Source organism: Rutidosis leptorrhynchoides, chromosome 8 (assembly GCF_046630445.1).
Source record: "Rutidosis leptorrhynchoides isolate AG116_Rl617_1_P2 chromosome 8, CSIRO_AGI_Rlap_v1, whole genome shotgun sequence".
Taxonomy (NCBI): domain Eukaryota; kingdom Viridiplantae; phylum Streptophyta; class Magnoliopsida; order Asterales; family Asteraceae; genus Rutidosis; species Rutidosis leptorrhynchoides.
In genome coordinates this window covers 2,792,915-2,865,003 of record NC_092340.1, presented here as the reverse complement: position 1 = coordinate 2,865,003, position 72,089 = coordinate 2,792,915, and the positions used below count along the sequence as shown (strand labels likewise).

Below are 72,089 nucleotides of genomic sequence, written 5' to 3'. Positions count from 1 at the left end.
CTACATATTATTAGTAATTTGAAGGCACAAAAACTAATAAGAAAAGGTTACTATACTGTTCTAGCACACGTCGAGAAAGTACAAACTGAAGAAAAGAGCATCAATGATGTTCCCATTGCAAAAGAATTTCCCGATGTATTTTCGAAAGAATTACCGGGATTACCCCCACAGCGATCCGTTGAATTTCAAATAGATCTTGTACCAGGAGCTGCACCAATAGCTCGTGCTCCTTACAGACTCGCACCCAGCGAGATGAAAGAACTGCAAAGCCAATTACAAGAACTTTTAGAGTATGGTTTCATTCGACCAAGCACATCACCGTGGGGAGCTCCTGTTTTGTTTGTCAAGAAGAAAGATGGTACATTCAGGTTGTGTATCGACTACCGAGAGTTGAACAAACTTACCATCAAGAACCGCTACCCACTACCGAGAATCGACGACTTATTTGATCAACTACAAGGCTCATCTGTTTATTCAAAGATTGACTTACGTTCCGGGTATCATCAAATGCGGGTGAAAGAAGATGATATTCCAAAGACTGCTTTCAGAACACGTTACGGTCATTACGAGTTTATGGTCATGCCGTTTGGTTTAACTAATGCACCAGCTATGTTCATGGACCTTATGAACCGAGTGTGTGGACCATACCTTGACAAGTTTGTCATTGTTTTCATTGATGACATACTTATTTACTCAAAGAATGACCAAGAACACGGTGAACATTTGAGAAAGGTGTTAGAAGTATTGAGGAAGGAAGAATTGTACGCTAAGTTTTCAAAGTGTGCATTTTGGTTGGAAGAAGTTCAATTCCTCGGTCACATAGTGAACAAAGAAGGTATTAAGGTGGATCCGGCAAAGATAGAAACTGTTGAAAAGTGGGAAACCCCGAAAACTCCGAAACACATACGCCAGTTTTTAGGACTAGCTGGTTACTACAGAAGGTTCATCCAAGACTTTTCCAGAATAGCAAAACCCTTGACTGCATTAACGCATAAAGGGAAGAAATTTGAATGGAAGGATGAACAAGAGAAAGCGTTTCAGTTATTGAAGAAAAAGCTAACTACGGCACCTATATTGTCATTGCCTGAAGGGAATGATGATTTTGTGATTTATTGTGACGCATCAAAGCAAGGTCTCGGTTGTGTATTAATGCAACGAACGAAGGTGATTGCTTATGCATCTAGACAATTGAAGATTCACGAACAAAATTATACGACGCATGATTTGGAATTAGGCACGGTTGTTTTTGCATTAAACACTTGGAGGCACTACTTATATGGGGTCAAAAGTATTATATATACCAACCATAAAAGTCTTCAACACATATTTAATTAGAAACAACTGAATATGAGGCAGCGTAGGTGGATTGAATTGTTAAATGATTACGACTTTGAGATTCGTTATCACCCGGGGAAGGCAAATGTGGTAGCCGATGCCTTGAGCAGGAAGGACACAGAACCCATTCGAGTAAAATCTATGAATATAATGATTCATAATAACCTTACTACTCAAATAAAGGAGGCGCAACAAGGAGTTTTAAAAGAAGGAAATTTAAAGGATGAAATACCCAAAGGATCGGAGCAGCATCTTAATATTCGGGAAGACGGAACCCGGTATAGGGCTGAAAGGATTTGGGTACCAAAATTTGGAGATATGAGAGAAATGGTACTTAGAGAAGCTCATAAAACCAGATACTCAATACATCCTGGAACGGGGAAGATGTACAAGGATCTCAAGAAACATTTTTGGTGGCCGGGTATGAAAGCCGATGTTGCTAAATACATAGGAGAATGTTTGACGTGTTCTAAGGTCAAAGCTGAGCATCAAAAACCATCAGGTCTACTTCAACAACCCGAAATCCCAGAATGGAAATGGGAAAACATTACCATGGATTTCATCACTAAATTGCCAAGGACTGCAAGTGGTTTTGATACTATTTGGGTAATAGTTGATCGTCTCACCAAATCAGCACACTTCCTGCCAATAAGAGAAGATGACAAGATGGAGAAGTTAGCACGACTGTATTTGAAGGAAGTCGTCTCCAGACATGGAATACCAATCTCTATTATCTCTGATAGGGATGGCAGATTTATTTCAAGATTCTGGCAGACATTACAGCAAGCATTAGGAACTCGTCTAGACATGAGTACTGCCTATCATCCACAAACTGATGGGCAGAGCGAAAGGACGATACAAACGCTTGAAGACATGCTACGAGCATGTGTTATTGATTTCGGAAACAGTTGGGATCGACATCTACCGTTAGCAGAATTTTCCTACAACAACAGCTACCATTCAAGCATTGAGATGGCGCTGTTTGAAGCACTTTATGGTAGAAAGTGCAGGTCTCCAATTTGTTGGAGTGAAGTGGGGGATAGACAGATTACGGGTCCGGAGATTATACAAGAAACTACCGAGAAGATCATCCAAATTCAACAACGGTTGAAAACCGCCCAAAGTCGACAAAAGAGCTACGCTGACATTAAAAGAAAAGATATAGAATTTGAAATTGGAGAGATGGTCATGCTTAAAGTTGCACCTTGGAAAGGCGTTGTTCGATTTGGTAAACGAGGGAAATTAAATCCAAGGTATATTGGACCATTCAAGATTATTGATCGTGTCGGACCAGTAGCTTACCGACTTGAATTACCTCAACAACTCGCAGCTGTACATAACACTTTCCACGTCTCGAATTTGAAGAAATGTTTTGCTAAAGAAGATCTCACTATTCCGTTAGATGAAATCCAAATCAACGAAAAACTCCAATTCATCGAAGAACCCGTCGAAATAATGGATCGTGAGGTTAAAAGACTTAAGCAAAACAAGATACCAATTATTAAGGTTCGATGGAATGCTCGTAGAGGACCCGAGTTCACCTGGGAGCGTGAAGATCAGATGAAGAAGAAATACCCGCATCTATTTACAGAAGATTCGTCAACACCTTCAACAGCTTAAAATTTCGGGACGAAATTTATTTAACGGGTAGGTACTGTAGTGACCCGAACTTTTCCATGTTTATATATATTAATTGAGATTGATATTTACATGATTAAATGTTTCCAACATGTTAAGCAATCAAACTTGTTAAGGCTTGATTAATTGAAATATGTTTCATATAGACAATTGACCACCCAAGTTGACCGGCGATTCACGAACGTTAAAACTTGTAAAAACGACATGACGATATATATATATATGGATATACATATGGTTAACATGAGATTATGATAAGTAAGTATTTCCATAAGTATATTAACAATGAGTTATATACATATAAACAAGACTACTAACTTAAGGATTTCGAAACGAGACATATATGTAACGATTATCGTTGTAACGACATTTAAATGTATATATATCATATTAAGATATATTAATATATCATAATATCATGATAATATAATAATTTAACATCTCATTAGATATAATAAACAATGGGTTAACAACATTAATTGAGATCGTTAACTTAAAGGTTTCAAAACAACACTTACATGTAACGACTAACGATGACTTAACGACTCAGTTAAAATGTATATACATGTAGTGTATTTAGATGTATTAAAATACTTTTGGAAGACTTCAAGACATATATCAAAACACTCATACTTAACGAAAATGGTTACAGTTACTTTTCCATTCTTTTCTTTCATCAAGAATTCTAGTCGTATTCTTACCCGTATTATACACAGCTTCAAAACGTACTTACTATGAGTATATACCAATAGGAACTAGCATGGGATTCCACTCTTGATTATGTCATGTATGACTAATCAATTTTAACTTCTACCATGAGCTAGTCAACTAACTAGAACTCCTTTTAACCCCACTCACCACTCACCAATTACCACTCATCATTCACTCCATTTCACTTCCAATTCTCTTTCTAATTCTCTCTCAACACACACACACTATTATGAACGTATTTTTACAGTAGTTAATCATCATCTTCATCAAAAATCACTTCAAGAATCAAGCTATAATCATCATAGGAAGAACACTTCAAGAACACTTCAAAAATCCCTTCAAGTTTACTAATTTACTTCCAAGCTTTCTAATCCATTCCAAGTAATCATCTAAGATCAAGAAACCTTTGTTATATACAGTAGGTTATCTTTCTTATTCAAGGTAATATTCATATTCAAACTTTGATTCAATTTCTATAACTATAAACTATCTTAATTCGAGTAAAAATCTTACTTGAACTTGTTTTTGTGTCATGATCCTACTTCAAGAACTTTCAAACCATCCAAGATCCTTTGAAGCTAGATCATTTCTTGTCACTTACAGTAGGTTTAACTACTAAACTTGAGGTAGTAATGATGTTCATAACATCATTCGATTCATATATATAAAACTATCTTATTCGAAGGTTTAAACTTGTAATCACTAGAACATAGTTTAGTTAATTCTAAACTTGTTCGCAAACAAAAGTTAATCCTTCTAACTTGACTTTTAAAATTAACTACACACATGTTCTATATCTATATGATATGCTAACTTAATGATTTAAAACCTGGAAACACGAAAAACACCGTAAAACCGGATTTACGCCGTCGTAGTAACACCGCGGGCTGTTTTGGGTTAGTTAATTAAAAACTATGATAAACTTTGATTTAAAAGTTGTTATTCTGAGAAAATGATTTTTATTATGAACATGAAACTATATCCAAAAATTATGGTTAAACTCAAAGTGGAAGTATGTTTTCTAAAATGGTCATCTAGACGTCGTTCTTTCGACTGAAATGACTACCTTTAAAAAAATGACTTGTAACTTATTTTTCCGACTATAAACCTATACTTTTTCTGTTTAGATTCATAAAATAGAGTTCAATATGAAACCATAGCAATTTGATTCACTCATAACGGATTTAAAATGAAGAAGTTATGGGTAAAACAAGATTGGATAATTTTTCTCATTTTAGCTACGTGAAAATTGGTAACAAATCTATTCCAACCATAACTTAATCAACTTGTATTGTATATTATGTAATCTTGAGATACCATAGACACGTATAAAATGTTTCGACCTATCATGTCGACACATCTATATATATTTCGGAACAACCATAGACACTCTATATGTGAATGTTGGAGTTAGCTATACAGGGTTGAGGTTGATTCCAAAATATATATAGTTTGAGTTGTGATCAATACTGAGATACGTATACACTGGGTCATGGATTAATTCAAGATAATATTTATCGATTTATTTCTGTACATCTAACTGTGGACAACTAGTTGTAGGTTACTAACGAGGACAGCTGACTTAATAAACTTAAAACATCAAAATATATTAAAAGTGTTGTAAATATATTTTGAACATACTTTAATATATATGTATATATTGTTATAGGTTCGTGAATCAACAGTGGCCAAGTCTTACTTCTCGACGAAGTAAAAATCTGTGAAAGTGAGTTATAGTCCCACTTTTAAAATCTAATATTTTTGGGATGAGAATATATGCAGGTTTTATAAATGATTTACAAAATAGACACAAGTACGTGAAACTACATTCTATGGTTGAATTATCGAAATCGAATATGCCCCTTTTTATTAAGTCTGGTAATCTAAGAATTAGGGAACAGACACCCTAATTGACGCGAATCCTAAAGATAGATCTATTGGGCCTAACAAACCCCATCCAAAGTACCGGATGCTTTAGTACTTCAAAATTTATATCATATCCGAAGGGTGTCCCGGAATGATGGGGATATTCTTATATATGCATCTTGTTAATGTCGGTTACCAGGTGTTCACCATATGAATAATTTTTATCTCTATGTATGGGATGTGTATTGAAATATGAAATCTTGTGGTCTATTGTTACGATTTGATATATATAGGTTAAACCTATAACTCACCAACATTTTTGTTGACGTTTAAAGCATGTTTATTCTCAGGTGAATATTAAGAGCTTCCGCTGTTGCATACTAAAATAAGGACAAGATTTGGAGTCCATGTTTGTATGATATTGTGTAAAAACTGCATTCAAGAAACTGATTTCGATGTAACATATTTGTATTGTAAACCATTATGTAATGGTCGTGTGTAAACAGAATATTTTAGATTATCATTATTTGATAATCTACGTAAAGCTTTTTAAACCTTTATTTATGAAATAAAGGTTATGGGTTGTTTTAAAAATGAATGCAGTCTTTGAAAAACGTCTCATATAGAGGTCAAAACCTCGCAACGAAATCAATTAATATGGAACGTTTTTAATCAATAAGAACGGGACATTTCATTGTGGTCGGCATATATAATACTTTTGACCCCATATAAGTAGTGCCTCCAAGTTTTTAATGCAAAAACAACCGCGCCTAATTCCAAATCATGCGTCGTATAATTTTGCTCGTGAATCTTCAATTGTCTAGACGCATAAGCAATCACCTTCGTCCGTTGCATTAATACACAACCGAGACCTTGCTTTGATGCGTCACAATAAATCACAAAATCATCATTCCCTTCAGGCAATGACAATATAGGTGCCGTAGTTAGCTTTTTCTTCAATAATTGAAATGCCTTCTCTTGTTCATCCTTCCATTCAAATTTCTTCCCTTTATGCGTTAATGAAGTCAAGGGTTTTGCTATTTTGGAGAAATCATGGATGAATCTTCTGTAGTAACCAGCCAATCCTAAAAATTGACGTATATGCTTCGGAGTTTTTGGGGTTTCCCACTTTTCAACGGTTTCGATCTTTGCCGGGTCTAACTGGATACCTTCTTTGTTCACTATGTGATCGAGGAATTAAACTTCTTCCAACCAAAATGCACACTTTGAAAACTTAGCGTACAGTTTTTCTTTCCTCAATACTTCTAGCACTTTTCTCAAATGTTCTTTGTGCTCATGATCATTCTTTGAGTAAATAAGTATGTCATCGATGAAAACAATGACAAACTTGTCAAGATATGGCACACACACTCGGTTCATAAGGTCCATGAACACAGCTGGTGCGTTAGTCAATCCAAACGGCATAACCATAAACTCGTAATCACCATAACGCGTCCTAAAAGCAGTTTTGGAATATCATCCTCCTTTACTCGCATTTGATGATATCCAGAACGTAAATCGATCTTCGAATAAACCGACGAGCCTTGTAGTTGATCAAATAAGTATTCAATTCTTGGCAGTGGATAACGGTTTTTGATGGTAAGTTTGTTCAACTCTCTGTAGTCAATACACAACCTAAATGTACCATCCTTCTTCTTGACAAACAAAACAGGAGCTCCCCATGGTAATGTGCTTGGTCGAATGAAACCACGTTCTAATAGTTCTTGCAGTTGGCTTTGCAGTTCTTTCATCTCGCTGGGTGTGAGTCTATAAGGAGCACGAGCTATTGGTGCAGCTCCTGGTACAAGATCTATTTGAAATTCAATAGATTGATGTGGAGGTAGTCCCGGTAATTCTTTCGGAAATGCATCGGGAAATTCTTTTGCGACGGGAACATCATTGATGCTCTTTTCTTCAGTTTGTACTTTCTCGACGTGTGCTAGAACAGCATAGCAGCCTTTTCTTATTAGTTTTTGTACCTTCAAATTACTAATAAGATGTAGCTTCATGTTGCCCTTTTCTCCGTACACCATTAAGGGTTCTCCTTCTTCTCGTACAATGCGAATTGCATTTTTATAACATATGATCTCTGCTTTCACCTTCTTCAGCCAGTCCATGTCAACTATTACATCAAAACTCCCTAACTCTACTGGTATCAAATCAATCTTAAATATTTCGCTACCCAGTTTAATTTCTCGATTCCGGCATATATTATCTGCTGAAATTAATTTACCGTTTGCTAATTCGAGTAAAAATTTACTATCCAACGGCGTCAATGGACAACTTAATTTAGCACAAAAATCTCTACTCATATAGCTTCTATCCGCACCTGAATCAAATAAAACGTAAGCATATTTATTGTCAATAAGAAACGTACCCGTAACAAGCTCCGGGTCTTCCCATGCCTCTGCCGCATTAATATTGAAAACTCTTCCGCGGCCTTGTTCATTCGTGTTCTCCTGGTTCGGGCAATTTCTAATAATGTGGCCCGGTTTTCCACATTTATAACAAACTACATTGGCATAACTTGCTCCGACACTACTTGCTCCGCCATTACTCGTTCCGACACCATTTGTTCCTTTCGTTCTGTTAACCCCTGGTCCGTAGACCTCACACTTCACCGCGCTATGACCATTTCTTTTACACTTGTTGCAAAATTTGGTGAAGAACCCCGAGTGATACTTTTCACACCTTTGGCATAGCTGCTTCTGGTTGTTGTTGTTGTTGTGGTTGTTGTTGTTGTTGTTGTTGTTGTTGTTGTTGTTGTTGTTGTTGTTGTTGTTGTTGTTGTTGTTGTTGTTGTTGTTGTTGTTGTTGTTGTTGTTGTTGTTGTTGTTGTTGTTGTTGTTGTTGTTGTTGTTGTTGTTGTTGTTGTTGTTGTTGTTGTTGTTGTTGTTGTTGTTGTTGTTGTTGTTGTTGTTGTTGTTGTTGTTGTTGTTGTTGTTGTTGTTGTTGTTGTTGTTGTTGTTGTTGTTGTTGTTGTTGTTGTTGTTGTTGTTGTTGTTGTTGTTGTTGTTGTTGTTGTTGTTGTTGTTGTTGTTGTTGTTGTTGTTGGGCCGTTTGTTGTTGTTGCGATTGATGTTGCGATTGTTGGGATAATTGTTGCGATTATTATTGTAATTGCTGTTGTTATTGTATTAGTGATTCTTATCACTGTTTTCCTCCCACTTTCTTTTAACTTGCTTCACATTGGCCTCTTCAGCCGTCTGTTCTTTAATTCTTTCCTCAATCTGGTTCACTAGTTTGTGAGCCATTCTACATGCCTGTTGTATGGAGGCGGGCTCGTGTGAACTTATATCTTCTTGGATTCTTTCCGGTAATCCTTTCACAAACGCGTCGATCTTCTCTTCCTCATCTTCGAACGCTCCCGGACACAATAGGCACAATTCTGTGAATCGTCTTTCGTACGTGGTAATATCAAATCCTTGGGTTCGTAACCCTCTAAGTTCTGTCTTGAGCTTATTGACCTCGGTTCTGGGACGGTACTTCTCGTTCATCAAGTGCTTGAATGCTGACCACGGTAGTGCATACGCATCATCTTGTCCCACTTGCTCTAGATAGGTATTCCACCATGTTAACGCAGAACCTGTGAAGGTATGCGTAGCATACTTCACTTTGTCCTCTTCAGTACACTTACTTATGGCAAACACCGATTCGACCTTCTCGGTCCACCGTTTCAATCCGATCGGTCCTTCGGTTCCATCAAATTCCAAAGGTTTGCAGGCAGTGAATTCTTTGTAGGTGCATCCTACACGATTTCCTATACTGCTAGATCCAAGGTTATTGTTGGTATGTAGCGCAGCCTGTACTGCGGCTATGTTTGAAGCTAGAAAAGTACGGAATTCCTTTTCATTCATATTCACGGTGTGTCGAGTAGTCGGTGCCATTTTCTTCAAAATAGTCAAATGGAACAAGTTAATCATACAGAATATTAAGAGTAGTTAATAGTATTTCGTAGCATAATATGAACTCATTTATAAAAGCTTTTTCTTCATATTAGCGTTTTATAAGTTTAAATTCGGGTAGTACCTACCCGTTAAGTTCATACTTAGTAGCTAATATACAATTCAACTACTACAATTCTATATGAAAAACTGATTATAATAATATTTCGCGTTCAAACTTTTATACAATATTTTACAAACTTACAATACCGCTTATTTTACATAAAGCATGAAATATAGCACACAATAACTTTGATACAAGATAGTTATGAAGATAATTCTAGCTAGTACACAAGTCGTTCAGCAAAGGCAATAAAGACACGTAATTCATACGTCCAGAAACAAGTCATGCATTCTGGTTTTACTAGGACTACTTCCCATCCTTGGTCTTGTGGAACATAACCGTTATGGCCGTTGATAAGACAGCGTGTTGTAACGTCGTCAAAGGGACGAGGGTTACGTAATGACCAACAGTCTCGTAATAACCTAAAAACCTCATTTCTTACCCCAATTACCGACTCCGTCACTTGTGGGAACATTTTGTTTAATAGTTGTAGCCCGATATTCTTTTTCTCACTTTGGTGAGAAGCGAACATTACTAACCCGTAAGCATAGCTTGCTTCTTTATGTTGCATGTTAGCCGCTTTTTCTAAATCATGAAGTCCTATATTCGGATACATTGAGTCAAAATAATTTCTTAACCCGTTGCGTAAAATAGCATTTGGGTTCCCCCCAATATATGCGTCAAAGTAAACACATCGTAACTTATGGGTTTCCCAATGTGATATCCCCCATCTTTCAAACGAAAGTCTCTTATAAACCAAGACATTCTTGGAACGTTCTTCGAATGTCTTACAAACTGATTTCGCCGTAAATAGTTGTGCCGAAGAATTCTGACCGACTCTAGACAAGATTTCATCAATCATGTCTCCGGGTAGGTCTCTTAAAATATTGGGTTGTCTATCCATTTTGTGTTTTTATACTGTAAAATAGACAAGAGTTAGATTCATAAAAAAAAATACTTATTAATACAAGCAATTTTTACATATATCATAAAGCATAAGCACACTATATTACATATATTACACCACACGAATACAACTATCTTATTCCGACTCGCTCGTTTCTTCTTCTTCGGTTTTGGTTCGTTTTGCCAAGTTTCAAGGGATATATGATGTTCCCCTAATACGAGCTGTAGTTTTCCACAACGGTTTAGAAAAACCTGGTGGTTTAGAGGTTCCCGGGTCATTGTTACAACTTAAGGGCTTCGGGGGTTGACGATACATATAAAGTTCATCGGGGTTGGAATTAGATTTCTCTATTTTTATGCCCTTTCCCTTATTATTTTCTTTTGCCTTTTTAAATTCAGTTGGGGTAATTTCTATAACATCATCGGAATTCTCATCGGAATCCGATTCATCGGAGAATTGGTAATCCTCCCAATATTTTGCTTCCTTGGCGGAAACACCATTGACCATAATTAACCTTGGTCGGTTGGTTGAGGATTTTCTTTTACTTAACCGTTTTATTATTTCCCCCACCGGTTCTATTTCCTCCTCCGGTTCCTCCTCTTCCAGTTCTGATTCTTCTTCCGGTTCTTCTTCGGGAACTTGTGAATCAGTCCAATATATATTCGACTCTTCGTTATTATTAGGTGAGTCAATGGGATTTGTGCTAGAGGTAGACATCTATCACACAATATCAAACATGTTAAGAGATTAATATATCACATAATATATACATGTTAATAATATATAGTTTCCAACAAAAATGTTAAGCAATCATTTTTAAAGAAAACACGGTCGAAGTCCAGACTCACTAATGCATCCTAACAAACTCGATAAGATGCACTAATGCAAATTTTCTGGTTCTCTAAGACCAACGCTCGGATACCAACTGAAATGTCCCGTTCTTATTGATTAAAAACGTTCCATATTAATTGATTTCGTTGCGAGGTTTTGACCTCTATATGAGACGTTTTTCAAAGACTGCATTCATTTTTAAAACAAACCATAACCTTTATTTCATAAATAAAGGTTTAAAAAGCTTTACGTAGATTATCAAATAATGATAATCTAAAATATCCTGTTTACACACGACCATTACATAATGGTTTACAATACAAATATGTTACATCGAAATCAGTTTGTTGAATGCAGTTTTTACACAATATCATACAAACATTGTCTCCAAATCTTATCCTTATTTTAGTATGCAATAGCGGAAGCTCTTAGTATTCACCTAAGAATAAACATGCTTTAAACGTCAACAAAAATGTTGGTGAGTTATAGGTTTAACCTATATATATCAAATCGTAACAATAAACCACAAGATTTCATATTTCAATACACATCCCATACATAGAGATAAAAATCATTTATATGGTGAACACCTGGTAACCGACATTAACAAGATGCATATATAAGAATATCCCCATCATTCCGGGACACCCTTCGGATATGATATAAATTTCGAAGTACTAAAGCATCCGGTACTTTGGATGGGGTTTGTTAGGCCCAATAGATATTTAGGATTCGCGTCAATTAGGGTGTCTGTTCCCTAATTCTTAGATTACCAGACTTAATAAAAAGGGGCATATTCGATTTCAATAATTCAACCATAGAATGTAGTTTCACGTACTTGTGTCTATTTTGTAAATCATTTATAAAACCTGCATGTATTCTCATCCCAAAAATATTAGATTTTAAAAGTGAGACTATAACTCACTTTCACAGATTTTTACTTCGTCGGGAAGTAAGACTTGGCCACTGGTTGATTCACGAACCTATAACAATATATACATATATATCAAAGTATGTTCAAAATATATTTACAACACTTTTAATATATTTTGATGTTTTAAGTTTATTAAGTCAGCTGTCCTCGTTAGTAACCTACAACTAGTTGTCCACAGTTAGATGTACAGAAATAAATCGATAAATATTATCTTGAATCAATCCACGACCCAGTGTATATGTATCTCAGTATTGATCACAACTCAAACTATATATATTTTGGAATCTACCTCAACCCTGTATAGCTAACTCCAACATTCACATATAGAGTGTCTATGGTTGTTCCGAAATATATATAGATGTGTCGACATGATAGGTCGAAACATTTTATACGTGTCTATGGTATCTCAAGATTACATAATATACAATACAAGTTGATTAAGTTATGGTTGGGATAGATTTGTTACCAATTTTCACGTAGCTAAAATGAGAAAAATTATCCAATCTTGTTTTACCCATAACTTCTTCATTTTAAATCCGTTTTGAGTGAATCAAATTGCTATGGTTTCATATTGAACTCTATTTTATGAATCTAAACAGAAAAAGTATAGGTTTATAGTCGGAAAAATAAGTTACAAGTCATTTTTGTAAAGGTAGTCATTTCAGTCGAAAGAACGACGTCTAGATGACCATTTCAGAAAACATACTTCCACTTTGAGTTTAACCATAATTTTTGGATATAGTTTCATGTTCATAATAAAAATCATTTTCCCAGAATAACAACTTTTAAATCAAAGTTTATCATAGTTTTTAATTAACTAACCCAAAACAGCCCGCGGTGTTACTACGACGGCGTAAATCCGATTTTACGGTGTTTTTTGTGTTTCCAGGTTTTAAATCATTAAGTTAGCATATCATATAGATATAGAACATGTGTTTAGTTGATTTTTAAAGTCAAGTTAGAAGGATTAACTTTTATTTGCGAACAAGTTTAGAATTAACTAAACTATGTTCTAGTGATTACAAGTTTAAACCTTCGAATAAGATAGCTTTATATGTATGAATCGAATGATGTTATGAACATCATTACTACCTCAAGTTCCTTGGATAAACCTACTGTAAATGAGAAAAATAGATCTAGCTTCAAAGGATCCTTGGATGGCTTGAAAGTTCTTGAAGCAGAATCATGACACGAAAACAATTTCAAGTAAGATTTCCACTCGAAATAAGATTGTTATAGTTATAGAAATTGAATTAAAGTTTGAATATGATTATTACCTTGTATTAGAAAGATAACCTACTGTAAGTAACAAAGGTTTCTTGATCTTGGATGATTACTTGGAATGGATTTAGAAAACTTAAGGCTATATCTTGACAAAGGTACGTGTCACGAAACGTAAAATGCAAGTTTTCTCAGCGTACGAAAGGACATTCGAAAAACCAGAACCGGGACATAAGTCGAGTGATGACGTACGACTTATCGGAACAAAAATTACAAGTCAACTATGCACGTGAATTTAATATAATATATAATTAATTATTTAAATTATATATATTATATTAATATTTAATTATGTCGACAAGCTAGGAGCCAAAACAATGTGAGCTATCCCTGGTCCTCATGCGAGTCGCATGACCAGAAGGCCATTTCCATGCGAGTCGCATGACTCCAGATTTCAGGCCACATCTATAAATTTCAGTGTTTTCGCTCGATTTAAATCACACACATACACAAATATATATATACTCCGTAATATTATTTATTATTTATTATTATTATTATTATTACTATTATTAATAAGATTATTATTAATCTTATTATTTTTTTATTATTATTAGTGTTATTATTTTTGCGATACAAAAATAATAATGTACAAAAAATATTACGACGGAGTGCTGTCCAAGTAATTTTCAAAATATGTTTTCGAGCGGGAAAGAGCTAAGGAAAATATGAGTTATTGCCAAGGAAATTATGGGTAATGTTCGGGGGTATTTTTGTGAATCAAACCTCGTGTTTATCATCTCCGATGCGTCTACGTGCTTTCCTGCAATATTGTATATCAATATTAAACTGTGAGTTTCATAAGATCCCTTTTACTCTCTACATTTTTGGGCTGAGAATACATGCAAATGCTTTATTAACCGATATACAATATTTATATGCGTGAGTTTCATTTGCTCCCTTTTACTCTTTATGTTTTTGGGCTGAGAATACATGCAAATGATTTAATAACTGTTTTACAATATCTATATGCGTGAGTTTCATTGATTCCTTTTTAATTGCTTTTGCAATATATATTTTTGGGCTGAGAATACATGCACTTTATTTAAAACACAATGGATACAAGTACATACTAAATTCTACACTGAGTTTGAACCGAAAATCCCTTAGCTTTGGTAACTGTTAACTGCCAGTTATAAGAACTGGTGGGCGCGAGTAGTAGTATATGGATCCATAGGGCTTGATATCCCCGTCCGAGCTAGAGCGCTAGCCTTTTAACGGACGTATGCTATTTGAGAAGCGTACACGTTGGTTTGCGTGTATTATTAAGATGATTATACAAAGGGTACAAATTATATAAACATTAAAGTTTAGTTACCAGGGTGCTCAATTTTGTAGAACCGATTGATAAACGTTTCGAATGAAACAACTGAAATCTTGTGATCCACCTTTTATGTAAAACCTATTGATAAACGTTTTGAATAAAACAACTGAACTTTTGTAATCCACATTGATATACGGATTATGTGTAATATTAAAACTATGAACTCACCAACCTTTGTGTTGACACTTGAAGCATGTTTATTCTCAGGTTTCTAGAAGTCTTCCGCTGTTTGCTTATACGTGATACAAGATATGTGCTTGGAGTCATACATGCTATATACAAGAAACTTGTATTCACCAAACCATTACCATGTATCTTATTTTGACTGTATTGTCAACAGATGTATTATTGTAAACCATTTAAATGGTGATTGTCTATACGTAGGAATCATCAGATGTTAAAAACCTGGAATTTATATATTCATTTATGAAATACCTTTTCAAACGAATACAATGTTACAAAATGTATCACATAGAGGTCAAATACCTCGCAATGAAATCAATGAATGACGTGTTCGTCCATATGGATTTGGAGCGATCGTCACACTTAGTCACAAGAAGAAAAAACGATGGGACAAAACTCCGAAATAGAAATTGGGGTATAAATCGCAGCAAATAAAAGAAAGCATTAACTGGGGATGACAATAACTATAGAAGACAGAAGCATGAACTTTGAAAAATAAGGGAGAATATAAAGCCCGATAACAACACATAAATTACAAACCGTGTATATCAATGTTTATCGCAACATAAAGACACAGGAGAATTAAAAGCACTATAACTCCAAGGGCAAAGTAGAAGTAAGCAGATTCCTCCGGTGGAAGTTGGAAAAGGAGAATGATTGTTACGATAGTAAGAATAAGGACAAGGATCAGAACTGGATTAAGCATTTTCACAATCTTTTGAATTTGAGAATTGAGTATAGGGGTGGTAAAAGTAATGAAACGGAAGAGATCAATTTATAGCGAAATATAAAACATAGCAATCGAGGCAAATTACGCATTTAAATCAAAAGAAATCTTAATTTTCTTAAATTCCGAAGAATCAAATCTTATTTAGATTATGAAGATTTTCTATTCCTTAAATTACGAAAATCAATCATTAATACGTCAAGAGTTAAGACGAATCTCTATTCTTTATTTCACTCTTTTACGATAACTTCTGTCATACGCTTCGAATAATCGGATTATTTTATCCATATTATTCAACGGTGATAAAACTCTATTTATCAACACATTTATGTCATGAAAACATTTTTATTGTTAGTCATGACGACCTCACTCAAATTTCGGGACGAAATTTCTTTAACGGGTAGGTATTGTGATGACCCGGAAATTTCTGACTAAATTTAAACTTAATCTTTGTATGATTAACATTTTCGACACGATAAGCAAAGTCTGTAAAACTGAATCTCAAAATTTTTGAACTATTCAAATACCTTTCGGTTGTTCTCGACGATTTGCGAACAATTATATGTAAATAGATACATATACTATAACTTGAAAATGTAACAATGTGTTGTGTATATGATATTGTGCATTAAACTTATTGGTTTGATTATCTGATTGATATATTTAACTACGGAGTTAAAAGATTATGCCAAATGATTGAATTAAAAAGATATTTACTGAGTCCCTTAAGAATTATAATATTATTACGAGTCTCTGTTGTGAGGTCCACGTTGATTCGAGAAAAATTGTTCATTTTTAACGGTATTCGGAAAATGGTAAAGTGTTAGATAATGAAAGTTAGAGAAATGTTAATTGAGAACTAAACTGCATAATATTCAATTGATTTTGTTTCAAACGTGCGAACACGTTTTTCGATATAATAGAATTTGATTATAAAGTATTTTATGGATTTTCAATTATATGAAAATAAAAATAAAAATAAAATAAAGATTTCTAATGAGCACCAAAAGACTACAACATTTCATCTCAAGATTTCAAGTTAAATTGATGGAAATCACTAAACCTGCGCACTTGCACGAGAAAAATTATAACTAAATCATACTGACTCGAAAAAGGGTGATTCCGGTGTCCAGACGTCCATAACTCAAAAATCTACAACTTTCATGAAGACATCTTACGCGGACCGCGTACCTATCTACGCGAAACGCGTAATGTTTGTCGACATAAAAAGTTTGTCGACATAAAAAGTGATGGCGACTTGGGACAGCAAAAGTTGTATAAATGCTGAATTCTGGTTCCGATTTAATCACACTCTCAATCATTCTTCTATATTCTTCTATATTGCTCCATATTATCTATTTACTTATTTATTTTAGTTATAAATATTATTATTAAAGATTATTATTAATCTTATGATTTTAATATTAATAGTATTATTATTATTAGTATTACACATAAAATACTACGACGAGGTTCTGCCCGCGTGATTTCAAAATGAGTTTTTTTGAGTAGGATAGGGCTAAGGAAATTATGGGTTATTGCCAAGGAGGTTATGGGTAATATTTCGGGGATATATTTATGAATCAAACCTAGTGTTTATCATCTCTGTTACGTCTACGTACTTTCCTACAATATTGAATCTCAATATTGATATGTAAGTACTTATATTTTATATAATAATTGTGTATCCATGTCTAGTACTCGAGTATATATATATATTTATACATGTTTGTATGCTAAATTTCGTCGCTAAACAGTTTATAATGAATCACGAATTAAATACATATATTACTGGTAAAAGGTATATGATATACATGTTTTTGGAAAGCTAGTGAAAAATCAATAACTTTTCATTTAGATATCGAATAGTTTCGATGAACGGATTAAAAGATATGATCAACTGAATTATGATTAACGTTAATTGAAATTGCTTTTGAATCTGCAATTAAGATTTAAACAACTTGTTTACGAGACTGATAAAGTGAACTTTTAAATATTACCAACTGAGTAAATGAATCCTTATATAAGGCACGTCTCGTTTTGTTGAACTATTGTCAAAATTGACTTTTTGAAACGACTTTGGATAACTATTATATGTCGATCTCGAGCATTAGGATTATGATACACTATGACCAGACCTAGCTTGATAGACATTTATTGACCAACATATGTTCTCTAGGTTAAGATCTACGATTATTTGGTAATCCGAGTTTCGATCACATTTTGGTGAACGACTTTATATGCTGCTAAGGTGAGTTTCATTGCTCCCTTTTTAATTGCTTTTGCAATATATATTTTTGGGCTGAGAATACATACAATTTATTTTAAACGTAATGGATACAAGTACATACTTAATTCTACACTGAGTTTGAACCGAAAATCCCTTAGCTTTAGTAACTAGTAGCTGCCAGTACATAGGATATGGACTGGTGGACGCGAATAACAGTATATGGATCCATAGGGCTTGACATCCCCGTCCGAGCTAGAGCGCTAGCCTTTTAACAGACGTGTGTTATTTGAGTTTAGGACACGTTGGTTTGCGTGTATTAAAACGAATGGGGTATTTATCATTATAATGTTAAAGCTTAGTTACCAGGGTGCTCTGTTACGTAGAATCTATTGATAAACATTTCTGGATGAAACAACTGATCTTGTGATCCACCTTTATATACAGATTATATGAAACAATAAAACTATGAACTCACCAACCTTTGTGTTGACACTTGTTAGCATGTTTATTCTCAGGTTTCCTAGAAGTCTTCCGCTGTTTGCTTATATGTTGGACAAGCTATGTGCATGGAGTCTTACATGACATATTTTTCAAGGAAACGTTGCATTTACCAAATCATCACCATGTATCTTATTTTGACTGCATTGTCAACGGAAGTATTATTGTAAACTATTATTTACGATGATTGTCTATAAGTAGAAATCATCAGATGTCGAAAACATTTGATTTAAATATTCATTTATGGTGTGCCTTTTCAAAAGAATGCAATGTTTACAAAACGTATCATATAGAGGTCAAATACCTCGCAATGAAATCGATGAATGACGTGTTCGTCCATATGGATTTGGAGCGATCGTCACACATTGCGAGGTATTTGACCTCTATATGATACATTTTTACAAACATTGCATTCGTTTTAAAAAGACAAACTTTCGTTACATCGAAAGTTGACAGGCATGCATACCATTTCATAATATCCAAACTATAAATGACCTAATATGTCATTTACTTAATAATAATCTTTATTGAACTCAATGACTTGAATGAAACGTCTTTTGAAATATGCCATGAATGACTCCAAGTAATATCTTTAAAATGAGCAAATGCAGAGCGGAAGATTTCTTTATTACCTGAGAATAAACATGCTTAAAAGTGTCAACCAAAAGGTTGGTGAGTTCATTAGTTTATCGTAATCAATCATTTCCATAATTTTAATAGACCACAAGATTCTCATTTTTCATAAATATCATTACACTCGCAAGTGTATAAAATCCATTTGTATGATGAACACCTGGTAACCGACATTAACTTTAATGCATATAGAATATCCCCCGCATACTTGCAAGTATGCCATATACTGGCAATCGCAATCACCATTTAAATCGAAGTACTAAAGCAGTTCAAATTCTCTGACTGGGGCTGGTCAGTGCTGGTAGATCTACCTTTAGGATTCGCGTCAATTATGGGCCATTTCCCTAATTCTTAGGTTACCAAGTTAAGGGGCAATATTCGGTATAGTAATCCAACCATAGAATGTAGTTTCAATTTACTTGTGTCTATTTCGTAAAACAGTTATAAAAGCAGCGCATGTATTCTCAGTCCCAAAAATATATATTGCAAAAGCATTTAAAAAGGGAGCAAATGAAAACTCACAATACTGTATCTTGTAGTAAAAATACATATGACGTCATTGAACAAGTGTAAGATTGGCCTCGGATTCACGAACCTATATTAAGTATATATATATATATTTATATAATGGTCAATATTGTCTAACAATTAAGGTCGAGTCATAGTGTACCACAATCCTAATGCTCGAGACCGATATGCAAAAGTTAACAAAAATCAGTTTGACTCAAAATGACTTTCAAAATCTATACATGTTTATTATATACCTTAAATATAGTCATTTTATATATTTGAATATATTTATCAGATTTTATTAGAGTAATTAATACAAGTCATATATTAATAAATAAAAATTTATATTAAAATTTATATATGATAAAAATATACTTTTATATAACTCGAGTAATAAAATTTATATAATTCACTTAAAATCATAAACATATACTGGTATGTATTATTAATGTAATTATATTACGTGTGGCAAAAATATCTTTGTATCACATATTTATTTGATAAAATAATATTGATAATAATAATAATGAGTAAAAGTTGTATTATTTTGTAATAATAATAATGATAATATTAAAAAATATAATGTTATTAAAAGTGTTTAATATAAATAACAAGGGTAATAATAATGATGATATTAATAATACTAATAAAATTGATAATAACGATAATTTTAAATAAAACGGTACCATGTACTCCATCCTTGGGTCCCTTTTGTATTGCAACCTTGGGCCTGATATCCCCGTTAAGTTGTTGGGCCTCCTTTTCCTTACTCAATGAACCGATTTGGGCCGCCTTGTCTTGGCCCGAGGAACTCTGATTTGCTGGGAAGTCATTGCTTGCATATTTGCGTTGGGCCTCACTAACATGGCCCGATGGGATGTGCATCCCCTTATCACTATCTATCGGGCTTCCATCATTAAAATTTAACTCCACATTCCTAAATGGACTAAAAGCATCCTCAGCAAAAGTGGGCCCAACAAACAACTCGTTTGCATCATTCAATGAATTAGGGTTATGGGGACTCCACAAAACATCACGCTTGCTTCCAACAGACAAATTAGGTGAACCTGCATTATTTGATCCGCCATTATTGCAATCACTAATTTTGTTGGTTCCCAATACCTCGTTTTCGATAGGCTCATCCACATCCTTTGCATTCCATGACTCTTCGTCTTCGACGTCCACATTGACTGGAGTTCCTTCCTCCATTACCGGAGTTCCTTCCTCCATTATCGGAGGAGATGAAGCTTTTGAATTATTAACGTTATGATCAACGATAGGAATACCTTTACCACCTAGGTAGTCGTCATCGTCATCATCATTTTCATCGAAAGTGTCATCAATATATTCATCGTCCGAATTAGGATCTTTACATTCGTTTTCCTCATCCTCCACCCACTTTGAATTCGGCAACTCTGGTTCAAGTTGAATTTGACGATTTGGACTTTCTTTTACCGTAGCAAATGTGAGGACCAGATTATCAACGATTATCTTAACTGACCCAACAACATGATTCATATCACCTTTGTGGATAAGGACATGACCGGTTAGCACATTTTGATTTTCTTCTGTGATGTTACAATTCTCCATGTCAATGACCTTTCCCCATTTGGCTGCAATTTCGTTAAACACTATCTCATTCCAGCATGATGCTGGTACTCCTTTGATATGAATCCATACTAAACGTCCCATGGATCGCCAATAGCTTAAATCCATACGTTTAACATTTGAGCACCATCTTCTAATAGTGTGGTCCTTATCATTGACAATGATATTAGCAGTAATGTTCGACTTACATACTAATAACACTTCCAAACCCCCAAGATATTTCAAAGAAAAGTCATCCAACCCCTCAGCCCGACAAAGAGACTTGAACTGATTCAGCAGGTCGATCTTCTTCATTTCGACCACCACACATCGATTAAACAACGCTTCATTATTGTCCTTCTTATTGATCATGACCACCCGCTCATCAACCGGTTCATCAACCGGAAGAGTCTCTTGATACTTTTTGTTATCCCTAAGTTTGGATCTCAGGTCATCTTTTTTCTTATTCAAATCAAAGCGTAGATCGTGTTTAGGAGTTTTTGCGACTTCGTTGAATCTTCTGCCATCAGTATATGCATTTGAATAGTGAAATCTTGCATCTGATTGACCCGATCTAAAGTAACTAGGTCTAGCGCCTGCCTTTGATTTATCAATTGCCTTAAAAACCCTAATAGGGTTACCATCAAAAGAGATCTTTTTCTAGTGATGATAGTAATCGATCTGCATCCCTAACATCACCGAAACGTGCAAAAGCAAATCGTTGCCCATTCTTGAGCCGTTTACCCACCATGTAAATGTCTTTTAGGTTTCCAAACGGCTTGAAGCTTCTCCACATATTCGCCATATTCCATCCCTCCGGATAATTGAAAAACATGAAAGAAGTCCAATGATTTCGGAATGATCTTGAATAATCGCCTTGTAGTCGTCCCTTGTATTGATCTGATCTTGAATCATACTCTGTCTAGTAGCCTGTGTTTTTCACTCTCTCTCTCCTCATTCTCTCTCACACACCCCATATTTTTTCGCGATACCTCCGAAATTGAGTATCTTGTTTAATTATAAAATATATACCCGTATTAAACAACGATTTGATGTATAGTGCCTAGTCACTATTTCTTTCGAGTCGTTCTTCACTTTGATGCCACACCACACATGCTTATAGATAGCAACCACTCTCTTTATATGCCACGCATTCTCCATAAATCAACGTTAGCCACTATAATTTTATGTTTGATATTGAATATAATTTAGCCACTATAATTTAATGTTATAATCATATATTTATAATATAATATATGAATATAAATAATATAATATTCATATTCATATTCATATTCATATTTATGATGAAATTATTGCTGTGTAAGCCCAAAATTTATCTTAATAGCCTATCGACTATCGTATAATTTATTTGGTTTCGATGTGTAACTAATAACTAATAATGCATGGTAAGTGTGTAAGTAGTGACGGATTATGAATATTAGTCCGTATTTTTTATCTCGAAAATAATACGATCGGGATTTGGTCATATGTCTATTATTAAAACATTTAAAACTTATATGTATCTCACCTCATAAAACTATTACTGAAACTAAATTTGGAGAATTTCAGTGTATGAATTCTGATTTAGCCAAAACCAACTCAACTAATACACTTATGAAAAGTATTACCCAAACTATATTAATTTGTTTTTGTTAGCATAATAAGAACATATAAATGTATATATATATTTTTTGAAAGACAAGTTCTTTTTCAAAATATATATATTGGAATGCGAAGTTCGAATTAAACAAGGTTTGCTGAATCAGTGAAACTGGTGACCGCGAGTTTAGAGTTATGATCGCAAGAATCACATATGTGCTGAGAAAACAAAACTCGCGACCACCAGAAATTCATTGTGGCGGCAAAAATTGTGCTGACGGGAGGAAACTTCCAGAATCGTGTTTTCTTGCTCGTTCAGTTGTTTCCTTGTTGAGTTTTGTCTATTTAAACACCATATTGTAACCCCTAACAAATGTGCACGAAATTTATAGTGAAAAATCTCTGATTTGCGCCCGTGGACTAAACCATTCTCCATGTTTTGGAGTTGGGATATAACCACGTTAAATCCCGTGTCGTTTTATGCTTTTATTAATAGTTTTGATTTAATTATTCGTTTGTCGTTCGTGGATTAGTGATTAGTATAAATCACTTGTCTTGTTTGGGTCCTAAATCCTAACAATATAAAACAAATAACACGAAGTTTATGAAGCAAGCTTTCTTGCACATGATGCCACGACATTCAAGCCTTACAAATACATGTACTCGAGCCTTGAAAACAGTTGCATATGCAACAACATAAAAGTAAAACACATAAAACTAAAACAAATATGAACTAGGATTAGAAAGTCACGTCTGTCAATCAAAATTCTTTTCACAGGCTCTATTTGAAATCCACTCAAAAGATATGATTTAAATCTTATTTAGAGCGAGCAGAGCGTTCCACTTTTTTCCTTTGAACACCATATTATTTCGGAATTTCCAAATGTGATATACACAAATCCAAGTTACCGCTTGCCATAGGATCTTCCCATGAGAGGAAGCGTCTGAGACGCTCCATCGCCACTAAAAGCTTCAGTTAAGCTAAGAGTTGGAAAGTTACCAAGTTTTCACTAATTGTAAACTTGATTCCAAACATCATCATACACCATTTTGCAAAAGATAAGCGAATGATCTACTGTCTTCAAGTCATAATCACAAACTGAACAATGAATACTATGAAGGTCGTTTCCCCTTTTATTAAGTTCAATTCGAACGGGAAATCTTTTCTTTATCTCTAGGCAAAATAGCATGGGGAATTTTGACCCAAGCATGCAATTATGCCATCCATGAGAACACATCAACATACAATACATTGAGGTACATATACTCAAAACACGAAAGGGTATTTGTAAGCCACATATGCCACTCAATTTTTTTATATTTGCATCTTCTTAATATCCACTCGAAAGAATAAACTTGGATTTCATTGATTGCAACCGGAGTATTTCAACTTTTGTCCCGAAAAATCTTAGCATCATGAGAATTTGTTATTTTTTTTTTTGATTTTTTGCGAATTCCCAATAATAATGATAAATGGTTATATATCTGGTTTTACCATTTCTCATAAGCGTGCTTATTAAGGAGTTTCTTTTATAAATATATTTTCAATAAGCTTTTTTCTTAAATTTAATTTAATACATTAAATAAACTTAAAAAACTTATATTAACAACGAATTATATATTATATACATATATCTAAAAGGCAAAGGCCAAGTGAATAGTAGTATTCCTTTTTCCACTTTTCGCAAACTTAATCCCCAACTTTTATTAAACTACAAATCGCACCCCCACTTTATACTCTTATTAAAATACAAATCGCACCCCCACTTTATACGTATATTTTTTCCCAAATTTCACAAACTTAACCCCCTAACTTTTATTAAAATACAAATCGAACCCCCACTTTACTAACTTTTTTTTTTTACTAATATTCAATTTTCACAAACTTAACCCCCTAATTTTTATTAAAATAGAAATCGAACTCCCACTTTGTACGTATATTTTTTTAAATTTCACAAACTTAACCCCCTAACTTTTATTAAAATACAAATCGAACCCCCACTTTACTAACTTTTGTTCTTTTTAAATAAAACCCGAACGCTAAAAGAAGCAACTTTCACAAAAGGAACAACCCTTCAATATTAGATGTCGAGAAAAATTCTTTTTTATAAAATAGATCAAGACTTTTTTTTTAACTCGCATTCAAAACGGAGCCCCCGGCGCGAAGCGAGGGCTCCACATCTAGTTACGGCTAAAAGAATATTACTCGGTAATTTAAAATATTTCATCAAATTCGTAGTTTTACAGGTCCTTGTTGGCAAAAGTCCTAATTCAACAAACCTTAATTTCTTTGTTTGTTGTAGAATTGGACACGTATGAAAAGAACCCTAATTCCACAAACCTTTTTTTCTTTGTTTGTGGCGTCAGAGCGTTTTTCTGCATTCCCTCCCTCCCTTCAACCAACCTATTTCCTTCCTTCCTTCCTTGTACCCCCTTTCTTTTGTATTCTATTTTTCAATTCAATAAAAGCTTCGATTCAAAGGTATCCTATTCCTCTAATTCTAATAATCAACTTGCGATAGATACATCTTTAATCAATTATATTCTTTGTTTCTAGGATTAAATTCCTATTGGTCAAAGTTTCTGAAATTGAAGTGAAATGCTAAACAAGAAGAATGAATTTAAAGAGTACGATCATGGTATTTTGTTTGCAAATTCCGATCAATCAACGACACACGAATTTCAACTTGAGTTAAACTCTGATTCGTTAACTATGATTGATCCGATTAAACAACCGCCGCAACAACATACGTCCACGAAATCGAATGATAAATTAGGGTTCTATGAAAGAGCCTTGTCCGCCGCCGGCGCCGCTTTTCTTTCCGCTATTATCGTCAATCCTCTTGATGTCGCCAAAGTAATGTTTATTTCACGTACTTTGCTATTAGGGCTTTTGTTTATTTTCTAAGCTTTTTTGTTTATTAGCCAAACTGTACGCTAACATGAATTCATTGATATCAGTTTGATATAAAGCTATTTCTTTCCAAGAAAGTATGAAAACATGTGAACATATTTATTACTTTCTGTGTAATATGTTCGGTTAATTTGCAGACAAGACTGCAAGCTCAGGCTGCTGGTGTAGCTTACTCGCATCCGATGACTAATCATACCACTCGAATGGCCGTTTTTGGACCAAACATGGTATGTTGAATTTACTAATGTCATATTTGTTTTACCATGTTTTAGTATATTATGTCTGTTTGTCTGTAGGGGTTAGTGATAAGTTAAGAGGATGGATTTCTAACTTGTGCAGTTATGTACAACTAGTAGTAGTAGTAGTAGTAGTAGTAGTAGTAGGCAAACTACATCACTTCTTTAACTATTTGAAGTTTACATTAGTGGTGCATCTTAACTAACCACGAATGATAGGAATCACTATGGTTATTAGTGTACAAGATAGGACTCCATTGTGTTTCTAGTTTATGAATGTTGCAAATTCAAACTAGTGATACGTGTGAATAACATGAACGTCAGTTCATCCATTTATATTTTTAAGCAAACATCCAAACCAATCTTTGTCCTTGATTTGAAATTCTAATCAAGCACTATCATTTTCAACGTATCTCTTTCACAAATTGCTGCGACACGCACATTGAAAAAAAATTCGCTGGGGTTGGATTCCCCCGCTTAGCCCTGTGGTTCTGTCGTTCTAATTTGTACTATATGTTATAACTTCGTGGGCGTAATATGAATAAGATTACATCAATAACGTTAATTGATATATGAATCAGATTGGTCATATACTTGATGCTCACTTCAGTTTTTCGTATTATGTATATGTAGTTGTTTGCGGATCTAAGATGTTCACCATCATGTACCCGAGCTGGAGTACACGGTACAGTGTCAATTTGTCCGCCAGATTGTTTCGAGTACAAAGGAACATTGGATGTTTTCTATAAAATTATTCGCCAGGTTGGTGCTCTTGCATCCTAGTTTTTTTTTTTTTCTTTCTGTTTTTTATTCATTGAAATTTTGGAAGTTGTCTTGAGAGATGTAACCGGAGTCTTTCAGGAGGGAGTTTCAAGATTATGGAGAGGCACAAATGCCGGTCTTGCCCTGGCTATTCCAACTGTAAGTCCTTTGATAAAGCGACTCATTATAATTTGCTGATAAAATTTTGTGGTTAGTTGATGCATAGAACTATTGTTTAAACTTCCATTAATTTATGGTTTTTTCAATCAACTGCAGGTGGGAATCTATCTTCCTTGCTATGACATATTTCGCATTTGGTTTGAAGAGTTTGCAGCTCAGAATGCTCCAAACATGACTCCGTACGCCCCTCTTCTGGCTGGATCACTCTCACGTTCATTGGCTTGTACTACTTGCTATCCTATAGAACTTGCTAGAACCCGCATGCAGGTGCTTATATTATTAGCTTCGTTTATTTATTTATTTTTTTTAACTTTATACCGCAATTGGTTGAAGATTTTGATTCGCTGATGCAGATGCAGATGCAGTAGTCAATTTGCATTGTTTTTGGTTTGTGAACTTCTTTATACATAATATCTTACCCTGTTCCATTTCTATTTTGTACATAGGCTTTCAAAGATTTCAACACTGGTAAGAAAGCTCCTGGAGTGTGGAGGACGTTGGTGGATATATTATCTAATGTCAAGACATCAGAAAATATGAAGCAGAACAACTGTAAGAACCTAATTGTTTCATATCGTGAATGTGATGCTTAATTAATAGCTATGTCCTTAAACAAGAGTGGGATCTGACTGTCAAGATTCTTCAGGGTTGTAATATATTTTGTTGATTTGAGTGCAGTACAAAGTTATCGTGCCCTGTGGACTGGTCTTGGGGCACAACTTGCTCGTGACGTACCCTTTTCTGCCATATGTTGGTCTACACTTGAGCCAGTTAGAAGAAGACTTCTTAGTTTGGTGGGTGGTGATGAAGCCAATGCCGCCAGCGTGCTTGGAGCCAATTTCTCTGCTGGTTTTGTTGCTGGTAGCCTTGCTGCTGCCGCCACATGTCCACTTGATGTTGCAAAAACCCGAAGACAAATTGAGGTACTTCTTCGTTGAAGTATGCTTTATGCACATTACGTTCTTAACTACTCCCTCCGTCCCATATTAATAGTTCACAAACAAAAACACACAAAAACAGAGTTTAAAGGAAATCATAAAAGTAATGTACTTTCTGTTTACTTTTCACTTTTACCCTTACATTTTCTCTCTCCTTTAATCCTATCCACATGCATTGAGGGCATAATAGAAATTAAGCGGCTTATTCTTTTCTATTTATGGAAGTGGACTATTAATTTGAGACATCCCAAAATGGAATACTTCTACTATTAATATGGGACGGAGGGAGTACTTGCTATGCAAAATACATCAATGAGCGGCATGATTTTACATCATTACTAACATTTCCACTTTGTGTTTCTGTTATTGCAGAAGGATCCTGCTAGAGCATTACGGATGACAACCAGGAAGACTCTAATGGAAGTTTGGAGGTATGTAATGATTCAAACATCATTATCATTCATAATTTCATTATGAAACTTTATAGCAAACCAATACATTTCAAACACAAGCTAATGTTTGTTAACCTTGAATATTTATTAATTAATTCATATAGGGATGGTGGAATGAGGGGACTATTTACAGGGGTAGGGCCCCGTGTTGGGCGTGCAGGGCCATCAGTGGGAATCGTTGTATCTTTTTATGAGGTTGTCAAGTATGTTCTACATCATCAACAACAACAACATGCAAATTCACGAATAAGCTGACACCATTGTTCATTTCATTAGACTTCATCTCTGGAGGAGAATAATTATACACATACGGCATACTGATTAGCTGTTTTGGTAGTCGGTTAGATTTAGATGCTCTTGTTATTGCCAAATGACAACACTACTACTAATTTTGTCTTTCAAATTTCCATCTACAAACAAACCCCTACTGTTTTAGCAGTATGATTTGTCATTGTAGAAATTTTGTATTTGGTGTTGACAGTTGAACAATTATGCCTTAGCCGAAGGTAAATAATGTAACTAACCCATAAACATTTTACAAATGTTACATTGCTCTGTCAATTAATTTTGGTCATAATAAACAATGGGCGTACAAAACAGTTACAAAATCTATATAGTCATTGGTCATTTGTTTTTTGTTGTTTGTATCTGTTATATCGAGGTGTATATTCACAAGTATGAACATAAAATATTCATTATTATATCTATTCTTGATCGACACGCAATTGCATGATCTGGGACTTTTTTGTTTACTTTCTTCTACTAGTTTTATGCAAATTCAATACGATTTAAATGTTTGCACAGTATTACGTCATTCAAACGTCGATGGCATTGTGAAAAATGCACACATAAGAATAAGTTTTTTAACATAAAAAAATCAAAGGTTTTAATTCTTGATATTTACAGGAAAATTTCATCGTGAATCAACACAATGCAAATCTAAAACTTGACCACCGTTTCATCCTTCCTACCCCTCAAAATCCGTTTCAAAAAGATAGATCTAGATTCGGATGCACACTAACATACATCTTCTTTATGATGATGATGATGACGACAACGACGATGATACTCTTGAAGACGTTCTTTCTTTGATGGGTGAAAGGATGAATGATACTAAAAAAAGAAGTGGAAGTCAGTGAATGAGGTACGTAAGTACCAACGCCACCAGCATTAGAACACAAGCGATTCCTTGATCAATAGTTAATCCTGTTACATATAGAACACGTACCACATGCATACATACATCAAGAGTCAAAACATATACTGTAATAAACATAGGAACAATGTGCGTTATGCGAATTGAAAAAAGACACGAACCATCATTGGCGTGATCATCTACGTGATGCGAATGAGGTGAAGTAGCAGAGGTGGTGAACCTTGTGTGTACCATTCTGAGTGTATGTAGCTCTGCGAACGTCTCCTCCGTAGGAGAAGTAGAGCAGAGTTAGGTTGGAGGTGGTTCTGATGAAATTAAGAAAATCTGATGGGTCAAAGAAATTAATAAGCTTTCACAAAAACAAGAAACCAATTATTTATAGTTTATAAAGAATTCTTGAAATGAGAGGTGGTGAGAGGACTAAGGTGAGGCCACAATATATTATGAGAATGAGTCAATTGATTTTATATTATTTGATATCAATCTATATCTATACTATATAATAAAAGGGAGTTTACGCTGATGTCATGATGTGCTTTCAAGGTTGTACTATGTGCTTCTAAATATATACCTAAATTAATCTAATGATGTCATAAATAATAATTATGGTCCAAATCTTTCTTTATAGTCATTAATATACTCCAATACGGAGTATAATATAATTAGTCAATACAAATACAAATAAGATCTGATATTATCCTCGAAACTATCAGCAATCACCTTTTTTTTCACCAGTTATTTTTTCTACGACCAATGTCTTCCGCTCTTCTTGTCTCTTGCTCTTCTTAAATTCAAAATTTAAAATTCAAATTTATATATCCGACCTAAATGGCTAAATCAGTCATACAAAATCATAAAATTAGAGAGAATTGGGGTTTTATTCATTCAAAGATACATAAATATTGCAGCCGGCGGCAATGGTTTTCAAGTATGATTCCTAATCTCTTTCTATTCATTCATTCATATTATAATTTCATTATTCGATTCAACTACTTGGTTGGGTCTTCCATTTAAGTATTAGATTTGGGATAATTGGGATTGATTTTGTTGTTGATGTATTAACGCAGATCTGGAGGCAACTAAAATACGGAGTGCTCCTTTCTACCAGTTTGAAATTGTAGTGAGAATCATTTTTATCGGTATTCTAATAATGATTAGTTTGCAGGTTTCAACTATAGTTGATGTTGCTGCTTCTTTATTATTTTTTTTTATCTATGTGTATTCATGCCTTTTATTGATGTTGATCGATGTTTACTTCGCGAAATTGTAGTTGTTTTCTGGAATTAAGCACCTGATAAGTAAGTTTACATTTTTATTTTATGTATTCGTCTTCATCCTTTTTTTTTTATTTGAGAATTTAGTGCTCGCTATGAACATTTTTGTTGTTATCCTGTGCAGTTATTTTGTTGCAGGTTGTTGTTACTTCATCTTCTTATTACAGCATTGTTTAGTAAGTCAGTTCTTATTTTTTTTTTTTTTTAATTTTATCTATATAAGTGGTTATTTCTTGTGAGTTTTAGTTTCTGTTTCACTTGGTAAATGTTCATAGTAAGGGAATGTTAAATGAACAATTGTTATGTATGCTATGTATGTCATTCGCTATGGGTTTATGTTGCTGGAAACCCAAATGTTACACAGAAAAGATTTCGCAAAATTGACATCAACAAACCTGAGGTAACGCAACTAAAAAACTATTTCTCATTAAAAGTCTATGTAAAAAATGCCATCTTGCATACTGTGCTGCTACAATCAAATGAGTACAATCAGCGACAATGTCACCCAACTAACGCTTTGGAACGATCTGGCAACCAAATTTTACATGCAATAATTTGAGACAGCTTGACATTTTGTTGCTGCACACCATATGCTCACTGATTTTTGGTATTAACTTTTTCTTGATTTGTATAATTTAAAATGAAGTAATAGTAATGAAACTGCTACTTATTTGTATAAATTTTTTTGATTTGTCAACAATGCTTTAACATTAAGGCAAATGTGAATTTGGGGAATACGACTCTAAATAAAGTGTGCCTTGCCTTAAGATACATTTTATTGTGGTTAATTTGGAAGTGGCATAATAGTTTAGTACATGAGGAGCATCATAAAAGGGGGTATGATTTTAAATGAAGATGTGCCAGCCACTCTTAAGGTAGTCTCCCTGTTGTGGATCTCATCAAGGAGTATACAAGTGGATTATAACTTTGAATGCTGGATAGAAAATCCAAGATGCGCTACAGCTGCTACAGGAGATGGTATTGTTCCTAAGGTGTGAAAATAGATAGTCCCATATTGTATTCTGTAATGTTGGTGTAATTGTCTATGTACCTTCACTTCTTGTGGGTTGTATATGTAATCTTTTGTGGTGATATAAAATCTTCCAGCTTTTCAAAAAAAAAAAAAAAACAAAAAAAAAACAACAATATGGTACTCGAAAAAAATCATACATGTGTCTTTTTTTTGGACTATAAAATCTTCCAGCTTTTCAAAAAAAAAAAAAAAAAATATGGTACTCGAAAAAAACAATATGGTAATAAAATTGTATGCATAATAACTTTGATTCTTTCAGTTAATATTATGGTTCAACTGTTTGTTTTCAGTTTTGATAATTAGTACGGAGTATATATAATAATAGGGTAGTGATTCATATACATTTTTGAATTAGTTTGTTAGTGTTTTGAAGTAAAGAATGTATGCCAAAGTTTCTTAGGTGATTTGAAACTTTTGTGCATATAATGTATATTCTTATGTTTCTACAATTTTTATGCATGTTACGGACTTGAAATTTGTTTAGATTTAATATGCCCAATTCATTTTCGATCCCACTTTTAGAAGAGAGGGGTGTTAATGATTGGATCATGAACCGTGTCTCTCAAGTCACAATGGTTTTAAATCAAACCCGTGAAATTCACGGGTCACTAAACTAGTAATAATATAATTCTCACAACTTATGGTAATTACAACTGTACGGTCTACTAGACAGGCTTCCATGCTGTAAACCCAAAATGCTAATAAAGGTCGAGTCAAAACAAAAGTAATTAGCTTTAAATCTAAAATATTCAAACAAATAAATGGGTAACTTGTCAATTTGTTTTGCTACTAATACTATACACAGTACACACACAAAATGTATTAGGCAAAATAATACGGAGTAATGTTTAAGAAAGACTTACAAATAGTACGCACCTAATTCCTTGTACCTAACCTTTTTAAATATGATCGACACTTATATACATTTCCTCTTCACTTCAAGTGTTGATCCCGACAGTTTTTTGTTAACTTTTCTAGTCTATGTATTGATTTCTATGACGTACTCATGCATTTACCGGGAACACACCAACTTTAATATGCTGCAACCTGCAACCATCACATGTGCAGTGCAGCACACTGCCTTCGTGATCAAGGTTGTTTATGGGAAGCCTGTTTTGTTTTGTTTTATTTTATTTAATATATACACAGATTCGATATCGAGAGTGGAGGTGGGAATATGGGCCGGTCAATAGTGGGTTGGGTAACAACTTAAAAATGGATAACCTATAACTGCGGACAAAACATTGAGTTGGGCTGACTGAGACTTCCTACTTTACCCATAATAATAACTATAGTTAAAATGTTACATTTGATGCAAAAACTACGTTATTACAATACTAATACTATTTTCTTAGGACAGGATTTTGGAGGTTTGATGCGTTTCAAGACATTTCAGATGACTCTTAACTCATGTGACTGGTAACCCCTTTAATTTTTTTTTTTTTAGAACGGCAATTTTGGCATCGAATCCTCTCATTTGCCACCCACACACCCGTTAGAAAGAAACTTCTCACATCCATCACGCAAAGCGTATCCGGAATGCTTTAGGTTAACTGTTTGACCCGCACAGAGTGAAAGATACCAGAGACACAACCTTAGAGAAAACTCCCCCCTCAGGATTTGAACCTGCACATATTTTTTCAAAGATACGGGTGCAGAACCAACTGGGACTTTTTACCACTCAACCAATAGTTCGGTGGTATTTAACCCCTTTAATTAGTTAGAACTTTTAGGTTAACCCATTTGACTATTTGGATATAAAACATAGCCCAAATCATCCCCTTTATTGGTAAATGTCTGGGAGTCCCACTTCTAATCAGGACTGTAATTTTAAATTTAACTTAGAGAATTTCAATTGACTTTTCTTGTACACATCTGTTTTTATTTTGTTACATTTTTAAGAAGTTGTATAACAGGATGGAGACTATCTGATGGATCAATTCATACTGACCTACAACATACATAACCACTGGGAAGATGTTAACTTTTAACATCCCGGTGCTACTAAACGACTAAATGGATGTTCTGAATAATTATGCTTTTACGGATTAATCCACCTGTGAACTTGATTGTTGACCAAAATCCTTAACTTTTTAATTCTTTCACATGATGAATTTCAGCCCATCCCCAAGAATCTGCCAAGGCTTTTGTTGATTTGATTCAGATAACATATATATTTGCAAAAGCATTACTTGCAGGCACACTTCTTTGATAGCATCTCTTATTACCAGAGGCAGCAATACAACCCATTTATGTGAAAATTGGTCAATTTGGGTTTAATTATTGTATTGTTACCGAGTGAGCCTGCATAAAACTGCAAATTCAATAATTAAGTTTTAACACCTTTTAGTTAAGTCCCTTATTTTATAAATAATCGCTCATTAAATAAATAAATGGTAATGGTAATATACTAATATGTATTATTGTAATGTATATTAAAGCATGTTGTATTTAAATTTAAAATGTAAATGAATTCAACTGGTCGGAACAGACATGATGTCTAGATCCATCCAGAAGCAGGCGGGGACCCGATGTTGACAACTGTTGCAAATAAAATGAATACGGAGAATTAAGATTTCGACCCATTAACTGTATGCATTTACAGTATATGATATGATGAAGAGATGACAGTTTTGGACTTTGCAAACACACATGAATAATGCAGCAGATTTAAAGCCGATACATTAATTCTGAATACGTTAATTAATTATATTCATGTCATGTAAAACTACTAGCTTTTCATTTCCCACATCTTTTGTTCTATCGAAACTACAGAATAGATATACACTTCCGACAAAGTATATACAGTAGCAGCATCATTTTTCAAATTTTACACGTACGTAATAACTATGCTAATTAAGTTTTAACAAACCACCTAACTATTTGCTGGTAAAAAACTTCAGTTGATTGTGAACCCGTATCCTTGAAAAATAGATGCACGTTCAAATCCTGGGGGAGTATTCTTCAAGGTTGTACTTCTGGTATCCTTCATTCCGTGCGGGCCAAACAGTTAACCTAAAGCATTCCGAGTATGCTTTGCGCGATGGATGTGAGAAGTTTTTTTTTCCTAACGGGTGTATAAGTGGCAAATGAGAGGATTCGATCCCAAAATTGTCGCTCTAAAAAAAATTTAAATTTTAACAAAATCAGGGAAAAGAATTTAAACAATATATATTATTTTCTCTAACATTCATCTAGATATTATAGCTATTACAACAAGAATACGGAGTAATATATAATACTTCGTACTGTTTATTACGGAGTAGCAATAGTAATACATATACAAAATATACAAATAAATATATAATATACGGAGTATATTTAAAAGAGGCCATGAATGAAATATTTGAATTAAGATGCATGGTAGAATATATGAATAATTGGTGTCCTCGCTTGTGGGTCCAGACACGGAGAAATCGTGGCCTGGTGTGGAGAGGCACTGAAGCTTCTTTCCAATTTCAGTTGATTCATTCATTCAAAATTCAATTCATTGATTTCAAATGCAGATTTGGTCTGATGATCGATATCCAGACAACTTGCACCACACTACTAGACTATAGTATTACTCTACCCTTTTTTTTTTTTTTTTTTTTTTGCGAAAATAACGAATCCTCGTATAAAAACGAGGTGGTTTTCTAAAATAAAAAGCCTTCAACAGAAGATATAAAAGGAAATGGGGAAAACGGAAAAACTCACAACTAGAAATCAATCATCTAAACAAAAACCATCTAAAAACGAGTCTCGCTAGCATCCCGAAAAAAGTACAAACAAACTAATCAAACAAAAACTGAGAATAACATGAAACTACAAGCAACGAAACCAAACAAAGACGAACCACAACAATCAACACACTCATAGTGTAGGTGTATGGGATTCAGATCTGAATCAATACACTCATATATTTTAGCATGTCATGTTGTTTTCTTCTTTCCTAGGATTGCTACCCTACAGGCCTACATAGCAAAGTTTGTGTAAAAAAAGATAGCTTTCCAAAAAAAAAAAAAAAAATTTGTGTAAATTTGTCTTTCTCACAACTAAATTCACTTGCATACATAAATCAACAATATTTATTGGTAGTTATTCATTACTCGTAATTTATTATTATTATTATTATTATTATTATTATTATTATTATTATTATTATTATTATTATTATTATTATTATTATTATTATTATTATTATTATTATTATTATTATTATTATTATTATTACTACTACTTATATTATATTTATAATTATATAATTTTCTACAAGTCAACAAATTAATCATTAGAATTCAGAGTCGAATATACAAGAGAAAATTTTATTTCCCTCTCGATTAAAAAAGATCACTACCAAAAGCATCACTTTTGAGGACGACATATAGTATCCTTCACGATCCGTAATTACCTTTCCGGATGACATTCCGTCACACGGTATTAATGAGCCTGTTAGGCTGCTATAAATCAACGAACTAAGACTTACACGATAGTACATATGTACATTGGAACATTATATATACATCATGTTTACAGTTTATAGATAGAGAATTTAATAGAAAATTGTCATATATATACAAAATAGCAAGAACAATTTTTTTTTTTTTTTTTTTTTTTTTTTTTTTTTTTTTTTTTTTACGTTAGTTTGGGATCACCCAGGGACTTAACGACCACGTGTTCATCTTCCGTAGTTGCATAACCCGCCCCCAACTACTGCCCTGAAGGAAACCCGGATTAATTCGAGGGCATGGCCGGTAAACCTCCCTCTCCGCTGCCCTCACACTAAGCGAAAGGCGACCTAGGTGGACACTTCAGGTCAGGGATAACATTTAGTGCAATGTTGCAGCTCAGCGGAATCTGTGATGCCCCGTACAAAACCATCGTGTACGAATCATCAACAACAGGATCATTACAAGGTTAAGTACTATATGCGTTTTCAAAAAGAGTTTGCATTCATAAATAAAGTGATGTCTAAACCAACATCGAATGTTTTACAATCCAAAAGCATGCTTCACTAAGTAGAAGCAACTAATAAGTGTATGTGACCACAACGGTCGTACAAGTCATAGTTCAAAAGTACTAAAGTTTGAATGCAAGGTAAAGCAGTTCATGCGACGACAACTCTAAGCAGCGGGTGTCTACAACACGACTAGTACACATCGGAAGCTAACCTCAAACACCTGAGAAAAACATGCTTAAAAACGTCAACACAAAGGTTGGTGAGCTATAGTTTAAGTATAACAGTATGTAAGGTAGGCCACGAGATTTCAGTGCTACAAAGAGCATTTCAAAACAGTATGATAAAGTATATGTTAACCGTGGGCACTTGGTTACTAACTTAACGTTTATACCCCCTGAAAGTACACTTGGCAAGTGCGTATGTTTACGAAGTATTAAACACTCGTTAAATGCTAGCGCTACTAGCCCGAGTGGGGATGTCAAACCCTATGGATCCATATCTAAGATTCGCGTTCACCGGTTCAAAAACCAATGACTAAACGTTACCGAGCTAAAGGGAATGTTTATGCCGTTGTATAAGCCACACATATATAAGTTTAAGTACTCGTGCCTAGTATGTAAAACATAAAATCCGCATGTATTCTCAGTTCCCAAAATAAGTTAAAGTAAAAAGGGAATGCTATAACTCACAATGATAATGTAGTCGTAAAGTCGGTTCGGAAAAGGTATGCAAGTAATCGGTCCGAAAGTCCTCAACCTAAGTCAAATAGTACTAAGTCAGTAAATCGTCCTAATAGGTTTAAAAGTATGTAAATAAGGTCTTAAAGGTCATCATCATTCATCATCAAACAAAAGGCGTAAAGTAAGTTTCGTTTATGAAAGTAGTTTTAAACAAAGACTGAGTTCAGTCAGTCACCACGGCCCCTACCCTTACTGAATTAAGGTGAGACCAGTGGCCATAGCTCCGTATATGAGTCCTTTAAGTGTGGTAAAATTTACAGAAGCAAACTCGTCTTCGTTTGACCGTGGCGACGGTCTAAGTGCGAGTAGGTCAGAAATTTCTGCACAACGTTAAAAGGACATAGTGACGATCGGAGGGCCATAAATCCTAAACCGTAACTCGGATTAAGACGAGTCCTATATGAAAAGTTATCTACTCGAACAGAGCTATTTGAAAACCATAACCACAACAGCCCAGGTCTACTGGTCTGTTACAGAATCACCAAAACAGTAGGTATAAGACAGAAAGCAGTAAAATAATGGGTTCTGGTGCTCGATGCTTATCACGGTTCTCATCCTTGATGCATATAGCTTCAAGTGTACAACTCATTGATATGTTTGCATCATTTTCACCAAAGTTTTGACCATCATAACCCTTGTACAAGTCTAAGACATGAAGCACAACTCACTAAGAGTTGTATGAAGTTTGATGAACCAAAGTTACATCAAGTCTTAGATCTAACACATACATGAACTTTAAAGCTAATAACAAGTTACAAACTTGAAAGTAAACTAACTAATCAAGATCTTAATATGTAGAACATAGTTCTTAGTTAGATCTTGAAGATGCATGACTCAAAAGTCTAGATCAAGCATAAGTATACAAAGTTATATTTAAAGAAAACTTATTTACATGTTCTTGAACTTTTAAGTTATCCTTTAGTTCCAAGAGATATGAGATCAAGACTAACTTGTAGTGCTTGACCAACAACAACTAAAATCATAAAATTAAAGTGCAAGTAACACTAAATAATAAGTAAATAAGTTCATGGGTTTCATACTTTAAAGATTCAAACCAAAGTTTGATCTTTAAGAAAGTAAACTTTAAAGTTTACTAACATGAATTACAAGTATGATTTACAACACATGAACCTTAAATCTTTTGAAACAATAAATGTAGAATCATAAACTAGTGAGTTTATATTCTTGTGTTCTTGAAAAATACAAGATATTAATATGAAGAATCAAACTAGAAAGTTTATTCTTGTAACATGAAAGTAAGTAACAACAAGTAAGTAACTAAACAACATGAACAAATTTAACAACAAACAAATGATGATGAGATGCTTTAAAATTCGGTTTTTGTAAGAAAGAAAGAAGAGAAGTTTAAAGCTTGTTATTTACAACTTGAGAGAGAATTGAGAGGAAAATTGAGAGGATTTTTGCAAGTAAGTGTGTGTGTGTTTGAATGAGGGAATTACAAGTGAGAAGTAATGAAAAATTGAAAACAAAAACACCCCTAATGGGTACCTAAGCTGACGGTCAGCAGCATTGGGGAGGGAAGGGAGTTTGTTTTGTGGTCACTTGCAAGTAAAGCTTCAAAAGTGTGGTTATTAGAGGTATGTGCATGGGGATTGAGTGATAACAAGATTCCTCATCTCCTTAACTAACTAGTTACTCTCCAAATAATACTTACACTTTGAAAGACATGGGCTAAGTAGTTCATTAAGATGTAGGGTGGGCTTATGAGTCTTTATTCATGAGTCCATTAACTTAAAACAAGCCCAAGTTCCAATAATAACAAGTTAATCCAATTAAAGCCCAAGTAACTAACTAATAGTCTTAGTTAATTAAAATGATTAATAAATTTAATCATGAATGTAAATAATACTTGAAAATATTATTCGTGTAAGTTCCGGGTGTCACAAAGACGTTTCGGGCACTTAAAAGTCAAGTTCGGGCAATCATGGCAACATGTAAACGCAATGACATACATTCGTTTAATCACACGTATTATTAATAATAATTATTAATAAATAAACGTTGGAAATTCCAGGGTCGTTACATTAACCACCTGTTAAAGAAAATTTCGTCCCGAAATTTAAGCTGAGGTAGATGGAGGAGTCGGGAAAAGGTGAGGATACTTCCGCATCATTTGATCCTCTCGCTCCCAAGTAAACTCAGGTCCTCGTTTGGCATTCCATCGTACTCGGACGATCGGAATCTTGTTGCGTTTCAAAGTTTTGATCTCACGATCCATAATCTCAACTGGTTCTTCCACAAAGTGAAGTTTCTCGTCAATCGTAAGTTCCTCAAGTGGTATGATAAGTTCAGGTGTGGCAAGACACTTCTTCAAGTTTGACACGTGGAAGGTAGGATGAACTGAGCTCAATTGTGCTGGTAGATCCAAACGGTATGCAACGGGTCCAACACGTTCCAAGATTTCAAAAGGACCAATGTATCGTGGGTTCAACTTTCCACGTTTTCCAAAGCGGATCACACCTTTCCAAGGTGCAACCTTCAATATTACACGATCACCAACGTTGAATTCAAAGTCTTTACGTTTAAGATCGGCATAACTCTTTTGGCGATCACGGGCAGTCTTAAGTCTAGCTTGGATCTGAGCAATCTTCTCCGTGGTTTCATGGACTACCTCGGGTCCGGTGATTTGCTTTTCGCCTACTTCGGCCCAACAAATAGGAGATCGGCACTTGCGGCCATACAATGCTTCAAAAGGCGCGGCATTAATGCTCGAGTGATAACTGTTGTTGTACGAGAATTCGGCTAGTGGCAAATGCCTTTCCCAGGCCTTTCCAAAATCAATGACACATGCACGCAACATGTCTTCCAACGTCTGAATCATACGTTCACTTTGCCCGTCAGTCTGAGGATGATAAACAGTACTCATGTCGAGACGAGTTCCCATGGCTTCTTGCAAAGAACGCCAAAATCTAGAGGCAAAACAGGGATCGCGATCGAAGATGATCGATAAAGGTACACCGTGTCGTGATACAACCTCCTTAATGTATAACTGAGCAAGTCTTTCCATTGTATCAGTTTCCTTCATCGCTAGGAAGTGTGCAGATTTGGTGAGGCGGTCAACAATAACCCAAATAGTATCGTATCCGCCCACCGTCTTTGGCAGCTTAGTAATGAAATCCATTGTGATCCTTTCCTACTTCCATTGTGGGATCTCCGGTTGCTGAAGTAACCCAGAAGGTCTCTGATGCTCGGCTTTAACTTTCGAGCAAGTCAAACACTTACCAACATAAGTCGCGACATCCTTCTTAAGATTCAGCCACCAATACTGTTCTTTAAGGTCGTGGTACATCTTGCCCGCACTGGGGTGAATCGAATATCTCAATTTGTGTGCTTCATCAAGTATAAGGTTCCGTAGATCTACATAAAGAGGTACCCAAATTCTTCCGGCATAACATCGGAGTCCAGACTCCCTAACCTCGAATCGAGAGACTAGTATGTTCAAATGTTCATGAGATATATTCTCCTCCTTGAGAGCCTCATCTTGGGCTACTCTGATCTGGCTGTTGAGGTTCGAATGGATGGTGATGTTAAGAGCCCTAATACGAAGAGGTGCCGTCCTCTCCTTTCGGCTTAAAGCGTCAGCTACAACATTGGCCTTGCCAGGGTGATAACGGGGTTCACAATCGTAGTCGTTGAGCGTCTTGATCCATCGACGCTGTCTCATATTCAGTTGCTTCTGATCGAAGATGTGCTGGAGACTCTTGTGATCGGTGAAGATAGTACTCTTAGTTCCATACAGATAATGTCTCCATAATTTAAGCGCAAAGACAACGGTTCCAAGTTCAAGATCGTGGGTAGTGTAGTTCCGCTAGTGAATCTTCAGCTGGCGGGAGGCATAGGCAATAACCTTTGATCGTTGCATTAGTACACAACCAAAACTACTCTTCGATGCATCACAATAAACAACAAAATCGTCACTGCCTTCGGGAATTTATAGGATAGGTGCGGTGGTTAACTTCTTCTTCAAAGTTTGAAATGCTGATTCGTGTGCGGGTTCCCAAATGAACTTCTTGCCCTTGTGAGTTAGCGCGGTCAAAGGACTCGCAATCAGAGAGAAACCTTAGATGAATCTTCCGTAATAACCGGCGAGACCTAGGAATTGGCGAATGTGAGTCGGAGTAGTGGGGGTCTCCCACTTGCTGATAGCTTCAATCTTGGTGGGATCAACTTTGATACCCTGGTCGCTCACAACATGACCCAGAAATTGTACTTCCTTCAACCAAAATTCACACTTGGAGAATTTGGCGTAAAGTTGCTCTTGTCTCAGGAGTTCAAGTACTAATCGGAGGTGTTGCTCATGCTCTTCTTCACTCTTAGAGTAGATGAGGATATCGTCTATGAAGACGATAACAAACTTATCCAAGTACGGCTTGCAGACACGATTCATGAGGTCCATGAAAACGGCAGGTGCATTTGTCAAACCGAATGGCATCACGAGAAACTCATAATGACCATAACGGGTTCTGAATGCAGTTTTCATCACGTCACTTTCCTTCACCCTCAACTGGTGATAACCGGATCGCAAATCGATCTTTGAGTAGACACTCGATCCTTGTAGTTGATCAAAAAGATCGTCAATTCGTGGAAGAGGATACCGATTCTTGATTGTCAATTTGTTGAGTTCACGGTAGTCGATACACATACGGAAGGATCCATCCTTCTTCTTCACAAATAACACAGGTGCGCCCCAAGGTGAGAAACTTGGTTGAATAAACCCTTGATCTAACAGCTCTTGTAGTTGACTCTGTAATTCTTGCATCTCGGAAGGTGCGAATCTATAAGGTGCGCGAGCTACAGGTGCAGCTCCTGGCACTAAATCAATCTGAAATTCTACGGCTCTCGGTGGTGGTAATCCAGGCAATTCCTCTGGGAAGACATCGGAAAATTCGTTCACAATTTGAACGTCATTCACGCTCTTCTCCTCAGTTCCTACCGCTTTCACATGTGCTAGGACAGCAAAACGTCCCTTCTTCATAATATTTTGCGCTTTCACGCAACTAATGAGGTTCAACTTCGAGGTACATCTCTCTCCATAGATAACTAGTGGTTCGCCATCTCCTTGTGGTATGCGAAGTGCTTTATCTCCACAGATAATATCGGCCTTTATTGTAGTGACCCGAACTTTTCCATGTTTATATATATATATTAAATGAAATTTTTATTTACATGATTAAGTGTTTCCAACATGTTAAGCAATCAAACTTGTTAAGACTTGATTAATTGAAATATGTTTCATATAGACAATTGACCACCCAAGTTGACCGGTGATTCACGAACGTTAAAACTTGTAAAAACTATATGATGACATATATATGGATATACATATAGTTAACATGATACTATGATAAGTAAACATATCATTAAGTATATTAACAATGAATTACATATGTAAAAACAAGACTACTAACTTAATGATTTTTAAACGAGACATATATGTAACGATTATCGTTGTAAAGACATTTAATGTATATATATCATATTAAGAGATATTCATACATGATAATATCATGATAATATAATAATTTAAAATCTCATTTGATATTATAAACATTGGGTTAACAACATTTAACAAGATCGTTAACCTAAAGGTTTCAAAACAACACTTACATGTAACGACTAACGATGACTTAACGACTCAGTTAAAATGTATATACATGTAGTGTTTTAATATATATTTATACACTTTTGAAAGACTTCAATACACTTATCAAAATACTTCTACTTAACAAAAATGCTTACAATTACATCCTCGTTCAGTTTCATCAACAATTCTACTCGTATGCACCCGTATTCGTACTCGTACAATACACAGCTTTTAGATGTATGTACTATTAGTATATACACTCCAATGATCAGCTCTTAGCAGCCCATGTGAGTCACCTAACACATGTGGGAACCATCATTTGGCAACTAGCATGAAATATCTCATAAAATTACAAAAATATGAGTAATCATTCATGACTTATTTACATGAAAACAAAATTACATATCCTTTATATCTAATCCATACACCAACGACCAAAAACACCTACAAACACTTTCATTCTTCAATTTTCTTCATCTAATTGATCTCTCTCAAGTTCTATCTTCAAGTTCTAAGTGTTCTTCATATATTCTACAAGTTCTAGTTACATAAAATCAAGAATACTTTCAAGTTTGCTAGCTCACTTCCAATCTTGTAAGGTGATCATCCAACCTCAATAAATCTTTGTTTCTTACAGTAGGTTATCATTCCAATACAAGGTAATAATCATATTCAAACTTTGGTTCAATTTCTATAACTATAACAATCTTATTTCAAGTGATGATCTTACTTGAACTTGTTTTCGTGTCATGATTCTGCTTCAAGAACTTCGATCCATCCAAGGATCCGTTGAAGCTAGATCCATTTTTCTCTTTTCCAGTAGGTTTATCCAAGGAACTTAAGGTAGTAATGATGTTCATAACATCATTCGATTCATACATATAAAGCTATCTTATTCGAAGGTTTAAACTTGTAATCACTAGAACATAGTTTAGTTAATTCTAAACTTGTTCGCAAACAAAAGTTAATCCTTCTAACTTGAATTTTAAAATCAACTAAACACATGTTCTATATCTATATGATATGCTAACTTAATGATTTAAAACCTGGAAACACGAAAAACACCGTAAAACCGGATTTACGCCGTCGTAGTAACATCTCGGGCTGTTTTGGGTTAGTTAATTAAAAACTATGATAAACTTTGATTTAAAAGTTGTTATTCTGAGAAAATGATTTTTATTATGAACATGAAACTATATCCAAAAATTATGGTTAAACTCAAAGTGGAAGTATGTTTTCTAAAATGGTCATCTAGACGTCGTTCTTTCGACTGAAATGACTACCTTTACAAAAACGACTTGTAACTTATTTTTTCGACTATAAACCTATACTTTTTCTATTTAGATTCATAAAATAGAGTTCAATATGAAACCATAGCAATTTGATTCACTCAAAACGGATTTAAAATGAAGAAGTTATGGGTAAAACAAGATTGGATAATTTTTCTCATTTTAGCTACGTGAAAATTGGTAACAAATCTATTCCTACCATAACTTAATCAACTTGTATTGTATATTATGTAATCTTGAGATACCATAGACACGTATACAATGTTTCGACCTATCATGTCGACACATCTATATATATTTCGGAACAACCATAGACACTCTATATGTGAATGTTGGAGTTAGCTATACAGGGTTGAGGTTGATTCCAAAATATATATAGTTTGAGTTGTGATCAATACTGAGATACGTATACACTGGGTCGTGGATTGATTCAAGATAATATTTATCGATTTATTTCTGTACATCTAACTGTGGACAACTAGTTGTAGGTTACTAACGAGGACATCTGACTTAATAAACTTAAAACATCAAATTATATTAAAAGTGTTGTAAATATATTTTGAACATACTTTGATATATATGTATATATTGTTATAGGTTCGTGAATCAACCAGTGGCCAAGTCTTACTTCCCGACGAAGTAAAAATCTGTGAAAGTGAGTTATAGTCCCACTTTTAAAATCTAATATTTTTGGGATGAGAATACATGCAGGTTTTATAAATGATTTACAAAATAGACACAAGTACGTGAAACTACATTCTATGGTTGAATTATCGAAATCGAATATGCCCCTTTTTATTAAGTCTGGTAATCTAAGAATTAGGGAACAGACAACCTAATTGACGCGAATCCTAAAGATAGATCTATTGGGCCTAACAAACCCCATCCAAAGTACCGGATGCTTTAGTACTTCGAAATTTATATCATATCCGAAGGGTATCCCGGAATGATGGGGATATTCTTATATATGCATCTTGTTAATGTCGGTTACCAGGTGTTCACCATATGAATGATTTTTATCTCTATGTATGGGATGTGTATTGAAATATGAAATCTTGTGGTCTATTATTATGATTTGATATATATAGGTTAAACCTATAACTCACCAACATTTTTGTTGACGTTTTAAGCATGTTTATTCTCAGGTGATTATTAAGAGCTTCTGCTGTCGCATACTTAAATAAGGACGAGATTTGGAGTCCATGCTTGTATGATATTGTGTAAAAACTGCATTCAAGAAACTTATTTTGTTGTAACATATTTGTATTGTAAACCATTATGTAATGGTCGTGTGTAAACATGATATTTTAGATTATCATTATTTGATAATCTACGTAAAGCTTTTTAAACCTTTATTGATGAAATAAAGGTTATGGTTTGTTTTAAAATGAATGCAGTCTTTGAAAAACGTCTCATATAGAGGTCAAAACCTCGCAACGAAATCAATTAATATGGAACGTTTTTAATCAATAAGAACGGGACATTTCATTTATCTTGCTCAACCAATCCATACCAACGATCACGTCAAAACTTCCCAGTTTGATAGGTATCAAATCAATTTCAAAATCTGCACCAGCTATGTTGATAATAGCTCCACGACTAATATGGTCAACCTTTTCAAGTTTTCCATTGGTGACCTCGACAAGCATACTTTCTTTTAACGGGACTAATGACCAATTAATCTTATCGCAAAAATGTCTACATACATAACTTCTATCCGCACTAGTATCAAACAAGACAGAAGCCAAAAGATTGTTGATTGTGAATATACCTGTCACCAAGTCGGGATTCTCGCGTGCATCCCTTGCATTAACATTAAAAGCTCGTCCAAGGGGTGGCCCGCCATCTTTTCGCTTGTTTGGGCACGCATTTCTGAAATGGCCCGTCTGCCGGCATTCGTAACACTTCTTCGGCCCGTTGGTGTTCAGCTTCCCATTCATTGTGGTGACCTTGCAGTCTTTTCCAACATGCCCAGACCGTTGGCACTTCTCGCATACAACATTGCAATACCCAGTGTGGTGTTTGTAACACCTCTTGCATTGAGGTAGGGTTCCCTTGTAGTTCGGGTTGGAGTTCGTGTTGTTGTTGGGGTTGGGATTTCCACCATTGTTGTGCCTCTTGGCGGGAGTCTGGTCATAGGTTCTCCCCCTGTTGTTGTGGTGGTGGTTGTTGTTGTTGTTGTTGTTGTTGTTGTTGTTGTTGTTGTTGTTGTTATTATCCCACTTTCGCTTTTCGCTACTACCAGCCTCAAACTTAGCCTTCTCCGGCTCATCAATAAGAATCTGATTCATGAGGGTATGCGCCATGCGCATTGCTTCGAGAACATTCGGTGGTTTGGACGATGTGACGTTTCCTTTGATAGACTTAGGGAGTCCCCAGAAGTATCTCTCCATAAGCTTGAATTCCGGGGTGACCATTTTCGGACACATAAGAGCTAGTTCCAAAAATCTCCTGTTGTAACCATCAAGGTCGTTCCCAACAGCCTTTAGCTGCATGAATTCCATCTCCATCTTTTGTATTTCGGTTCTCGGACAATACTCATCAATCATTGCCGCTTTGAATTCCTCCCATGGCGTAGCATACGCCTCATCAATGCCTTTCGCTTGAGCTAACGTGTTCCACCACGTTAGCGCGCCGTCAGATAGTGTGCACGAAGCAAACTTGGTCTTGTTGTCCTCCGAACAGTTGCTAACTCAGAATACTGATTCAAGTTTCTCGAACCATATGGTGAGACCAACCGGTCCCTCGGTGCCGCTGAAGTTATGCGGTTTGCAGCTCTGAAATTCCTTGTAAGTACACCCATTTCGAACGGGTGGAATAACCGGTGGTGGTGGCGGTGGAGCTTGGAGATTTCTTTCTGCTAGGGCTGCGGCTACACGTTCTTGGATCATCTCTTCAATTTGAGCAGCAGTAGGTGTGGATCGACCGTTAGCCATGGTGTTCTATACAAACATTTTGACTCAAGTCAAAATCCAGCATTTAATATATAATAATATAGTATATAACAACCAACATGGAATCAAAACATCACATGTTATTAAATAACGAATCTAGGTACAAATACTACAGAATCATCGTACAGTAATGTAAATAGAACATCGTGCAAGAATTAAATAATGCAAAGTTCCATTCATTAATAATAATAAGTTTCATACATCTGAATAAGTCCGTACAATACATGAGTAATACAATAAACTACAACTAGATTACATCACGAAATCTAATAAAAAGTCCTACGGTGAAGGTGGGTGTAGGATGTCCAAAACCTGAGCCAACTGCTCCTCGAGCTGAGTAACCCGAGCTCGGAGGATTCCCACCTCCCTTGTCAATTCCTCGACAGTGGGAGTGGGTGGGGCAAGCGGTGCTGGTGGTGCAGGTGGGGCCGGTGGAGCGGGTGGTGCTGGTGGAGCGGGTGGTGCAGACCGCACGAAACGGGGTGCAGATGTCCCGGCTCCAGAAATAGTCAGCACGTAACGAGGTGCCTTATGTATGAGTGGGTCGGCAGGGTACGGCACAAGCCGCTTACGGGCAGTAACCCTCCGACACCGACCAAAAGCGTCAGTGAAAGCACGACCTCCATTCACCCCTGGAATGACGGTGCCGTCAGGACGGTACCGCTTCTTCGGCGGGGTGGAGGATGCCTGTATAGGTACGTCATCAAGGTTCTCTTCGTCAGAGTCACTGGAGTCATCTGTAGAGGAGTCATCGGATGAAGGATCATCAGAATCATGTGGTGGTGACACGGGTGGCTGAACTGGTAGTCCGAAGGCGGCCAACATCTCTCTGTGTCTGCCTGGCAGAATCGGCACTAAACGTCCATCTGGAGTGCGTCGGCACGGCATGCGCATATGATTGAGGAATGGCCCTTCCCCGAACTCCGCGAGGATCACAACTCCACCGATGCGGGGCTGTGAATCCGAGGGTCCGGGAGCAGACGGAGCTGGAATCTCCGTAGGGCTCACGTGTCCATCAGAAGTAGCCACTGGTGCAGGAGGCTGGCCGCTAGTCCCGAAAGATGAAGCGCCGGGGTCACTCGTGCGTATCGGGATCGGTGGATCGGCAACAGTGGTAGGTGGAGTAGCTGAAGAGTCTAAACTGCCCAAAACGCTAGCAGGTGGTACATCCGACATCTGAAAAAGGAAAAATAAATTTTCCATGTCAGTAAGTCATAAAGCAAGCACGTATTAGGCCAACAGTTTAAATCATGTATAACAATAAGTAGCATGGCAATAACAGCAACTCGTACGAAGGTAGCATGCAATCGAAAGCAAGTAATACCATGCAGTAGTGAAATCATGTAATAGCATATGGCATATAGCAGTAAAAGCAAGCAGCAGCATGCAGTAAGTTCAGCGGAAGCACGTAAACTAGCATGTTGTAGATTAGTCCTATTAGTGAATCCTACTCGAGTCGGTCTTAGACTCACTAATGCAACCTAATTCCCTACAACCAATGCTCTGATACCAAATGTGATGCCCCGTACAAAACCATCGTGTACGAATCATCAACAACAGGATCATTACATGGTTAAGTACTATATGCGTTTTCAAAAAGAGTTTGCATTCATAAATAAAGTGATGTCTAAACCAACATCGAATGTTTTACAATCCAAAAGCATGCTTCACTAAGTAGAAGCAACTAATAAGTGTATGTGACCACAACGGTCGTACAAGTCATAATTCAAAAGTACTAAAGTTTGAATGCAAGGTAAAGTAGTTCATGCGACGACAACTCTAAGCAGCGGGTGTCTACAACACGACTAGTACACAGCGGAAGCTAACCTCAAGCACCTGAGAAAAACATGCTTAAAAACGTCAACACAAAGGTTGGTGAGCTATAGTTTAAGTATAACAATATGTAAGGTAGGCCACGAGATTTCAGTGCTACAAAGAGCGTTTCAAAACAGTATGATAAAGTATATGTTAACCGTGGGCACTTGGTAACTAACTTAACGTTTAAACCCCCTGAAAGTACACTTGGAAAGTGCGTATGTTTACGAAGTATTAAACACTCGTTAAATGCTAGCGCTACTAGCCCGAGTGGGGATGTCAAACCCTATGGATCCATATCTAAGATTCGCGTTCACCGGTTCAAAAACCAATGACTAAACGTTACCGAGCTAAAGGGAATATTTATGCCGTTGTATAACCCACACATATATAAGTTTAAGTACTCGTTCCTAGTATGTAAAACATAAAATCCGCATGTATTCTCAGTTCCCAAAATAAGTTAAAGTAAAAAGGGAATGCTATAACTCACAATGATAATGTAGTCGTAAAGTCGGTTCGGAAAAGGTGTGCAAGTAATCGGTCCGAAAGTCCTCAACCTAAGTCAAATAGTACTAAGTCAGTAAATCGTCTTAATAGGTTTAAAAGTATGTAAATAAGGTCTTAAAGGTCATCATCATTCATCATCAAACAAAAGGCGTAAAGTAAGTTTCGTTTATGAAAGTAGTTTAAAACAAAGACTGATTTCAGTCAGTCACCACAGCCTCTACCCTTACTGAATTAAGGTGAGACCAGTGGCCATGGCTCCGTATATGAGTCCTTTAAGTGTGGTAAAATTTACAGAAGCAAACTCGTCTTCGTTTGACCGTGGCGACGGTCTAAGTGCGAGTAGGTCAGAAATTTCTACACAACGTTAAAAGGACATAGTGACGATCGGAGGGCCATAAATCCTAAACCGTACCTCGAATTAAGACGAGTCCTATATGAAAAGTTATGTAATCGAACAGAGCTATTGGAAAATTATAACCACAACAGCCCAGGTCTATTGGTCTGTTACAGAATCACCAAAACAGAAGGTATAAAACAGAAAGCAGTAAAATAATGGGTTCTGGTGCTCGATGCTTATCACGGTTCTCATCCTTGATGCATATAGCTTCAAGTGTACAACTCATTGATGTGTTTGCATCATTTTCACCAAAGTTTTGACCATCATAACCCTTGTACAAGTCTAAGACATGAAGCACAACTCACTAAGAGTTGTATGAAGTTTGATGAACCAAAGTTACATCAAGTCTTAGATCTAACACATACATGAACTTTAAAGCTAATAACAAGTTACAAAATTGAAAGTAAACTAACTAATCAAGATCTTAAGATGTAGAACATAGTTCTTAGTTAGATCTTGAAGATGCAAGACTCAAAAGTCTAGATCAAGCATAAGTATACAAAGTTATATTTAAAGAAAACTTATTTACATGTTCTTGAACTTTTAAGTTATCCTTTAGTTCCAAGAGATATGAGATCAAGACTAACTTGTAGTGCTTGACCAACAACAACCAAAATCATAAAATTAAAGTGCAAGTAACACTAAATAACAAGTAAATAAGTTCATGGGTTTCATACTTTAAAGATTCAAACCAAAGTTTGATCTTTAAGAAAGTAAACTTTAAAGTTTACTAACATGAATTACAAGTATGATTTACAACACATGAACCTTAAATCTTTTGAAACAATAAATGTAGAATCATAAACTAGTGAGTTTATGTTCTTGTGTTCTTGAAAAATACAAGATATTAATATGAAGAATCAAACTAGAAAGTTTATTCTTGTAACATGAAAGTAAGTAACAACAAGTAAGTAACTAAACAACATGAACAAATTTAACAACAAACAAATGATGATGAGATGCTTTGGAATTCGGTTTTTGTAAGAAAGAAAGAAGAGAAGTTTAAAGCTTGTTACTTACAACTTGAGAGAGAATTGAGAGAAAAATTGAGAGGATTTTTGCAAGTAAGTGTGTGTGTGTTTGAATGAGGGAATTACAAGTGAGAAGTAATGAAAAATTGAAAACAAAAACACCCCTAATGGGTACCTAAGCTGACGGTCAGCAGCATTGGGGAGGGAAGGGAGTTTGTTTTGTGGTCACTTGCAAGTAAAGCTTCAAAAGTGTGGTTATTAGAGGTATGTGCATGGGGATTGAGTGATAACAAGATTCCTCATCTCCTTAACTAACTAGTTACTCTCCAAATAATACTTACACTTTGAAAGACATGGGCTAAGTAGTTCATTAAGATGTAGGGTGGGCTTATGAGTCTTTATTCATGAGTCCATTAACTTAAAACAAGCCCAAGTTCCAATAATAACAAGTTAATCCAATTAAAGCCCAAGTAACTAACTAATAGTCTTAGTTAATTAAAATGATTAATAAATTTAATCATGAATGTAAATAATACTTGAAAATATTATTCGTGTAAGTTCCGGGTGTCACAAAGACGTTTCGGGCACTTAAAAGTCAAGTTCGGGCAATCATGGCAACATGTAAACGCAATGACATACATTTTTTAATCACACGTATTAATAATAATAATTATTAATAAATAAACGTTGGAAATTTCAGGTTCGTTACAGAATCGAACTCATGACCCTCGTTGGGAGAAATAGACCACTACCGGCTAAAGTTACAATTGGAGCAAGCCTCTTTTATTCTAGAGATCTAGCTAGCCTTGACTCTACACACCCTTTTCTAACTGTAGAACTAACTAATGCCATAATTTTAATAATTATGGTTAGATTATAACACGTACGTACCTGATCGAAAAGCTATATTAATAGTAAACGGGACAAATTGATTTAAGTACAAATGTGACGATGATTTTACTTTTAGGATGATGAGTAAAAATAACGATATGTTGTTGGCAAGATTGACGGTGGGTCTGTGGTGAAGCTGAATATTTCTTCTAACAGCAAAGAAGGATATGTACGTTATCTATAGTTTCTATTAAAATCCTAAAATGATGATGTAATTATTAGGCTAATTTCTTTGTTAAGAAAAAATCAAAAAGAAAAAGAAAAAAATCTAAGCATGGTGGGTGGTGTCATTAATCTAAATATTTTTGAATTAAAATTAAATCTTATTAATTAATTATTATTATTAAATTTTATTAATAATTATTTTAATTATTCAAAATTAAATAATTTTGAATTATTTTAATTAATTATTTTGAATTGAGTACGAGAAGGTATAAAAAGTAGGCGGAAGGAAACCAATTTTAAATTTATATTTTAATTTACACTTTTAAAATAAAATGACAATCAATATTATCTCTTATGATTGAAAGTAGATTGTTTAATATTCATTTTAGGTGTTTGATGAAATGTTCAGCTGACGGGTTTCTTAGTCGGATTCTGTGGTTCCACGGGTTATTAAACTAAAAAACTTTAGCATTTACGTTCACTTAATACTTAAAACATATTATTAAACTGTTTCGTTTAAACAAACTCGTGGTTTCACGGGTCATTTCACTAGTTGATTAATTATTTCTCTCATTTGATATATTTCTCTCATTTGATATAAAGGGTAATAATAAATGAGAAGATTAAAGCTATAACAAGGATAAGTTTTTAAAAATATTAATAATCGTATCGTGTGATCGTAGATTTTCGAAATTAGGAAATTTATTTTGATGAAAAGATTTCATCGAAAGTCAACTTGGAGGAGGATGCCCACAAAATTAAGTTGCATCCAACGGTTAACACATGATTCAGTAAATGGCCACAATAAATTCAATAAAAATATAAGGCGACAAATATTAAGTGTTCATCATTCGATTTTAAAAGTGAGGGATCGATGTATGTGCAATTGAGCAATTCGATTCTAGACGTTATCGATTTATGTCGTAAATCATAGCACTCGAATTATGAATATCATTTTTGAAATGATGCACAGAAAGGTTGACGTCACCGTCAATGATCAGATATATCTCTAATATTAACTAATACTACTACGTATCTCATTTACTGTATTTATTTTGCTATTTATAACTCTTTTATTGATCCTGACAAGCTCCCAAAAACCAAAACCTTTGCATTGATTCTCTTCACTCAATTAAGCATATACACACATTTGAAAGAAAAACAATTACGTACGTACTGCACAAAACATCCACTTGTGATTGTACGCCTTGCTTCAGTTAGAATATATACAACTTTGTTTAACAATCAATATCAATATATATGGGTGGTGAATGCACTTCTTTGGCTGATTTCTTTGATAGTTATGCTGACCAGTTTTCGGATACCAACTTCATATCACCCGGTCCAGCGTCTTCAGGCGACATCTTCAGTATGCTTGAAGTTCTTGAAGGCGTTTCCGGTGAATTCTCATCGTCCATGGCGCCCCTAGAAGTTGACCGTCCACTTGTCTCTCAGAAATCTAATTCGTCATGCAGTGGTTTACAAGAACTTATGGAATCAGCAGAGATGGAAACCATCAATTATTCGTCAAAGAGGATGAAACGACAAAAGACGTCTTTAGTGGAAGAAAGCGGCGTGAGCAGCTCAGATGGGCAGCCAAAAGTGTCACATATCGCAGTTGAAAGGAACCGAAGGAAGCAGATGAACGAGCACTTAACCGTTCTTCGTTCACTAATGCCTTGTTTCTATGTCAAAAGGGTATATATATGCACACGATTTATAACTCTTAGAAGAAGACATTTATTTAATTATTTATGACGTTTTGCTAGTACAAAGTTTAGATTTGTGTTGTATTTTTATCAAGTGTAGGCTGATCAAGCATCAATAATAGGGGGAGTGGTTGATTACATCACTGAATTGCAACAAGTTCTTCAATCACTAGAGGCAAAGAAACAAAGAAAAGTATACATGAGTGAAGTTTTGAGCCCAAGGTCTTCACAGGTCAGCCCGCGAAAACCGCCTTTAAGCCCTAGACCACTATTACCAATCAGCCCAAGAACCCCACAACCAGTAAGCCCCCCTTATAGTGCCAGGTTGCAGCAACCTCTTGTTGCTAGTTCCAATTACATACAATCATCAGCATCATTATCATCATCAATGGCTAATATGATACCACCTTTACTTGATCCTTCACCTTCAACCTCTTCCTCAACTTCGGATATTAATGCTAACGAGCTTGGTGCAAATTCCAAGTCATCGATTGCTGATGTCGAAGTGAAGTTTTCGGGATCTAATCTACTTCTAAAGACTGTATCACCAAGATTGCCTGGACAAGCAACGAAAATAGTTTCGGTTCTTGAAAACCTGTCCCTTGAAATCCTCAAGGCTGGTATTAACACTGTTGATGAGACTATGGTCAATTCTTTCATCATTAAGGTACTCACACTTTCTTATAAAACAGTCCTTTTAATATTTTGTTAGGAGATGTACAGAGGCCGGAGACAGGGGATGCATGTGGATGCTTTGCATCCCCCAACTATTCGAATAAGCGAATTAAAGTGTGTTAAAAAAGTGTATATTAGTTGCCAATATCCCCAAATAATAAACACAAACATCCCTTAAATATGATTAACATATGTCATAGTTAAGATGTATATACGAAAATTTTATGTTAATATTTAATTTTTGGGAGATGCATCCTCATTCGTGAAATCTGGGTTCGCCTCTGGAGATGTACTGTTGTAATTTTATTAAACAGTCATTTTAATCTAACTCTTTAAGTTTCTGCATGTATCTCGATCCTCTTGTAACAATAAATAAATAGATAAATAAATAATAACTACTATGTAGCTGAAATTAAACCCAAGCTCTATCCATTTTTTTTGTTAGCAAAAAGTCTATTCATAAGAGCACAAGGTGTCCGTGTCCATTTTTCAGTGTCAATTTCAGTGTCCATTTTTGACACTGAAATTGACTGACAGTGTGTAAGGTGGAGGTGTCCACAGTGTCCATTTCAGTGTCAATTTCAGTGTCCATTTTTTATTTTTTATTTTTTATTTTTTAAATTGATTTTTAAATATTGTATTTAACTAATTTAATATAAAAATAAAATAATTAATTAAATACGTTTTAATATTTATGATAAAAATATTACGGAGTAAATTAAAAATGGTTTGGCCCATGTAAAACAAAATAAGCTCAACTTTTACAAAAACCTAAATATCTTCTTCTTCACCTTTAATGTCAACAGCAGCAGCAGTAGAGCTTCAACCTGAAAAAAAAATAGATTAAAAATACGAGTACCAAAATTAACAAGAAGAAAAAAGAAACAAATTAAAAAAAAAAAAAAACCCTCCAACGGTCAAAAAGCCACCGTCGAATTTGGGAGGCTGGAAATCGACGGCGAGATCGACGCCGTGCCGGTGTCGACCGACCGTCGATCCCGGCGTCGATTTTAGGGGGACGGTCGATTTTTGTATGGATACCGAGTGCTCTAACTATATTGATTGTTGCCTCTATATTCTCTCTCATACGCTCACTTCTCCAATTTTTTTCCTTTTCTTTTTTTCTTATCTTCACCCAAACCCAAACCCCAGATCTAGTTCTTCCACCGCCTCAATCATCATAATCCTCCATTTTTCATTGCCGTTTTGTAGTGCTTTGTGGCTCTCCTTCTCCAGCCACCGGCATCTCGCCAGTGGCTCGGAGGTTTTCTTCTTCTTTTCTTGCCGGTTAATTTTGTGGTGCTTCGACCGTCGTCAATCTTGTTTAGCCGCCGTTCTCGTGGCTACGGTTGTGGGTGGTTGTGCTCTACGTCTTTGACCTGTATTTTCTCTCCCCGTTGGCCACTTCTATTGCTCTCTCTCCGGACTCTTTCGTTTTCCGGATTCCTGCCGGAATGGTTCAGAGCACTGGTTAATCGACGTTCTCTTGGTTATGGGTGCTCTTGAAGCTTTTTCTTCATGGATCCGGTCTTCATTCGTGGGTACGGAGAGTTTTGCAACTCGCCGGAATTTGTCTTATTCGCCGGAAATTATGTTTTCCGGCTCTGCTCTTCTCGGTGGCCACTGGCCAAGCGACGAATGCCTGTTGGCATTCTGGTTTTCTGAGTTTGGTGGCGCTGGTGTTTTTGGATGTTTCCGTTATCATGGTGGCGTGGTGGTGGTTTCGGGTTTTTCCGGCCTGCCTACTTTTGGCCGATTGATGCTGCTAGTTGTTAGAAGATGGTTGGTTTCCTTCCGGATTTTTTGGGCAGCCCGTTGGCGGTTTGCCGGCGGTTTGGTTATGTTTATTTTTGTTAGTGTTTACCTGTATTTTTAGTACATACTGTATTAGGATTTCCGTTTGTTGGCACGTTTTGGCTTGTTCAGTAACCTAGTAAAGTGTGTTTCCATCCTGTTGGTGGTACCGTTTACTCAGAGCACTTTATTTGTCGTGTTTAGCCTTTGGTTGGATTCCTTGTATTGGTTTGTACTTGTTGATCTTCGGATCCGTTTAATGTTATCGTTATTTTTGCCCAAAAAAAAAAAAAAAAAAAAATTAAAAATACTAATGTAACAGTTAAATTACTTGTGCTTGGTTTGTAACAGATTGGAATTGAATGTCAGCTAAGCGCGGACGACCTAGTTCAACAAATTCAGCACACATTCCCTTAGCTAGCTGGCCGTATGTTATACATACTAACCGCTTAAGAACTTGGAAGATATGATGGCAGTTGCATGTGGAGATTATGCACCTTTAAGTTATTTGTTACTCCGTAATTACATTTTCTGGTATTTTGTTGAGATTAATTAACAGACGGATAATTTAATCCTAGTTAGAAATGTTGCTGTCAATTGTATATTTCGGTTGATCATTAGTTTAACTCTCGCTTAACTGTATCTCTGTTTGCTTTATATCTTCTATATTTTCATCTAATGGTGGGTCTCGTTTATTAGTTACTGATCAATAATAATCATTTGTGATATGTGATGTTGTTCAATCTAATAGTACTCAGTTAGGAATATAAATGTTGGTGTAATCGTTAATTATTTTTAAATTCTATAGAATAGAATATAGTACAATTTAGTGTGTTGTTAATGCTGCGCTCCCACAGTTGAATCACCATTGAATTTGATAAACATGCCACCTCATCTTTCCTATTTATACTGTGATCAACAGAACTCAATTGCCGGGGGGTATGGACCGTATGGTTTTAGGAAAGCATGATCATTGTATTTGTAAATAACTTAATAAAAATAAAATGGTTTTAGAAATTTGGCTTTTTTTTTTTTTTAGAAAAAAAAAACCTTAATAAAAATAAATTATCGTGGTAGAAACTATAAAAAGTAAATTATCGTGGTAAAAACTAAAAAAAAAAATTTATCGTAGAAATTACAAAAAAAATAAAAATTATCAGCATAATTTAAAATAACAATATTTTGAGTGACCTGGTGAAATAATTTGTAACGAAATGACTCATTTTTAAACGATACAAATTAATTATTACCCAACATGTTCTATCAAAAGTGTCCATTATTAACTTTTACGTTGCATTCTCGAGTTTTTGTTTCAACAGAAAGGAAAGAAAACAGACAGATTAAAAAATAATAGTGATTCACGAGTTTCTATTTTAAGCGGAAAGAAAAAGAGAGTAGAGGATTAGAAAGGATAGTATAGTTATATTTTGTTAACAACACTCTCCGTCCATATTTGGACGGATTAGGAAGGATAGTAAAACACTATCATCCCCTTTCTTTTCCACTCCTTTCAGCTGAAAAAAGAACTCGAAAATACAGCGTTAGAGTCTTTAATTTTTATTTTAACTTTAAATATATTTGTTTGTGTTGTATAATACTTTATAAAAGTTATACCAATGAAAATACATTATTAAGTTTATTCATTTAGATAGTTTTTATCAAATATTACTAGCTTAAGTCTCGCGAATTCGTGGAGTTTTTTTAAGAGTAAAATAATATTTTTGTTTATGCCATAATAGTATTTTTTATAGTATTTGTTAAGTAATTAGAAAGCAAAACAATATTAGAAGTAATAGTGTATTGATATTGAAAATAAACAAATAATACAAAGTTGTAAATCATAATATCACAAAACAGCGAGATTTTGTAGTTATTTTAGGTCGAGTTTTCTACAATCCACTATATGATTCTAATCTTTTAAGGTGTTGATGAAATGCATAGAGTGAAAGCCATTTTTTTACTTTGAGTGTTATTTGGATCTGTTTCAAGGTAACAACGCGTAATTTATTTATCTGTAACAAATAAAAATCAATAACTTTATAAAAATTCGATGAAATAAGTAGTTCACATATGTAAGTTATCAAATAATGTTGTAAGATTTATCATTAAGAATGACGAAACAAAATATATTACATTCATCTTATCACAACTACAATCATGTCGATTAATTATTTTACACCAACCAACGGATCTTCGGTCCAGCGGTACCGCGGTTACACTTGTGTACTCGCAGGGCTAGAGGTCTCGGGTTCGAACCTCGTCACCCGCTCTAGGAATTGAAATATATTCCTTGAAGGTGGCCCAAAGGGAAGGTTTTACCGACCCGCTCCGGGACTAAGGTCCGGCCCGCCTGCCCCTCGGGATGGTTTAAGGGTCGGATCCTCAGAGTGTGGTTCGGGTTTCATGCCCGAAAGCGCGTGTGTGTGTGTGCAAATGATGAGTGTCGTTGAAATAAATGATACGCTGATGCAAGCTTCCTTTTCAAAAAAAAAATATTTTACACCATCATGTTATCACAATTATGGAGTAATATCATTATATCTAACTTTATCAAATTGTTGTGCTTCTATTTATAAGAATTCCAACATTTAAGATAGTATATGAAGCGATAAACTCAAGTAAAAATAATTCAAGGTTATGGAGCAATACCTGCAGCTATATAGGGAGTATGGACTAATATGTTAAAGTAACAAACTTGAGGATTTTAACTTAATCAAATAATATCAAAAAGACATCCAATTGCATCATGTGCATCAATCTGAAAAAATACTCCATACTATCCGAAGTCTGAAAGAGTAGATAATGGGTAGATGCTAGATGAGGTGGCAAACTCCTAAAGTATTATTTTTGTACTTGACCATTATAGACCAACCCTTGTCAAGACAACCAACTCCTATTGTTTTTGTACTTGACCATTATCATAGTTTGCTTAACCATCCATATTTCCATGGCCACTACCCCAACATCACCTCTACAAGAACAAAATACACATGATGATTTATCATATTGTAGATTCATAACACATAATTATTGATAGGTGAATACAGTTTAAAGTAAAACATCAATACTAAATTACGACTATTAGCCATTGAATTCTACTTTGGTATATTTAATAACGCGAACTTCATAAAAATCAAGATAACGACGCATTAGAAGCATTTCGAGATTCCTCGTCAAGTCTCAATAGTGCATGACACTAACCATAACAGTATATTGTAAATCCTTAAAGCTTTATCAAACTTGATAAACACTTGGTGTGCTTAAAAAAGGAAAAAAGAAAGACGAATTACAAAAAGGATGAAGATATTTTTAATGACGAAACAGTTTAAATTTTTTTGTGTCATATTCACAGTACTTTCGTTGCACAAAACAATCGAGAATGAATATTCAACAACATAAATTAGCAGAAATTTGATTTAAGGAAATTAAACCATACCTGGTTAGCAATAATAAGGCCCTTCTCGATGAAGGATGCATCGGTAGACCTCTTCTCACTTATAATAACTTCAAGCATAAGTACTCCAAACCCATATACATATACTCTTGTCCTCTGTGATGCTATACCACTATTGCATATACTCTGAACAAAAATCACGTACACAAATTCAAGCCAAAAGTCCAAAGCCTTCTGTCCAGATGCTTAAAGCTATTGTTCATAAGTCGATTGTCCAAATGCTTCGATTAGAAAGAGGAATATTAACCGAAGAAGAAGGCCAACCAAGAGAGATTAATATCAAGAATCTCGATTTAGCTGAAAAACAAAATCTTTTAGAAAGACTTGTCAAATTGCAAAAGAAGATAATGAGAAATTCTTGTTAAAACTCAAACATCGTATTGACCGGTAATCTCCATTATCATTATAATTCATTTCTTCTACTTTTTATGTTTTATATTTTTTTTTGTTTACTATATTCAAATAAAAACAGCGTCGGCCTTGAACTTCCAACTATAGGGGTACATTTTGAGAATTTGAACTTTGATAATGAATTATATGTTGGAGGCAGGCCACTACCTACTAATGATACCGCAGCCCGCATGCGCATGTAACATACACACGGGCATGCGCTATGGTGCGCATGCGGGGTGCTCTCATGCGGCATGCGGCATGCGGATCCGTATCTGGTCCTTTACGGCGGTTGAGCAAATATCTTTTCCATAATTATATCCGTGATTCGGGGGAGATGGTTATGGAAACGATTATCACTATCCTATGACGGTTCTAGAATTAGGGTTTGCCTATAAATACAAACCCTAATCGTCGTTAGCAACATACCACGTTACGTAGCCATCTTCTACCACACATCCTACGTAACTTACATCCTCTATCATCTTCTAAAGGTTAACAGGTGAGTTCTTTACTAACTGGTACCTACAACCTTGCTTGGGGCCTTCTGATCGACGGACGTCATCGAAGGTGGACTTAATCACTTGGCCACCCCGCCGACATCATCATGTCGGCCAGGGTTATTCACGGTAGCCGGACCGGAGAGCCACGTTCTAAGATCCTTAAACCCCTCCTTTACGTTGAGCAAGCATGTTAAGACCCCTCGGTTAAAATATGCATGATCAAGTGGTGCTTTCATTGAGAGTCGAATTAATTCAAGACTGTTTAATTGCTTTTTCTTTTAAGGTTTTGAATTGTATGACTCGTTATTTACAAAATTTTTGAATTTTTTCTTTAACAGTATCATGACTTCCGAGGAATCATCGGAACATACCCAAACAGATGTTCAGAACGCACCGTCTGGTAGTCAACATACACCGGTTATGACTACGGAGGCCGCTACTCAGGCGGGATACACGATATACCCTCCACCTATATCCGGCGAACCCTTTCAGAGGTACAAGCCGATATATTCAGACGGGGTCACACCGCCAAGAGCAAACTCACCAGTCACAACCACGCGGCTGGACTTTTCGACAGTGGATCCAAGGGTCATCTTTGCAGGCGTTGGCGGTAGAACAACGGGGCCGCATGTGGTTTGCTGCGGCCATGTACCTATTTACAGTACCACTGTTTCAATACCTCTGCATACGCAGGGCATTCAGCAGAATTCGTCATTTACACCGTTGCAACCTTGGCAACCACCGCGCCCAGTTTCACAATTTTTAACTCCTGCGGATGCGCAGGCGTTACTTAATAGTTGGGGATTTGGGGTCATCCCAGATGCGAACTCTCATTGGGCGCCGATAACAGCGCAGCAGCAAAGCACAGCGCATACAGTTGGGCTTTTAAGTGTGTATCCTCAAGTTTCGCAGATATCTGCGCCACAGGTTTCGCTTCCTTTACAGCCACCTGTGTACTCCGCGTCTTCAAGTTATCCCTCTTTTCCAACGCAGGAGCCTTGGTCATATCCGCAGACGCAGGGTCAACCTTGGCAAAATGTTCAAGGGCAGGCAAATCTTGCAAGTCAATTCATGCAGGCCGCACCTCCCGATATGGTTCACTTATTTTCACAACCTGACTTTGTTCAGGACATGATGAAGCGTTTCTTTGCAAATTTGAAAGGGGATCCTGTTAAACCACCCTTCGAGCTACCGACTACCTTTGACAAGTTTCCTCCGCATATATCCGCCTACCCGTTTCCATCAGCACCAAAGATACCTAGCACGTTGGGTACTTACAATGGCCTGACCGATCCAGATGATTTTTTACAGTGCTTCGAAGGCGCAATGCGCACTCAAGGCTGGGTGGATCCGGTTGCCTGTCAGATATTTCCTATGACACTACAGGGTATTGCTCGTGAGTGGTTTAATAAGTTGCCGGCGGGTAGTATTGCCGGGTTTATGGATCTGCGGACAAAGTTTTTACTGCAATATCAGAATCAGAGACCACGCAAGCGCACTCACATTGAATGCCATGACATCGTGCAGAAGTCCAAGGAATCTTTGGGCGAATTTCTCACAAGGTATACTAATGAGTGCCTGCGTATACCAGATCTCAAACCAGAGCAACAGATTTCCGGACTCATACATGGTATAAACTCAGAACGTCATCCAACACTGGTAAGGCGTCTGCGCCATACAGTCCCAACAACTTATGCTGAGGCGCTTAATGAATGCCACGACTATATGCGGAGTGGCGAAGATAATGACATTCCAACAGCTAGCACACGCAACGAGAGGAAGGACGATGATGATCGTTCGCGCGATCAAAATCGTGGTAACAACTCTCGCGGAAGGTATCCTAGCGGTGGTCCTATCAGGAATGATAAAGGGAAATCAAGTGGCAATTATCGAAACAATAATCAGCGCGGCATCAACAACCAGAACTATGCGCTTCTTAAAAGCTTATCCAAAACGCCCAAAGAAATTTTGGCGACGGAGCCAGTATGCGCGACCTTCGCGGTCCCAACTCCGCTTACAGAATTTGGTAAGCGGGATAAGACAAAGTATTGTGAATTTCACGATGATTACGGGCACGATACGAATAAGTGTAAAAACTTGATGGAACGGGTACTGGAGGCGCTCCGTGCGGGTAAGTTGGATCACCTCAAACCGCCAAAGAAAGATAAAGGGAAGGCCGCAGAAGAGGGGTCAAAAACTAAAACCTTCGCGTGGCAGAAAGTGGATAAGACCAAAAATGCTGATTTAACCATTAACATGGTTGATGCAGAGAAATTAGGTCAGCGAAGAAAGTATAACGATCATCAGGATTGGGAACTTCTTCCAATCACTTTCCCTCCTGTGATGACAATTGACAGGGTGAATGAACCTATCATTATCAAGTGCCGCATTCCTTCTTGCGGGGTGCAGGTCAAGCGCATGCATGTCGACACTGGGAGCGGGGTTGACATTATGTATGAGCATTGCTATCAATTTCTTCCCGCACACGTGAAGGCGCAGCTACGTCCGTCTGATATCACGCTGTCTGGTTTTTCCGGAGAAAGCTCATGGCCCGTGGGACGGATAGAGTTATTAATAGAGCTCGAAGATGACAAGAATCCGCAGTTAATAAGGAACGAATTAGTTGACTTTTATGTGGTTCGCTCGACTTCGCGATATAATGCGCTACTGGGAAGAAATTTCATACGGCGTTTTAACATTATACCTTCGGTAGTGCACGGTTTGATTAAGTTTCCTACTAAGGGAGGAGTTGCCACAATGGCGTCACATCAAAAGATTGAGATATGTGCGTCAGTTGTGCAAGTTAACATCCCTAGCGTCGGGGAGCAGATTGCAAGCAGTGCGGTCATTGCTAATCGCTTGCATCCAGATAAGCGTATAAAAATCGGCGCAGGTTTATCAGCTGAAACCAAGGCTAAGTTACATGGTATATTGTCCGCAAACGCAGATGTTTTCGCATGGAGCGAATCAGATATGACAGGTGTCCCGCGGGACATTGCGGAACATAAATTGCATGTTAATCCATCGCTCACACCTGTCAGGCAAAAGAAGCGGCATATGGCTTTAGACCGCAGTGATTGGCTATGCGCAGAAGTAGACAACCTTGTGAAAGCAAACATTCTACGCGAAGTGCGTTATCAAACATGGGTTGCCAATCCGGTGTTGGTAAAAAAGGCTGATGGTAACTGGCGAATGTGCGTTGATTTTAAAGACATTAACAAAGCATGTCCTAAAGACAATTACCCTCTCCCGGAGATAGACTGGAAGGTTGAATCTTTGTCTGGATTCAGATATAAGTGCTTTCTGGACGCATACAAAGGTTATCACCAAATTCTAATGGCTGCGGAAGACGAAGACAAGACTGCTTTTCATACGCCGCAGGGTATTTATTGTTACACAAAGATGCCTTTCGGCTTGAAGAACGCGGGCGCGACCTATCAGCGTGTAATTGACGCAGCATTCAAGCCTCAAATTGGCAGAAATCTTGAAGCGTATGTCGATGACTTGGTAATCAAAAGCAACACCGAAGAAGACATGCTCGCAGACATCCTAGAAACGTTTGCGTCCCTGCGAAGGATCAACATGAAGCTTAATCCGCTTAAATGTAGCTTTGGAGAGGAGGAAGGCAAGTTTCTAGGTCATGTGGTGACAGCGCGGGGCATCAAGGCTAATCCCAAAAAGATTGAAGCTATTGATAATTTACCATCTCCGAAAACAAAGAAAGATGTGCAGAGTCTCACTGGGAAGCTCGCAGCAATCACGCGGTTTTTGTCAAAAGCCGCAGAGCGTCAGCTACCATTCTTTAACACTTTGAAAAACTGTTTGAAGAAAAAGGATTTTGTCTGGACTCAGGAAGCAGAATCAGCCTTTCAGGAGATGAAAAAGGTGCTTGCAGAGTTACCAACACTTACTGCGCCAGTCCCTGGGGAGACGTTAACGCTGTACCTTGCGGCATCAAAGGAAGCAATCAGTTCAGTTCTCATCGCAGACCGCAAAAAGACACAAATGCCGGTCTACTTCGTAAGCAAGACGCTGACATCAAGCGAAGTAAACTACTCGCCAATAGAGAAGTTAGTATATGCGCTTGTCCATACAGCGCGGCGTTTGCGCCGATACTTTCAAGCACATCCGATTGTGGTTCTAACTGATCAGCCAATCAAACAGGTTGGTACATGATTACTTTGCGGCAATGACCGGGGTTACCGCATTGACTAACGCAATTATTTTATTTCATTTAGGTACTGTACAAGCCCGAGATTTCTGGCCGAATGGCCAAGTGGGCAGTCGAATTGGGAGAACATGAAATAAACTTTTCTTCTCGCAGTGCGGTTAAGGGCCAAATACTTGCTGACTACCTAGCAGAAATACCTGCGGATGTCGAAGCGTCAGCAGAACATCAAGATCCGCCCGCACCTGTTCTATCAACATGGGAATTATACACCGATGGTGCGTGTAGCGCATCTGGCGCAGGCGCAGGTATAATTTTGACAGGTCCAGGCGGTGAGGAACATACGTATGCACTGCGGTTTAATTTTGCTGTCACAAACAATGAAGCAGAGTATGAGGCTCTGCTAGCAGGTATGCGCATCGCGCATAAGCTAAATGTTAAAATCTTGCACGCTTACGTGGATTCAAAGCTAGTATGCAATCAAGTCTGCGGAGACTTCGAAGCGCACGACATTGCTATGCAGCAATATTTATCGCTTGTTCATAATCTCGCTGACCAGTTCGAGGCTTTTCAAATCTCGCACGTAATGCGGGGGCAAAATAAGAAGGCGGATGCGCTAAGCAAACTAGCTGCCTTGGCTTTCGATCATATGGGTAAGAAAATTCTAATAGAGGAACTCAACGCAAAATCTATTGTCATGATGCCTCTAGTGGCACCGGTTGAGGAATCAAGCCCAACGTGGATGACGCCCATCATCGCTTTTTTACGGGACGGCACTTCACCCGCGGACTCCTCTGATGCGAAGAAAGTCCGCACAAAGGCACCGCTTTATGCCCTTGAGGGTGACGTCTTGTATCGAAAAAACTATTTGGGACCGCATTTAAGGTGCATAGGTCCGAAAGAGGCAGAGGAAGTTATACGCGAGGTGCATGAGGGTGCATGCGCCCTTCATTCGGGACACAGGTCCATTGTGTCAAAAATCATGCGGTTAGGTTATTATTGGCCTACTATGTACGCAGACACCGCGCGTATTGTCAAGCAATGCGAATCATGCCAAATACATGCACCTATCAGCAGGGCACCTGCGCATCCAATGATACCGGTCTCCTCACCATGGCCATTCTGCAAATGGGCGATCGACATAGTCGGACCATTCCCCAAAGGCCAAGGTAATATTGCCATTCATTTGCTAAATATGCTACTTACGTCATTATCTTACGCATACTCTGCACACGCAGGAAATGTCAAATTCTTAATTGTTGCAATCGATTACTTCACGAAGTGGGTCGAAGCGAAACCGCTGGCAACAATTTCGGGGAAAAGAGTGCGGAATTTTGTATGGGAAGACATTGTCTGTCGATTCGGCATACCCAATGAAATTGTTAGTGATAACGGTACACAATTTGCCGGCGATCCTTTTCGCAGTTGGTGTGCGGAGCTTAATATTAAGCAAACTTTTACTTCAGTTGCGCATCCGCAGGCGAATGGCCAGTGCGAAGTTACCAACCGAGATATAGTTGCTGGAATCAAGGCAAGGTTGGGTCATGACCGCGTTGGTTGGGTGGATGAGCTTCCAAAGGTTTTATGGGCGCATAGAACCACACCCAAAGCAAGCACTGGTGAGACTCCGTTTAGTTTGGTTTATGGGTCAGAAGCTGTTGTACCCGCAGAGATTGGGGTACCAACGTTCCGCATACAAAACTTTGATGAGCAAAATAACTCTGAAGCTCTGCGGGAAAATCTTAATCTGCTTGAAGAACGCAGACTCTCTGCGGCTGTTAACGAAGCAAATAACAAGCAGAAAATCGCAAAGTATTACAATCAGCGTGTGCGTTCACGCACTTATAAGTGCGGTGATTTGGTTTGGCGCCAGAACGATGCAAGTCATGCGGAAGATACTGGGAAACTGGGACCTCGTTGGGAGGGCCCATACAGGGTAGCAAAAGCAAGCAACACCGGGGCATACCATCTAGAGACATTAGATGGCAAACCTGTGAAACGCACTTGGCATGCGACGTTATTGAAAAAATGTTACATGTAGCTAGATGGACTTGATCACTCCAATTTGTTTAGCACATTATTTTATTTTTCATCCTTTCGGATATGTCGCAGTTGTAATCATAATTAATGCCAAATAAAAATAATTACATGCGCATACTTTCGTTGTCCATTTATATTTTTTGTATGCGATTCCTGCCTACTTAAGGGGTGTCCTCTAGCCCCCGTGCGGCAGAAGCCTGTTTGGTTACAAGGCTAGACAATAACGGCAGGCGAAGGGAATTGGTTTTCCCCTAGCCAAGCGCCACGCAGACTAGATGGCTGCAAAGTCGACTTTAAATATACAAGCATTGGTTTGCTTGTGCGTAATCGCTCTCGCATTGGTTTGCTTGAGGAACTCCTAAGCATAAAAACATTGGTTTGTTTTTAGTTGCGTTTGCTTACCATACAACTAATAGTGCACCTCTAGTACATGACAAAGCAATAGCGCAGTAGCTTTTGAGTCTAAATTATTACAGGTAAGTTAAAATATTGGTTTATTTTACGCAGTACCATCCGCATACGCATAAGTTGTGGTTAACTATGCGCATGTGCATGCGGTTCATAATTTGTTTTGATTCGCGATATATAAACAAGGACATCACGCATGCATAACAGACAAACATATATACACATCCAAATAAATTATTACATAAGTAATTGTTTCACATGCCTGCCCAACATGGGACTTAGGGCTCCAAAATACATTTACAATTACCTGCCTGAGATTAAGGCTTACGGCACAAACTACTCTAGTAATCCTCCTTCAAAAACCCATCAAGCGGCATCGTCGGGTCAGCCGCAAACGCATTGATCAAAGGGATAGGGATGGACTTGATTGCCTCTTCCGCCTCCAGCAGCGCCGCGGCCGTTCCCTCCTTTAATTTCTTTTGGACAATGTCGGGGAACGGTGGAGTTAGGCCGCATGCCTGGATCACGTCCCGCACAGCCTTGTTCACCTCATGGTCCTTGACCGCATCGACATAGGCATTAAACCGGTCGGACACGGGCTCGGAGTCCATCACTTTCTGCGCAATTGCGGGAAGTGCGGTGCGCAGCATTGTCATATCTGCCTCGGCCAGCTCGCGGTTGGTAACCGCATCGTCCCTCTCCCTCGTGACCTTTTCCAACTCCAGCCTCACTCGCTCAGTTTCCCCCTTCGCCTGATCAACCGCACCCACAAGCTCATGATTCTTTTTTCTTTCTTGAATCAAGAGGGTCTTGGTTTCGGCCGCAGTCAATTCAACAGCTTTGCGGGCCTCCTCAGCAGCGTCCCTGTCCTTCTTTGCCTGATCTACACCTGCCTGCAGCAAACCCAACTCCACCTCTTTGCGCAGTGCAACATCGTATAGGCTGGAGGATCGACGGGCTTGATCCGCAAACATCCCAAAGAATACCAGCCCGTTCTGGACAAAGGCGTTGAGCGCCTGCCTAAACGGCAGCGCGGCCAGTTGCTCGCGGAACTCTGCTGGGAAGATTTGCTGCAAGAATGCAGATTGCTCCGCAGCATTTTCTGCAGAGGACTGGCAAAGTTGGCGGAGGTTGGCAACACGGAAGCTGCCTTGCGGAGGAGGTAATGTAGACTCAGACTCGACGGGGATCGCCTTGTCTTTGGATGTGGCAGTGGCCTGCAGCTCGGGGTTGACCCGCGGTGTTGTTGGCTGCGTCTCCTCCACATGCTCTGCAAAATACTCAGATTAGTACGCAGATTTTTCTACGCGGTATACATGCGAAAAAATAAACGCTCACCATTAATGGGGGGAGGTAGGTCTGCGGACCGCGGCTCGATGGCAACAAAATTGTCGTTGCGCATATCCTCCAGCTGCTTAGGAGTCTTCTTCTTCTTCTTCTGAGCCTCGGACGTCCCAGCCGCCTTGCGTTTATTGCCTGACTCCGCCGGCGTTTCCTCCACATGTTCGCTAGCAGCTGCCTGCTCTAACTGTTTGTCCACATCCTGCTTGCGGAAAGAGATCCCAGCAATCTCCTCCGCGGTAAGCACCTTCTTCATCCTCATCTCTGCAAACAATAAACGCCTGCGTTAGAAAATATACAAAAATTTATGTAAGTACGCGTTTATGCTATTCCTACCCTTTCCATCGGGGCCAACTATGGCCGGCCGCACATCCTCCCAAGGCCAATACGCGGAGATCTTCCCCAACCGCAGCATAACATTACCATACGAACGGTGCGCCAGTTGTGCGTTGACGCACTGCTTCAACAACCTTTTCTCCTCGTCATCCAACGCTGGCATCTTGTTCACATCTTTTTCTACCTTCTCGCACCAAATGAGCGTCTGCGGGAAGCCAGTGCCTACTACGGTCTGGTCGACGAAGAAAAAAGTTTCTTTCCAACTTCCCGCATTCGATTTCGGGGTTTTTGTGAAATTTTGGCGTGCGAAGAAGGTGAACCAAGATTTATGGTGGTTGGCTAAGCGGAATAGGTGGCAAAAAACCTTCACCAATGGTACTGTGTCGAGTGCAACACACCACATCTCGAATAGAACGATTTTGCCTATAGCATACGGGTGCAATTGCCCTAGCCCTACTTTGAAATGATCTAGTACGCCTAAAAAGAAGTCGGTGGGTGGAACCCTAAAATTACCATGCTTAAAAGCATGTTCGTAGATCGCCACCTTATTCTCTGGTGGCTGATGGGCTCGCTGGCTAGGCAGTGGTGGTACCGGATTGTAACCCGCAAGAGGGGGGTATTGCTTAACTAAGTGGTCGATGTTTTTCTGGCCTATGTTGGACTCTACATTCTCTACGAAAGTTTCATTAGCTTTGGTCATTTTTAGATGAATGGAGAACGACTGACCTTTAAATGACGATCGGAATATGACGGAGTTGATCGGAATTGATAGGATTTGAAGGCGAGAGCGTATTTGGGAAGCTTGAAACCGGAAAAGTGAAAATGTGTGTGATTTGGGGCTATTTATAGGCAAGATTGGGGGAGCGTGGGTTGGAATGGTGTTATCGTGGCCATACACGTGTAATGCAATCGACGGGTAGAATTTGCTGATCGCGCGTGGTGTCAGTTAAGAATGATTACAAACACGCGCGTGGTTCGCACGCGCCTGCGGCATTGTTACTTTATGTCTTGTCAGCCGAATGGGCTTCTGCGATTGTGACAGGCATCGAGGCGCACGCGAGGACATTAAATGCTCGTCGTCCTTTTGTTTTCTCTTTTTCGCTTAATAGTTTGATATCATATGACTTGCGTCATATAACATCAAACTGGGGGGACTTAATGATACCGCAGCCCGCATGCGCATGTAACATACACACGGGCATGCGCTATGGTGCGCATGCGGGGTGCTCTCATGCGGCATGCGGCATGCGGATCCGTATCTGGTCCTTTACGGCGGTTGAGCAAATATCTTTTCCATAATTATATCCGTGATTCGGGGGAGATGGTTATGGAAACGATTATCACTATCCTATGACGGTTCTAGAATTAGGGTTTGCCTATAAATACAAACCCTAATCGTCGTTAGCAACATACCACGTTACGTAGCCATCTTCTACCACACATCCTACGTAACTTACATCCTCTATCATCTTCTAAAGGTTAACAGGTGAGTTCTTTACTAACTGGTACCTACAACCTTGCTTGGGGCCTTCTGATCGACGGACGTCATCGAAGGTGGACTTAATCACTTGGCCACCCCGCCGACATCATCATGTCGGCCAGGGTTATTCACGGTAGCCGGACCGGAGAGCCACGTTCTAAGATCCTTAAACCCCTCCTTTACGTTGAGCAAGCATGTTAAGACCCCTCGGTTAAAATATGCATGATCACCTACAATTATCATCTTAAAGGTTGTTGTATATATTTTCAGTTTATGCCCCTAAATTTCAGCCGATAATATGTTACTATAAGGTAGTTTACCTGAATGGAAAAAATCTATGCCTGCTCGACCCTCTAAAACGCGGAGGACCTTCTGGAGTTTTTGTACATTATTTCACACGGTTAAAACAATCAGCTAGATATGAACCTTGTTGAGCAATGAGCAGCAACCTGTAACATTGTCACTTCACAATGCGGGTGAATTCTATTAATTTATTGGTGGCGCAACAACATGCGGTGTGATATCATACCTGAGTTGTTGCTTTTAGATTCTTCATCTAATAATTTACTTGAGATAAACCTAATTTAAATTCTTCAACACTCAGTTCAACCAATTCATGTACCTGAAATGTGAGAGAATACGTGACAGAGTGTCAAAATGAGCTTGGGTCAGATTGAGTATTACATTAGAATTAACAGAATGAGTTACCTTCTAGTGGATGTTGCACCACAACTCACATAAGATGATCTCTTGAGTTGAAAACCATAAACCATTTTGAGAACATGAACACGCAAAAAATGAATCAAACACCTAACTAAACAATAATCACATGTTAATATAACGAATGATATTATTACCAGCCATAACGATCACAGAACTAATCCACAACACTCATTCAGCAACACAAAGTAGATCTGATGCATCAACTGCAACAAAGTAAACTACATTTCCTTAGATCATGTGGGTCGTTTGATTTTGAGTGGTAAACTGAGCAAGCAAGATTGTTTCTTCTGGCGAACTGCAATAAATACCAAATAACAGTATAAAAACCCATTTTATTTTTCAGAACAAATTATTTTAAGTGTCATCGACCAAAAAGGTCTTGATGTAGTCTCTTGGCTGTTAGATCACACAAGCATTTGAAATACACAAAGTTTTTAATAATATTAAAGAAGACACACAGTTATTGTAAGACTCAAGTCTTATTCTCAATTCTCAAAGGAACACCCAACCTTACCTTTGACGGAACCTTTCTAACTCCCGAGGGTTAGTCACTAAAACTTGAACCCCAATTGCATTTTTGTATTTTGAAGATTAAAGTTGAGACACACAATCCTTGCAGGAGAAACTTCATTGGCATTCCTTGTGTTGCAAGCCCGGTATTAAGAGCATAACCTTTCATCAAGTAGCTTTCTTTAGCACTTTACAATGAGCTTTAAAGATATTAATTCCCTATTAAGCAAAAAGTCAGAAATGATTAAAGAAAAATATGCTAACAGTTATATTAACAACAAACCTTGATTGGATATTAGATTTCACCTCGCACATTTGTCACTTTTTCATATATTCCTTAACTGTAAGTAACATTTTCTGCTGGGATTACATTATATTTTGAATAACTTTCTTCAAAACAAATACGTGTAAAGACCATTGTAAAGTTGGATTACCCTAAATGAGCAAAAAACTGATACATCATCAGTACAGATGAATTAAATTCACAAATTGACTAATGATCACAAAATTAATTCATATGAATTCTTCGCATGAT

The 72,089-nt window shown here is 36.8% G+C and overlaps 2 protein-coding genes and 2 long non-coding RNA genes across 6 annotated transcripts in view; 2 read left to right on the top strand and 2 right to left on the bottom strand.

Moving 5' to 3' along the window:
* Positions 1 to 14,237: 14,237 nt before the first annotated feature.
* Positions 14,238 to 15,140, bottom strand: LOC139862489 (uncharacterized). Its single transcript, XR_011764203.1, has 3 exons — positions 15,008 to 15,140; positions 14,830 to 14,913; positions 14,238 to 14,274 (listed from the first exon to the last, which is right to left on the bottom strand). It is a non-coding gene; the product is annotated as an uncharacterized lncRNA (long non-coding RNA).
* Positions 15,141 to 25,155: 10,015 nt separating this feature from the next.
* Positions 25,156 to 28,680, top strand: LOC139862362 (mitochondrial carrier protein MTM1-like). Its single transcript, XM_071850956.1, has 11 exons — positions 25,156 to 25,287; positions 25,363 to 25,662; positions 25,857 to 25,946; positions 26,589 to 26,717; positions 26,817 to 26,876; positions 26,994 to 27,164; positions 27,344 to 27,415; position 27,544; positions 27,576 to 27,820; positions 28,208 to 28,266; positions 28,392 to 28,680. Exons 2-11 carry the CDS (start codon positions 25,405 to 25,407, stop codon positions 28,540 to 28,542), a joined length of 1,236 nt encoding a protein of 411 aa, XP_071707057.1. The 5' UTR covers positions 25,156 to 25,287; positions 25,363 to 25,404; the 3' UTR covers positions 28,543 to 28,680.
* Positions 28,681 to 53,283: 24,603 nt separating this feature from the next.
* Positions 53,284 to 56,677, top strand: LOC139862152 (transcription factor SPEECHLESS-like). Its single transcript, XM_071850711.1, has 3 exons — positions 53,284 to 53,721; positions 53,833 to 54,399; positions 56,553 to 56,677. The coding sequence occupies exons 1-3, from the start codon at positions 53,284 to 53,286 to the stop codon at positions 56,616 to 56,618; spliced, it is 1,071 nt and encodes a 356-aa protein (XP_071706812.1). The 3' UTR covers positions 56,619 to 56,677.
* Positions 56,678 to 58,846: 2,169 nt separating this feature from the next.
* Positions 58,847 to 72,089, bottom strand: part of LOC139862153 (uncharacterized) — a 14,009-nt gene continuing 766 nt past the window's right edge. The window contains exons 2-8 of one of the 3 annotated variants that reach the window (XR_011764063.1): positions 71,559 to 71,773; positions 71,179 to 71,339; positions 71,030 to 71,070; positions 70,851 to 70,943; positions 70,642 to 70,770; positions 59,638 to 59,952; positions 58,847 to 59,172 (exon numbers count right to left, since the gene is read on the bottom strand). This is a non-coding gene — a long non-coding RNA (uncharacterized lncRNA). Of the gene's footprint in view, positions 59,173 to 59,637; positions 60,214 to 70,551; positions 70,771 to 70,850; positions 70,944 to 71,029; positions 71,071 to 71,178; positions 71,340 to 71,558 lie in introns of all 3 variants that reach the window. The other 2 variants (XR_011764064.1, XR_011764062.1) reach the window with 2 other exon arrangements.

What these genes read in the sequence shown, in the direction of transcription:
- LOC139862362 (XM_071850956.1), top strand. Translation starts at nt 25,405, where the DNA reads ATGCTAAACAAGAAGAATGAATTTAAAGAGTACGATCATGGTATTTTG. An exon ending in TCTATAAAATTATTCGCCAG is followed by an intron (nt 26,718 to 26,816) that starts GTTGGTGCTCTT and finishes GGAGTCTTTCAG; the next exon opens with GAGGGAGTTTCAAGATTATG. An exon ending in AAACCCGAAGACAAATTGAG is followed by an intron (nt 27,821 to 28,207) that starts GTACTTCTTCGT and finishes CTGTTATTGCAG; the next exon opens with AAGGATCCTGCTAGAGCATT.
- LOC139862152 (XM_071850711.1), top strand. Translation starts at nt 53,284, where the DNA reads ATGGGTGGTGAATGCACTTCTTTGGCTGATTTCTTTGATAGTTATGCT. An exon ending in CTTGTTTCTATGTCAAAAGG is followed by an intron (nt 53,722 to 53,832) that starts GTATATATATGC and finishes TATCAAGTGTAG; the next exon opens with GCTGATCAAGCATCAATAAT. An exon ending in TCAATTCTTTCATCATTAAG is followed by an intron (nt 54,400 to 56,552) that starts GTACTCACACTT and finishes GGTTTGTAACAG; the next exon opens with ATTGGAATTGAATGTCAGCT.